General features: G+C 37.4%; 4 protein-coding genes and 1 long non-coding RNA gene across 5 annotated transcripts; 2 read left to right on the top strand and 3 right to left on the bottom strand.

Moving 5' to 3' along the window:
- Positions 1 to 2,788: 2,788 nt before the first annotated feature.
- LOC130721999 (uncharacterized) lies at positions 2,789 to 3,661 on the bottom strand. Its single transcript, XM_057572592.1, has one exon. The coding sequence runs from the start codon at positions 3,659 to 3,661 to the stop codon at positions 2,789 to 2,791; it is 873 nt and encodes a 290-aa protein (XP_057428575.1).
- A 6,020-nt stretch (positions 3,662 to 9,681) lies between these two features.
- Positions 9,682 to 10,704, top strand: LOC130722010 (uncharacterized). The gene has a single exon (XM_057572597.1). It carries the CDS (start codon positions 9,682 to 9,684, stop codon positions 10,702 to 10,704), a length of 1,023 nt encoding a protein of 340 aa, XP_057428580.1.
- Positions 10,705 to 15,484: 4,780 nt separating this feature from the next.
- LOC130722016 (uncharacterized) lies at positions 15,485 to 20,847 on the bottom strand. The gene is made up of 5 exons (XM_057572605.1): positions 20,460 to 20,847; positions 18,544 to 20,371; positions 16,746 to 18,441; positions 16,582 to 16,638; positions 15,485 to 15,493 (listed from the first exon to the last, which is right to left on the bottom strand). Exons 1-5 carry the CDS (start codon positions 20,845 to 20,847, stop codon positions 15,485 to 15,487), a joined length of 3,978 nt encoding a protein of 1,325 aa, XP_057428588.1.
- A 5,259-nt stretch (positions 20,848 to 26,106) lies between these two features.
- Positions 26,107 to 31,322, bottom strand: LOC130729795 (LRR receptor-like serine/threonine-protein kinase RPK2). Its single transcript, XM_057581631.1, has 2 exons — positions 27,834 to 31,322; positions 26,107 to 26,649 (listed from the first exon to the last, which is right to left on the bottom strand). Exon 1 carries the CDS (start codon positions 31,089 to 31,091, stop codon positions 27,903 to 27,905), a length of 3,189 nt encoding a protein of 1,062 aa, XP_057437614.1. The 5' UTR covers positions 31,092 to 31,322; the 3' UTR covers positions 26,107 to 26,649; positions 27,834 to 27,902.
- An 11,781-nt stretch (positions 31,323 to 43,103) lies between these two features.
- On the top strand, positions 43,104 to 44,610 carry LOC130729796 (uncharacterized). Its single transcript, XR_009016129.1, has 2 exons — positions 43,104 to 44,108; positions 44,212 to 44,610. It is a non-coding gene; the product is annotated as an uncharacterized LOC130729796 (long non-coding RNA).
- Positions 44,611 to 53,419: the final 8,809 nt, after the last annotated feature.

A 53,419-nucleotide genomic window follows, 5' to 3' on the forward strand; every position in this document is an offset into this window, starting at 1 on the left:
TTCCTGCTTCTCAAATTCATGTTAAACTCAACGTGATATTTTATAGCTTCTCCATTGATAGTCCTATGTTCAACTAGAGAGATCTAGATGCAAGGTCCTAGCAGTGGGTTAGAGGCGAGGGTTCGACTAGAAGAGTGTGGTGAAAACTAATGAGTAATGAAGAGCGGGTAAGGTGAAGCTTCGAACATGAGCTTTTTGAACAGCACACACATGACACAACCACCACTATGAAGGAAGGATTATCGAAGAAGGAAGAAAGAAAAGGTTTTGGGAGTACGATGAGGCAACGTTGAATCAACAAAAGGTGTGGGAATTGGGGAAAGCTTGAGGGGTAAAAATACAAGAATCTGATGAAACAGTGATAAGGAAAAGTATATATATGGTGAGGAGGGATAAGGTTGAAAGGGGCATAAAAATTCAGATAGATGGAACGAGAGTAGAAAGGGATGAGGGAGGAGTATCATGAAGTAGTATCATACAATGTGAGAGGAATAAGAAGAAGGCATAAAAGAAGGGAGATCAAGGAGTTGGTTAGAAAAGAAAAAATAGATTTGATAATAGGGAACTAAAAAGTGGAAAGTAAGATGTTGGGGTTGGAACTATGGGGGGATAGTAATTTTGATATGGAAACTAAACCTTCAGAGGGAAGGAGGGTTTATTATGTATTTGGAATTAGGAGATATTTAAAAAATAAAGGGTGAAACAAGGTGATTTTTTTTTGGGAATTGCTTGGAAAATGGGGCTGGGCTGGAAGGATATTCATGTCTGGTGGTCAATCTTTATTCAAGGTGTGGCATTCAACAGAAAAGAAAGCTATGGAGATAAAAGCCTACATTGAAACTCCCTCCATACCGATTAGAGTGTCAAAAAGAGTGCAACAAGCATTTCTTTTTGACAAATGTGAGTGGCAGGATCAAGGAATTTGGATCTGGAGTTTCAAATGGTGAAGAAACCTATTCATTTGGGAAAAAGGAACAAGTGGAGCAAGTACTAACACTATTATCTACTGTGTCTTCACAGGAAGGTAAAACTGACTCGTGTGTGGAAAGCAGGAAAAAATGGAGGTTTTTCACTTAGAAGTGCCTAATAGCATTATCAATAAAAGCTCCACAGCTCCACATAGCAAATTGTGGTTTAAATATGTAATAAGAATATAAGATAGTTAACTTTAGACGATAAAAAGAAAATAGACCAACAAATTGTCTTAAAGTAAATTAACATTAAAAGCTCCACATAGCAAGTTGTGGTTTAAATATGACATAACATAGTTAAGTTTAACCGATAAAAAGAAAATACACCAACAAATGGTCTTTTGCTAAGTAAATTATGAAGTTATAACATGAACATTACACTTCAATGGATTCCTGCGTCCAAGTATTACAAAAAAAAGTTGAGGCCATGCAGATCCTTTGAAAAGGTAAGACAATCACCCTCTCGCAGTTTGTGTTTTCTACAAAAAAAGATGAGGCAATAATACTGCATCAGTACAATACTATTGAGTGAATTGACTAATACATATCACAGGCCTACATATGAGATATCAAGTATTTCACTTATACATGTTAAGCAAGAATTTATTACTATTATTTTTTAAATGATAATTTAATTTTTTCTTGAAACTATAAATTTAGTTTTCCGGATAGCCACCCCACTATTTTAAAATTAATTAACGTACAAAAAGTTTGAGAATAGAGGATATAGGGGATACAGTCTATAAGATCATGTTGAAAATTATAAGTTTTGATAAGTATATGACAATTTAAAAACAAAGCTTCGAGATTAAAAAATTTTTCCTGAAGACGGAAATATGTATTATACATAATAATTAATTACGTATATTGCAATATTTGAGAAAATGAATGCCGCAGAAATTTCACATCACAAATATATAAGGGCACTTTTAGGTTGGGTTTAAGTGAATCCGTGTCTAGACTAATTTAATTTACATGGTCAAATGTGTTTGTAAAAAAATACATGTTGAATGTGAATCACAACCTAAATACTCTTGGGCAGGTTGACACTACTTTACTAAAACATAGATTTCACTAAAGTTATAAGAAAAAAAATTGTCCTTTTGTTCACATTAAAGTTAAAATTTAAGAATTTTTTGCACCACAGACAAGTAGATTTCTCAATAGAACTTCAACCTAAAATAAAATCCACAAATTTATATGAATTCTCAAGCAAAGTTTATGAATAAATCAAAAAGTATAGTGTTGTCGGGAAATAAAAAAATCAGGATTATATGGCTAAGCTTCTCTAACATTCGCCTTCCTCTAGTGGCGTCACCAATCACACCACCTCAATGATATCAATCACACCACCACCTATAAGCTTTCACTATGTTTCTTTAGTTCACTAAGGTCACTAGATTGATTAGTATAAATGGCTAACACAAGTTGATCAGAAGAAAAAGGAGGGGGGGATTAGGTTTAGCAAATGGGTGAGGTCATTACAAAGGTGGAATGTGCAGTGAAGGTTTATCACTTTGTGGTGAGATGGTTTAATCTTACCCTCAATAGTGAATAAATTGCTTCTTCGACTATAGGACTTAACCGTCAGACCAAGTAATGCAATCAGATAAAAGAGAATCATGATATATAAGTTCTAACTTCTATATACTATAATGCCATGGTTATAATACCGTAAGAAAACGTATAAGTGAAAGCACTTTAAATCCATCTTAATCTATGAAAACTTGTAAAATGGGAAAATTGAAAAAATCCAGACATATAAAGTCATACCATACCAAAGCAAGAAACACTTACATTGTTATAGAAGGCCTTAATCAGTCCAAATGACTGCCCCTTGGAGCTTGATCTTCAGCATCCACACCAGGTACTCTTGAAGCATCATTGGATGAGGGAGGGCGCTCTTGGTTTCTACCACCTCTGCCATCATTGTTGTTCAGCAAACTCACTGCATCATGACGACGGCGTGCCCTAGAAATTAGTTCATTCGTTATGCCTTCAGATGACATGAACATTCTCAATACGGAAATGGGCATCTCAGCTAGTTCACGACGAGCATGATTGTTTGATTCAAGTAGCTGAGATAAATATTGAATTAGATTAGTTCTGCCTCCTCCCATACGCAAAAGAATGTCTTTCACAAGGAGTGGAAATTCATTCAAATGAAGGGCTTCCCTCAAATTCTCAACACGCCTTGCTTCAGGCCTAGAAGGAATTCCAAGATCGGAATCCTTATCTTCCCTCACATGAGCATTTGTTCCACGTCCATATATTGGAGTAACATTCTTGAGAATCACATCTCTCTTGCAAACCGGGCACTTCTTAGAATTTGAATGCACATCTAGCCATTGATATATGCATGGCCAACAAAACAAATGGCCACAAGGAGTCACAATAGGTTCCTTGGCCAAATCTAAACAGATAATACACTTAAAAAAATTCTCTTCATTGTCACTGCCTTTTTTAACACCATCCATCTTCAGTGACGTCTTAGTCACCGAAGATCCTTCCCCATCCTCCAATGTGACTCCATCACCTGAATTGGCCAAAATATGATTCAATTCATGGGGAGCATGGACTTCTTCGTTGATTCTTTGAAGTGATTCAACGTTTACAGACCTAGATATTGGCCCAAGACCTTGACCATGACTCAAATTAGGGTTCATAGCACCCGAATTCTCTTCCGCCATCACAATTTGGATGTCGAAGCACGAAAGAAGTTATCGTTACTACAAATTTCCAATATATATATATATATATACAAGTCTTTTTTTAAAGAATATACAAGTCAAATTGACTCAAACCTTGCATTAATGAGAATACTAATTATCTATGAATTATTTATTTAATTTATTCTTCTTATTGACTTTTTATCATACTAATTATATTATATTAAATATTAATTTCAAAATCTCTCATACAAACAAATAAAAAATTATACATTAAAATTAAAATTAGTTAAATATTGATTACCAATAAGAAGAATTTCTTGCACTAATGATAATAGAAATTAATTATTATTAAATATTTATATTTTTAATTGTATTAAATATTAATTGTAGAACCTCTAATACATATAATTACCATATCAAATAATAAAATTAGTCAAAATATTAATTATCAATAAAAATGTTCATTAATTATATATAATTGACTCAAACCTGCTTTAATGAGAATATTGATTATTTATTTAACTTATTCTTCTTATTGGCTCTTTATATCATTAATATTAAATATTAATTGTAAAATATCTCATGTATACAACTAAGATTTTAAATATCAAAATTAAAAATATTTAATTATTAATTATCATTTAAAATAATTACTTGCATCAATAACATTAGTAATTAATTATTAATGAATCTTTCTATTTTTAAATGTATTAAATATTAATTGTAAAACCTCTCATAAACATAATTAAATATTTGATATTAAAATTAGTCAAAATATTAATTATCAATAAAAAATTCAAATATATATAAAATGGAAACAAGTAATATTTTTAGGTATAACAAATGTATTAAGTATTTAAATATAAAGTAGTTAATGACGCAAAAATATTTTCTAAATATATTAAAATAATTTAAAAATTAAATGATATTATATGTTCTATACTCCTTGCTCATATGTGTGGGGGTATTATTTCAAAGAAATATTTTAAATGCATAAAATAGTCATAAATCAATTTGATATATCTATATTAGTAAAACTAACTTGCTGAAACATAATAAAAAGAACTAATGGTCCCAACTTAAATAATATTTAATGATATGTTTACATTTTTAAATTCCAAAAATATTATAAGTTTTAATATTAAAATTATCTTAACAGAGAAAAAATTAAAATAATATATATTAATCATTTATATAATGTTTTTTAAATAAATCCTTGCAAATATGCTACATTCTAAGTATATAATAAATCCCTGCAAATATTATGAGTAAAATTAACTTGAATCGTGCTTTAATGAAAAATTAATTAATTATTAATGACTCACTACATTCCTAATTAAAATTAAATATTAATTTAAAAACCTCTCATAGATATAATTCAAATATTACATATTAATTATCAACCACAAAAAAATTCTTACTCTAATTCAATCCTAATTAGTTTTTTTTTCATCTTAGGAAAATTTCAGAAAGAACAAAACAACTAAGGGAGACCTAAGGAATACCTCAACAACATGTGGCTTATCTCATGGGGAGGGTACTCAAGCACTCAAACCCCAGGATTAATAACTACAATTTTTTTGTTTTTGATAAGAAAAAATAATTATATTTAAGGAATTAGAGTACAACCTCTTCCAAAGTAAGTACACTTAGTTTGTTTACAAATTAAGTACACAATGGGTGGGTTGGGTAAACAGACTAATTAAGAGTTTATCATGTAGCTTATTCATAAGCTAACTTGTAAAACTTTTTGAAATAAACTCAACATAGCTCACATATAAGTATAAGTGTTTATTCATAAGTTAATATGAGCAACTAATGGAAATAAGCTCCAAACATATAGGCTATAAACTATTTTCATAAATTTACTCAAACATTTTTTTAAGCTTATGCTATAAGTTGAGCTCAAGTAAACTTTCCCTAATGAGGAAAATGCTTAAACATACAAGTTAAGAAGTCACAAACAAGTGAGTTTAAGTCAAATTTTGTTTTACCTGCATAAGCTTGGTCCTTTTCGAAGGTGTTTCAGAATGTGGGGAGGAAAATACTGTAAATCTTCCTTAGGCACGTGCCTCTCTACCTTCTCCAAATCAATAATAACATTCTCATTCATCCCTCTATCGTTGGAATTCTTCCCCAATGCCTCTCGACAAGCCACAATATCTTCGAAATCAAGGCGGGCTTTGATAACTTCATAAACGAGCTTGTCAAAATATGGGCCATCTTTGATCTTCTTAATAAATTCTTCAACAAGATTATCAAAATCAAAAGCCATTCTTGTTCCACTTCCAAGATGAGGTGGAGCTATCAATGCTTCTGGTGATGGCATTTTCAAATTAATTTCTTCAGGGATATTTTTCCCTTTGTTCCAAGGAAGCATGATACGTCTGCTGAGATGGTAGAGCAGTGGTTGCCAGATAAGGTACATTATTCATTTATGAAGAAGCACTAGGATTACCATAATCTATTAGAGTACGAGGGATTGTTAGAAAAATAAAAGTCAGAGATTATAGAAAGACATATAACTCAATCATTATATAACTACTCCATGAAAATACTAAATAAGCATAAAGCTAATACCCCTTAAAGAAGAATAAAGCTTCTTAATGCATAGTAACTCATTAAATTTCGTCTTTGTAACCATGGAACCTTTTATATTATAATTATGAGTAACTTCTGACAAGTTTAAGCTCAACAAATACAAATTTACCTAGGCCAAGTGAACCAATGGATTTAGCCATCGTATTGAAAGATATTGGTGACTCGTTTATTATGTCAAGAGCTTCTGCCTTGAAGAGAATCCCCCTTAGAGGAGGGTCGGAAGAATCACCATTATGAACACTTATCCAGTATCCTTCCTTAAACCCTATCTTAAGCGTACCATATACTGTTTGCCCCACTTTGGGAGTATTTGAATCATCCTCTTCTTGCTGCATATTGTAATGTTCTTCTAGGCTCTGGGTTGTTGAGTGTTTCTACCAAGTGGCTCAAATCTAGAGGGAACCAATGGATGAGCAAGTTTAGTAGAAGAGAGATTGTTGTTTCCACTATCAATGTTACTTTTTTTTGTTTGATTTTGTCATTTGTGTTCCTTTCGATCTCCTTTGTTCCCTGCAATAACATGAAAAAATGTTTCTTTCTTTATCTATAATTACTTCAAATATTGAAGTTATTAATATATATATATATATATATGACTACAAAATTATAGACATATCAAATATATATCAAACTATTATAGTATAAACAACAACAATTCTCAGTTTTGAAATTAAATGCAGATAAATTACTACCATTTTTAGAAATTTGCAGGAAAAAAATGGACTACCTTGTTGCATGTAGTATTTGAATTTTTGATATGCATCTAGATCTACATGTATATCTACCGATCCAACAACTAAATATTCAAACTAGTTATCCGCACCCTAGAACGCATTAAAAATTTCTATTTTTCTATGAATTGGAGAAATTGTGAGAGGACATACGGTTTATTGTTGTGGAATTAGGAAGAAACGCGGAGTGAAGAAAATGCTTGTGACTGAGGGTTATAGGTAGAAGAAGATGGGAAGGAAGACAAAAGAGAAGGACGCGAACAAGAGCAAGGCCAAGGATAAGGACAGAGAAAAAGAAGAAGAAAGAATTTATTATAGCCTTTCTGTTTGTTTACAATTGTCTAGAGATTAAAAAAATACACACTTTAAAAAATATAATTTATATTTTAACTTTCAAAAAAATATTATTTGTTTTCTTATTTTTAAATTGTATATGAAAAATATAACTAATGATTTTTCAAAAATGTACCGAGATTAATCTAAAAAAATATAAACAGTGGACGAAATCATGTGGTTGGTTATCGCAGTGGAAAATGAATTCTCTATGTGAGATGTCTTCAAAATCCATGCATCAAAGTTCATAAATAAAAGAAAACAAACTAGAGATTTGAAATACCTCTTGACGACCTGAGCAAACAAAACAGTTGTAGCCTCATCTCTACAACAATCCACGCGAATTCTCACACTAGAAATCCCTTGCGGCTCCTTGTGCTAGCAGAGGCAAGAGTGTGTGCATTAGGTCTAGGGTTTGAGTATTTTATGCCTATTTATAAGCCTCTACAAGGAGGCTAACCCAAATCCTTATTGGAGCTTATTTGGACTCATCCAATGGGCCGATCCAATAACAATTCATCTAATCAACTAGTTCAGTAAGAAAACATATTCTAGTGGTCTAATTATATGTGTGTGACCCTAATAGACTTGAATTATGACTTAATAAAAATGTAAGTTACTTACTATTTATTATTTTTATATTACTCATTTTATAACTTATTAATATTAAAAATTCAAATACCTATATAAGTAAATTTGACTTTGAAAAGTTTCAAAAAAATTTGACTTGAACAATAGTATTAATTAGTTATTAATTTTCATTTAATTTCTTAACTATATTAATTATTAATATTATGAAAAATTGATTCATTATTAATCAATTACTAATTATTGGAGTAACTGATTACTAATCCAGAGTGTTATTAATTCATAGGTTTGGTCAATTTTTCATTATTAATCATAATATTTACTAATATTAAAGGTTTAAATCAATATATATATATAAATAAATTTAACCTATGCGTTAATAAAAAATAAAAAATAAGTAATAATAAATTTAATTTTTAAATATGAGAAATTTAAAAATTACAAATATTAACTAATAGATTAATTTTTTAAAATATTTATTAAATAATATTTGTAATTTTTTAATTTTTCAAATCTAAAATATAAAATTTATTATTATTTAATTTTTATTATTAATCACTGAGTTGAGAAAAAAATTAAAATTAACAATGAAATAATATATAAAAGGAAATTTGACTCACTATAATAAAAAATAATAATTATTTATTAATAAATTTTATACTATTCATTTATTTTACTAATTAGTTCTTCCCTAATCATTTCATTTCAAAATATAATTCTTAAAGTATTTCATTTTTAAACATTAAATTTTCAACCTAAAATACCTTCAGCGCAATTTTTAAGAATTAGTACTAAATGGGTGGGGTGAAGGGTCCGGGGTTCGAACCCTGAGGACGACTAATTTACTAATAATTAACATTTGCCTATAAAAAAAAATAAGTACCCCTCCCATGAGCTTCACAAAGTTTATTCTATTCATTAAGATCACTAGATTGTCTAGTTTTCTAAAAGGAAAAATATGAGTATTGAGATTTTTAGGTTTAACATGCAGGTGCAGTCATGTTCTAACCAACAATTTGACACTTTAAAATTTAATCGTTCTCTAACCAATACTTTTTTGTGCAAGGTTAAATATATAAGACATAGCATAGACTTAGTTCAGGTTTTCAAGTTCGTCACCGGTATACACAATCAGGGACCAAAATGGCAGTTTACTCACATCCCAAGACTTAATTTTCACTGATTAACCAAACCAAATTTTCATTTTCATAGGTTTCGTAATTTAATTTAATTCAAAGCCCACACCTTTAACAAACCTTTGTTCGATGATATTATTTAATTACTTTGATTTCTTTTGCTTTAGTTTCCTTAATGCTGGAAATATCTATTTAATGGTTAGACGTAAGGATTTGACTTGTCGCACCTATCGTTTTATCAACTTCTTATGATGGTACCAAGTATAAGCATTAGCAAACTTAAGGTCTAACATCACTATCCACTCATCATTTGAAGGGCATGATATGATGTTCAAGTGTGGCATAGAAGTCATTTGTGTACTCAACTTTTTGTATTCATTGTATCATGTTATTAATTTAATAGGAGGCATTTCTTTATTGTGTTATCTATTTACTGATTTAACACATGAAGTATTTTAAATAACTTATTCACATAAGATATATTAATTGATATAAAATTATATTGTTAAGTATCTCTAGCAAGTACTATTATGAATTGAGACAACAGTAATGCACAAATACTAGTACGTGACCAATTGAAGAGGGTGGTTTAGGGGTGAGAGAGTTGGGTAGTTTTAACAAGGCTTTGCTTGGAAAATGGAGGTGGAGGATGGACACAGAGAGCAATACTTTCTGGTGTAGGTTACTGCGTGCAAAATATGAAAATGGTATTTCTATGAGGAAATCTTCCAACTGGTGGAAGGATCTCCATCTCTTATGCTTTGGTAGTAGGGAGGGAAAATGGTATGAAGAGGGTGCTCATCGTAAGGTAGGGGACGGGGGTGATATTAATTTCTGGTATGAAAAATGGATTGGGGATGCCTCTTTGTGCTGTTTGTTTAGGCCACTTTACCAAGTTTCTGCCCAGCAGAATCACAAAGTGAAGGACATGGGCGTATGGAGTGCAGCAGGGTGGTCTTGGAACTTTTGTTGGGTTTCCCCTTTGAACATGGAACAGGAACGACTTCTTGTGGATCTACAACAGCTGATATGTAATTTTGTTCCCAAACTAGGTTGTCCTGATTCTTGGAAGTGGGTACCAGACCAATTTGGAATATACTCAGTAAAATCTGCTTATATGCTTTTATCTGGGAGTGTTCCTGTTCAAGGGGATAATATGTTCAGGTTGTTGTGGTCTCTCAAAGCTCCATCGAATGCGATTGCATTAGCTTGGAAGGTGTTGATTAACAGGATCCAAACAAAGGTGAACTTGAATCGTAGGGGTATTGTCTTAAATAGCGCATGTCCTCTATGCTTAACATCTGATGAGAGTACTGATCATCTTTTCTTCTCCTGTCCAATTGTGTGGAAGGTTTGGTCGAAGATTTCAGCGTGGTTTGGCGTCTTTTCAGTCCTCCCAGCAGACAGTTCTGGTCACTTTCTGCAACATTTGGGAATATTGGGATCTTTAAAGATTAGAAAAGGGGGTTGGGTTGTGTGGCTTGCTGTTATAGTGTGCATTTGGCAAGGGAGAAATTCTGTGGTTTTTAGAAATATGCAATTTGATGCTAATGCAGTTTTTGATTTGGTTCAATTCAAAGCTTGGAGTTGGCTCAAGGCTAAGGTGCGCAGCTTCCATTATTCTCTTTTTGAATGGATCTCAAATCCTCAAGAGTGCCTACAGGGAGTGTGAAGGGGTTTTCAAGTTAAGATTGTTCTATGTATTTTGGCAGTTTTCTGGTTTAATCGGTGGCTATTGGGTTTAATACAGGGAGCCAGGCAATCAAGTCACATCTTTTTTGGGTATTAGTAACTTATTTACTTGTTTATAGTAGCTTTTGGGGTGCTAGTTATTTTTGCTTTTGTGCTGCTAGCTTTATGCTGGGTCCTTAGTTTTTCACTTGTTGTTTCTATTCTGGTTTAGAGGATAGTCTTTACCTCTTTTATTAGTTGCCTTCTCCCCCTCTTTGTATTTTGGGTTGGGCACCCCTTGTGCTCCCTTAATATATTTCTTTGGCTTATAAAAAAAAAAAACGTGAATTCACTGATAACTACATCTAACACGTCATGAATGTGAGATATCAAAATTTCCACATACATGTATGTAAGCAAGAACAACGTACTAAAGTTACCTCTCATGAAAACAATACATTGACTGTTAAGTGAGTGTCGTAACTCGTAAGGGATTCTTAGATTGATAATGGTGCATCTTATCATTAAATACAACATCATTATAGTTCGTAATAGGAGTTTTATATTGATATCATCAAGTGTAATGTTGTAATATGGTGATTGTATAAGTGGTTATTATAGAGCCACAAATCGTATGGAGTGGTGGAGGTAAATATCTAAGATTCGTTGATGTACATAAGACTAGTTATATTTTGGATTGTTGATTAGGTGACAACTAAATGTATGTTTACACCAAATATTAATTGTTGTAAGTTAGTTAAATTTATAATCACGAATCTAAGATTAAATTATGAAAGAGTGATATGTTTCATATCAATCAAGTTATGTGGAGAAAAAAATTATACTAGTAAAAATGGTACATGTGAAATCATTATCATTCCTATTAATTGAGTAGCAGTGATATGTTATTGTTGTCTCTAAATACGTGTAATATTTGTAAAAACAATTCTGATTCAGATCTAATAACAAATCAATAGTCCATACACTTAGAGTGGGTCATCAAACATAGAACCAAATTTACGATATGTATTTATTTACGAACATAATGATATTAGGATTTCCAACTGTAGTAAGAATATCTAATAAGATGAATTAGCTACCAAAATGATATGAGCCTACACATAAGTTTGAACTTGGCCAAGCTATGAGAAAAACATCACTATTTCCAGAAAGTTGATACTTTATGATTACATGAAAAAGGTTCTTGGTTTACGATTCTTGCAGCGTAGAAACATCAAAAGGTTGATGCATTATGACTTTTGAATCTTTCTTCGGAGACTATTAGTTCAAATTTTGAAAAGACGCAAAAGCACTGCAATACTTAATTATTGAATAATCACGTCAACAACTATAAAATAGTGACAATTAATAGTGTGCCATTTTGACATGTCCATGCTAGCCATGTGTGTAGTCATGATGGATATAGTAAGGTTACATGAGCTAATTAAATTTCCTCACAAAATATCAGTCATAAGGTATTGTATGGTATTTCATCAGGATTCCAATATAGTTCTCAACTTAAGAAGTTATAAGATTTAACACCAACAAGCATTACATGAAAGAAAATAAGAGTTCCCAAATATTTAAGTTCTAGGTATGCAATTTTATTATATACTCAGGCGAGGGAGAAAGTCTTGTTGTCAACAAACTTCCTACATTGATTGAGTAGGATAATCTATGTGGGGATTTATGTGCTCCAGACTTAAAAATGTCTTGTGAAACAAAGTGATTATAAAAGTGTTTAGTAAGAATGTTGAAAATTTTATATGAGGATCAACATGGCTGCTATATATGATTTTGTCACTTCTAGATAGTAGGAGTTGTATCTCGGTGGCCTTGATCTAGTGAAATTTGTAACAATTTCACTAGACCATTTAAACAATGTAAATGTAAAAAATTTCACCTACAGATCACCTCCATGAGTTAATATGAAACCAAGTACCTAACACTACTAGCAAAGGTACACGAGAAGGAACCATACTTTTTTGTTCTAACAAAAGCATATTGAACCATAATAGCGTTGAGAACAAGTCCTCTCAACAATGGAATAGACCAAAACCCCAATAAAGATCGAAAAAAATCAATAAAGCATTGAGCAACAATCCTCTCAACAATAGACTAGACCGAAAACCAAAATCGCAAAAAAACCAACAACCTAAACGCGACAAAAACCAAGCATGGCTTCATAAAGCATGAAGATGTGCTTAAGTAAAACATAAACATCCAAATCATTATTTTTAAACATTAAATAAATATTGGCTAATAGACTACTATAAAATATGCTACAAGGACTTTATTGATAGCGAAACCTTTATTATAAAAAGAAGCATGACTTGTCGTTGATCTTGGTCCATGAAACTAGTCTGTATAGGATGATCACAACACGAACATATAATGAATTAGTAAAAAAGTACTAGATAGACATTTTGAACATAATTATTACCAATGAAGGGGAATTTAAAGAACTATAAGAAAATTAAGAAGCACCTACGTTGATCTAGAAGATTTTGATCGGTTCAAGCGTATGGGCCTTCGAGCTTCATAATCTCCGCTATCTACATCACACACTCTCGAAGAATCATTTCCCCTGCTATAGGAGCGTCCAGGAATTTTTTGTTAGGGATGAAATGAAATACTACAAAAATATTACTGGATATTGCATCAACTAATATAAAAATTTATTTGAATACAACTCTTCGTTATTTATAATATTAAATTTATTTATTATGGCATGAACTATGATTTTTCAGCAATTTCTCACTTAATATATACAATTAATACATTTATGAGAAGATCATCTTCAATCTAGTTGTGAACTCGAGTCTTAACAACTTTCGTTGCAGAAAAAGATCGCTATATAGATACTATTGAAATAGGAAGTTCCAAAAGAAGACATATCAATCTAGCCGAAAGACAAAAAGATCGCTATAAAGTAGACATTTTTCTTAAATTAAGATCTCGAGAAACATCTGAATGATAATGTCTTTACTAAAATGACAAATTTCTTTCATAGTTGTAAGGACTGACAAAGGGTATCATTGATTCTCAATATTTCTTTCATCATATTTAACATAAAAGCAAATTCAAAACTCAACAATTTTTGAGAAGTTGCTCTAGTATCTTTTCTTTGAGAAGAATTAAATGCATTCTCATTTATATTTTCACGAACCTTGGCAATTTCACCAAATAAGTTTATCAAACTTGTTATTGATTAAAATGAGAACTCCATCTAGTTTCACCAGGATGTTGTAAAGTATCAATTTTTTATAATTGAAGGATAAGACTAAAATTCTACAACATCAACAACAACAAAACTTTGCAGGGGCGGAATAGGACCACAAACAAAACTACATAATTTTTTTTCTAAAACAGAAGATATTATATTAATAGATAACAAAAACGCTTGCATAAGAACAACCCTCTCATAGCATAGGGGAAAACTAAAAAGTAAACCACCTCTTGAAAGGCCCTGAGAACTAGACAATGTGCCTCATTAAAACCTTACTAGGGAAAACCCAATGGGAAAAAACCCTAGCGAAGGAAAAAGAGTACACAATAACTTACATACTTTTCAAACAAATCCTTAATACAACCAACCAAAAAAAACATATAGAAAAACCAAATAGCCAAAGCACGAGACATGAAATTCCTCAGAATTAATCTACCAAAACCACAAGATATTCTCCAACCTCCAAGCATACTCCTGGACTAACTATATGTGTGCTGATCTTCCAATAAGAAATGGCAAAACCATAAGTTAACCATAAAAATACCTATAGTCGGTGAAAAAATTAAAATTCTTGCGAGGATCGTGGCCCCTGCCTGCCCCTTCCAAAATATGCCCTTGGCCTCCTAGAGGTGGACGCAGACAAGGATGCCATGGAATTCCTTCCTAGAGAAGAGTTCACTTCATTCTCTGTTATGTAAGCACCAATGCTTGAGAAGGAACCTCCGCCATCAGCTGAGGAAGGACGTTCTAGGTTTCCAAATCCTCTACCAATATGGCGAAGCATTGTAGCCAGCAAATCACGTCGGGCCTCCACATGATCCTGTTCAAATGGCCACAAGAAGTCACAACAGGGTCCTTGGCCAATTCCAAACATATATTACATTGAAACGAACCTCTAGATGTCTCAGCCACCAAATTTCCTTCCTCTGCTTGTGATGCGCTTCCATTCCCGAAATTAATTAGAGACTGATTCAACTGCCCCAAGATATTGTGGCGTTCAGGTGGGGCAGGAGGATGAGTATGAACCACTTCATGACGAAGGTTAAGAGGATGATACCATCCCCACCTTTGTTGTTCTCTCAGCCTTACACCTTCGTTGGTTCTTAGAAGTGCTTCAATGGCTCTAGAACCAGTTGCTGGCTCAAGGCCTTGATCCACATCCAAATCAAGGTTAGTAGCATCTGAGTTCTCTTCACCCATTAGAACTTGAATACCCAAGCAAGAAAGAAGCTTGCTTTAATACAAATTTCTGAGACCTAACATAAATCACATTTATTTATAGTTGACATATATAATAAAAAATAATTAATATATATTATTAAATACTAATATATAATAAAATATAAAATTGACTGACTTTTTGTACATTGGAACTTAGTTTTGGAAAACATTAATTATCGAATTTTATTAATCATTGATTATTTTAATAATACTATGTTTAGTCATTATTTATACTATTAATTATATTAATTAATAAGTAAAAAAATAATTATTAAAATTGTTTTTTATACATATACACAGACAACAAATTTTTTGGTACATTAAGCAAACATCACTTGACCTATACATTAATAAAATATTAATTAGCCATTAATAATTTTTTATATTATTCATCATATTAATTACTAATGGTAAACTTTATCATATTTAAAAATAAAATATATCATTATTTAATTGAGAAAAAAAAATTATAATGATGTTAACAAAATTAAATTAAATTTGAATAATAATAGTGAAAATATTAATTAGTTTCTTATGCATCAGAAAATGATATTAACTAGTCATTAATAACCTTATATATTATTCATTATATTACTTTCTAATAGCAAAAATTTTCAACTTTTATATTTAAAATTAAATATTAATATTATTTACGTTTTAATTGTTAATCCCTATTTGAGGAATTTTTTTAAATTGTAATGATGATAATCAATATCAATATATTTATATATAAGTAAACTTCTCTTGGCGTATACATTAAGAAAAATATTAATTATTTATTAATAACTTTTGATATTTAAAAATTAAAATTTTCATTATTAAATTGAATTATTAATAAAAATATTAGAAAAACATTAATATATAATAATCATAATAAAAAGTCAAAGTTAATTTCACACAATTGAAAAAAATTAATTAGTTATTAATTTTTTTTGACAACATAAAACTTTATTGAATAAAAAACCAGCATGAGAACACCCCTCTCATGACAATGGGGAAATTGTAATATACCAAAGCAAAAAACCCCCTTAGAAGAACACCTTAGAGATTATGCCTCATTAAAACCTTACTAGGAAAAACCCAATTGGGATAAAAACCTAGTGAGGAAAAAGAGTACATAAATCGCTAAGGAGCCTTTGTGTCACACCTACCAAATACATGGACTGACCAATATCCTCCACATTTTCAATATGAAACACTAACCCCCTGATACCTTCCCTGTATCATAGCAGCAACGCATATTGTCTATACTGTTTGCATTCAATAACCCCCTAAAGCCTTCCATAATTCACTCCATCACTGTCTATATTTGTACCTCATGTACCCATCGTGAACTAATGGCCATGTAACAAAATGTCATGTTAATCACTTTCTAATCCAGCATCAAAGTTTGCAACTCAAAGTTGCTCACACCATACAATACCATACCAGATCCAGTAGATACCACAAATTGCAGGTCCAAAAAGCAGATGGAGACAAAGTTATCTGTTTAACCAGAATAAAACACCAATTCATACTCAAACAACATATCAGTGCCTTAGAGTGAATCCATACGTGACCTGCAATCTAATTTTCTCTCATTGCTCAAGCACCTGCCATAGAGTTACACGCCCATCTCTACCACTCTTTGCCAAGAAGTCTGCTACCTCATTTGCTTCTCTCAGAACATGGACAACACCCAAGCAATTGACCTCAGAAATTAGCCAATCTATTTTGCTCAGGATCTGATACAGCTTCCACGGTCTTCTATCACTATTCCCCACCCATCCTACCGCCAAAGTGGAGTCACTCTCAATGACAACCGTCTTGAAATTAAATTGTTGGCAGAAAAGAAGAGCTTGATAGATAGCAAGTACTTCTGCCTCATAAGCCCACATTTCTCCCACTTTCAAGGCAAAATACCCCACAGCCACCCCATCATGATTTCTCAGGACCCCCCCAATGCCACTCTGCCCCGGACTATCCAAAGTCGAACCATCCACATTAAACTTAAGAATGGATTCCGCTGGAGCCACCCACTGTAGCTGTTTTCGAATTTTTACTGGTTTGGGTAACACAATATGCTGCATTCCTACTGCAAATTGAGCTGCGGTATACGGACACTTTCTCCACCAAGCTTTTACCCACCAAGACATTCTTGCGATATGCATGTCCCAAACTGTATCAATGCAGAAATCCTTGTTATTAAAAACTACTCCATTCCTCTCCAGCCACACTGTCCAGACAAATGCGTAAGGGATCATATCCCACAGAACGCGATCAGATATTCTTCGGAGATCCCCCCATTCCATTAATAAATCTGCCAATTTGTGAGGCATTGCCCAGTACACCCCCTCCCTCCTCAAGATTGAAACCCAACTAGGCCATATCAAATTACAATGCAGAAATAGATGTTCTGTTGTTTCCATTTCAGCGAAGCATAAAACGCAGCACCCATCATCAGGCAAGACAATCCCTCTTCTCATCAAATTTGCCTTTGTAGCCACCCTATTTTTCTGTAGTTGCCACATAAAAGTACACACCTTTGTGGGCACCAACTTCCTCACCATCCTTGGCACTACCCAACCAGCTTCACAAAACCATTTATCCTCCAACATACAACAGAGACCTTTCACAGTATAAATTCCCATTGAATCACCTTTCCAAAATAGATTATCCGACGTACCGACAGGCACCACTGAATGAATGAGTTGCTGTAACATGTTATAGTGCTCCAATTCCCACTGAAAGAAACCCCTTCTGAACTCCAACATCCACTCCCATCTGCCACCCACACGATTCCCCACCTCCGCCACTGCAGACTTCTTCTGTGTTGACATAGCATAAATCCTTGGAAACATAGTCCGTAGAGCAATCTCACCAACCCAAACATCATCCCAAAACCGTACACCCATACCATCCCCAACTTTACAAGCTAATCCGTTAATGAATTCATTGACTCCCACAGTTTGCTCCCTCCACAACCCCAATAAATCCCTTGTTATACAGGACCCTGAATTCACACTCACTCCCTCCAAATTCAGCATGATATATTGCTCCATCAGTCCATATTTTGCACAGACCAATCTCCTCCATAACGCATCCCTTTCCCTACCAAAACGCCAAAACCACTTAAGCAGTAAAGCCTTATTTTTCCACTCCAGAAAACCCAACCCCATTCCCCCATACCGAACTCCCTTACACAAATCCTCCCATGCCACCCATGAAATCTTTCGATTTCCCACAGAGCCCCCCCATAGGAATCGACGCATCTTTGCCTCCATCTCCCCTATCACACCTTTTGGAGCCCTGTAGACAGACATATAATACAAAGGAATAGAACTGACTACAGCTTTAAGCATCACTATTCTTCCACTCAATGATAGAAATTTCGAGCTCTAACTCCCCAACCTTGCAGACATTTGATCCACCACTGGCTTCCAAAAAGCTCCTTTTTTAGGACTTCCCCCCAGAGGCAACCCCAAGTAAACAAAGGGTAATTGTTCTCTATTGAAACCAATCATACTTGCTGCCTGCTCCTCCAAAACTTGGCCCACATTTACACCAATTAGAGAGGACTTTCGAAAGTTCACCTTTAACCCGGAAACAAATAGAAACGCTTCCAAAGTTAAAGCTAAACGTTTAACCTGTCGCAAATCACCCTCACAAAACAGAAGTGCATCATCGGCGAACTGAAGGTGGTTCAATCTCAAGCCTTTCCCTATGTCCACTCCACTCGGAATGCTCCCGTCCAATGCCTGATTAAGCAAACAAGACATACCATTTACACAAAGGTTAAACAACAACGGGGACAGCGGGTCCCCTTGCCTCAAGCCTTTCTGTATTTGGAAAAAATCTGTCGGCGATCCGTTCACCAAAACTGCCAGTGTCGCTGTCGAAACACAACTGTGCATCCAAATCCTCCATTTTTCCCCAAACCCCATCTCCTTCATCATATCCAGCAAAAAACCCCATTCCACATTATCGTAAGCCTTTGCAAAATCCAGTTTCATCAGCAACCCACCTCCCTCATTTCTTCTCATAGTGTCCACCACTTCATTAGCAATAAAGCAACAATCTACAATTTGTCTACCCTTTGTGAACGCAAATTGATTCTGTGTCAAAACAGAAGGCATTATCTCACTCAATCTGTTTGCTAGAACTTTGGCCAAGAGTTTGTATATTCCACCAATCAAGCTGATAGGTCTATAATCCGCCACAGTCTCCTGATTATTTCCTTTTGGAATCAAAGCAATAAACGCTGCATTTAATCCCTTGACAATTTTCCCATTCACATGGAAGTCCCCAAAGAATCTCATAACATCCTCCTTGATAAGTGACCAAAACTGTTTGAAAAAAGCCATTGTAAACCCATCCGGACCCGGTGCCTTATTTGCATCAAAATTCTGGATTGCCTCAAAAACTTCTTCAGTTGTAAATTCTGCCTCCAAAAATCGATTCTGACCTGCAGTAACTTTCTTCAGGCTATAGCACTGAATACTCGGACGCTCTGAAGCAACATGTGAGAAAAAACTTTTAAAATGATTCATGATTGCTTCCTTAACCTGTTGTGGTTCCTCCAGTAATCGATCCTCAACCCTCAATTGACTGATACTCTTCTTTGCTGTCCTCACTTTACACACCCTATGAAAGAAGCGTGTATTCCTGTCACCCTCCCTTGCCCATCTCAGTCTGGACTTCTGAATCCATGTCGCCTCCTCCGCTCTATACTCCTTCCATAAATCCCCCATTATTGCAATTCGTTCCAATCTCAGCTCTTTAGTAGAGCCCTCCGTTTCCATTCGTGCCATCAACCAGTGGACCTTCTCTTCCAACTCCCTTATTCGCTGAACTCCCCAGATTCCACGTCCCTTCCGCCACTCATTAATTTTTCTTTTCAGATCTTTAAGCTTTTTCATCAGTACAAAACCTCCCCACCCTTCCACCACCAACGAATTCCACCACCCCTCCACCAGTTCGTTAAAGCCATCTTCTAGCAACCAATGATTGAAAAAATTGAACGGTTTTGGGCCATAATCATCCAAGCCGAAAGACAAACCAACCGCTCTGTGATCCGATATCCCCCATTCCAGAGCAAACTGATTAAAATTGTTGAAGCAGAGAAACATGTCTTCTGACAATAACCATCGATCAAGACGACTTCCCAACCCATCATTTCTAGTTGAGGACCAAGTGAAATGTCCTCTATGCAGAGGCAGATCCACCAAACATGAATCAGCTACAAATTGACGAAAAGCCATATCCCCCAAAGATAACGCACCACCCCCCCTTTCGCTCCTCTTCTTTCAACACTACGTTGAAATCACCTCCCATGATAGTCCCCCCTTTATGTTCTGTTAGTATTGTCAACAACTGAACAAACAAGGTGAACCGCTCTGCATCTGAATGCGGTCCATACACATTTACAACTAGTACCAGCTCCTCTACATTCTGTAATTTTGCCAACATCACAATAAAACGTTGGTCTGTGATCACCTGAATTACCTCCAGAACATTTTCACGCCAGAGATTAAGCAGACCACCAGCCGACCCCGTTGCAGGGACCAAACAATACTGCATCCCCAATGCTTTTGCCCACGAATCAATCATTTTCTCTCTATGTGATCCTAATTTTGTTTCTTGAATCAGAACTACTCCTGGTCTTGCATTTGCAATATGCTTTGAAATAACTCTCCGTTTAGTTGATCGGCCCATTCCTCGAACATTCCACGTAATCCAAGGATTGCCCATCACCACGCAAACTAGAACCAGCCCAAATTGCTATTGTAATTCTGGGTGATTTGAACGCACCTGTTCCTGCAGCCTTCTGATCATCGCTTCTTCATCACCTTTGAATACCACGCCTAGCTCTCTGCCCACTCTCCAAGCATTCCTCGCCCAAGACTCAGAACTCTCAACCCCAATTTCGTCTCCTGAGCAACAAGCAGCCTCCACCGTTTGCAGCTTTGGCTTATTACGACTCCCCTTGGGTCTCCCTCGCTTTGTCTGTGTCTTTCCCCCTCGGTGGCCACCACGATTTAATCTCGCAACACCACCTCTTTTTCTCCCTCGTTTCTGATATACAGATCGCACAATCTCCTCTTCTATGTCTGCAAACTCATTTTTTTCCAACTCTGGTATTTCATTATTACAATTCTCATTACCCCCAAGCACATCCTCATGTGACCCACTTTTCTGTTCCGGAGTGGTAAACACAGTCCATTCCACCTTTTCCAGCGTTGGAGGCCCACAAGGTGAAGGCCCAATCAAATTATTATCACCAATTGAACAAAAATTATACTTACTTGTGTCCCACCCTTTTGTTCTTGCCACCGCCTTAATATATCTGAGAGAAATACGTGCCCCTTGGAATGAATTTTTTATCATCCAGCCAATCCTTGACTCATGGCCCACATGACATGTTGAATCTTTCACCGTTACTTCTTTACAAATTGGAAGGATAGAACATTCTTGCGCCCCACTTGTTATTTGTTTCTTTTGGACATGTCTTATCCAGACATTATTGGGCCTTGACCCACTCCCATAATAACCTTGCATTTCCAACCTGAAAATTCCACTATGCTGCATACTTGATTCTTCCCCAACACCCCACGTTGACTTGTCCAACCGATGCGTAATCATCTCGCTATTTTCATAAAGTTTGTTTGTAGCCTCCGTTGCCATATTCAAGAGCTTTGACGTTGATTCAAATTTCGTGACCTGCTCCTTTTCTTCTGCAACGCTGTCCCCTTTCACTGCCACGCATTGAATCCACGCCAATATCTCCTGCGGCGAGTATCCAGCCTGAAAAAGATCCCGTAACGTATCAGTTACAATAGCGTCATTAACTGCTCCCGATTGCTGGGCTTCTCCGACCACCATCTCCTCATCGCATTGCATCGCCATCACTGAAGACGTCGCCGCCTTGTGTTGTTCCCCGTCCTTGGCCATCTCCCCATCCTCATACAGTGCCTCTTCTGGATCTGCGTCTGATTGAGTCTTAACTGGCGCTTTCGAATCTTGCTTGAGCCCCGTCCAGTCGTGATATACTGAGAATTCCTTCTCAATCAGCACTCGGCACATACTTCCGTCCACCTTGACGTCCATGGTTTGCTGCTCTATTAACGGATTTGTGGTATCCACCAAAACACGAGCAAAATCCAACCGTTCCTTTCGCGATGTTATCCCATCAACACAGACAAAACTTCCCAAAACATTTCCAATGGCCGCAAAAAAGCTAGTGTTCCATGCTCCTAACGGGACCTTCAACACCCTCACCCAAACCAGGAAGGATCTGCCCACTGATATACTTGTGCACGGATTGTACCACTCGAAGAACAAGTCTAAGACGCCTGAAGCTACTTTCAAAGTAAAGATCATGTCCTCTCTAGACTCAAACTCAAGCAGAACATCCCGCGCACCCATATGTTTCATCTTGAAGTTCGTTAATCCCTGCATAATGAGGCCATCATGAACAACTTCCATGGTTTGAACATTGTACATAGTCGCACAGGCGCATTTCTCGAGCCATAGCTTCTCCTCCTCCGTCATAAAATACATCAAGTTGGTGTTTATTTCATCATCTCCAGGGGTTCTCACCATCTCTTCTCCCTTTCTTTTTGGTCTCCATACCTTCCCTCGTACTACATAGTTCTTTCTTGCATGTTGTTGAAGCTTAGGTGCCTCATCATTCCTCCCGATTGCTTGGTATTGTATCGAAGAAAACCAAACCTCAAGCGCCTTCCAACCTTCTTACGATTCTGAACATAAACATGTCTCAGTCCACCCGCTTTTGCAAAAATAGCCACAACCTTAGACCTTGTGACACCGTCACTCAAGCCATCCACAAAAACAGAAAAAGATCCTAATGTTCTTGCCTCCCTCCGCCGCTCCCATGTCTGAGACCGCCGTCCAGGGCTTTTCTCCCGGTGGATAACAGGAGCCCTAGCAAAGTTCTCTCCTAGCACTCTCCTATTAGTTATTAATAACCTTATATATGATTTATTATATTAATTACTAACTATAAATTTTAAATTTATTAATATTAAAAATTAAATAGTAATATTATTTAATTTTTTATTATTAGTTACCACATGACAATTTTTTTAAATAATAATAATAATAATTATAAGTAAAATTGACTTGACATTTACATTGATAACAATATTAGTTAGTAGTTAATAATATTTTGTATTTAAAAATGATTTTAAAAATTTTCAATTTATCATATATTAAAATTATGATTAATATTATTTAATTTTAATTAATAATCAAAAGTTAAGGGATTATTGAAAAAATAATAAGTAATAATAATTACTATTTTCTGTATATAACAAATATTTTAATTAATGATGTTAGAATATGAAAAAGGGAGTATTAATTTAAGTTTATATAAGGGATTATTGAAAAAATAATAAGTAATAATAATTACTATTTTCTGTATATAACAAATATTTTAATTAATGATGTTAGAATATGAAAAAGGGAGTATTAATTTAAGTTTATATATATATATATATATATTAATATTCTAAGGTGTGCGATGTGCGATTCATTCATTCAGGGAAAGCGTGCGAGGAAGAACGCGTCTGTGCTTCACTCACTGTTTTTGCCCATTTCAGAAAGAAAAATATTCCCAAAAAACGGGCTAGCAGCCCAAGTCAATTTTTTTTTACTAAGATGCATGGGCAAGTGCCTAGCCTTGTCGGGCCTTAGAATCACCCTAGCCTGAATCGCTAGATCTGACAAAACCAATAACAAAAATTGTAAGAGTGTAACGATTAAAACTAGTGTATGTTGAAGTTGAACCCTCCTCTATTTATAAAGAGATTATAAAATTAATCATTAATATTATAATTAATATTTATAATTCTACTTTATAATTCTACACTTTATTGGCGCTTTGTTTGACCATCAAAACCTTCCTTTGCATTTCTCTAAAGTTGTTGTTGTTGTTGCTGTAACGAATTTTTGCTGTTGTTGTTGCTACTGGAGCTGTTTGTTGTTGCTCCTCTGCTGAAATTCGACCAGGCTTATGTTGGAGTTGATTTATCGATTTAAATGTCCATGTTTTGAGCTAGTGAAAATATTATGCGTCAAGGAATGTAGTGCTTATTTGTTCAAGTGCAGAATGACTATCCCAAGATTGTGGTACTTTTTTTCCTTGCTAGGTTTTTATCTCATTGGGTTTTTCCTAGCAAGGTTTTAATGAGGCTCTCTCTTGGGATTTCGTCTTTAGTCATTCTGTGGGTTGGTGGTGGATTTTTAGCACAACTCAGGATGTATTTTGTTCCTTTAGTCGCGGTCAGATCATATTGTACTTTGTTACTGCCTTGAGCTTTCTTAGGCTCAGACTTTTATTAATAATATACATTTCATTTTAAAAAAAAAAGAAACATAATAGAAAAAAAATTAAGATGCATGCATAAAATCAAGAAGACCCAAAGACCCATTGTCGTGAACAAGAGAGACACATTCTAAAGACACTTCCTCAATCCAAACTGACTTTTGGAGCGCTTTGGAGCTTCTCGCAAAGTAATCAACCACCTAATTTCTAGTCCTACGAACAAAGTAAAATCAAAATAAACAAAAGAAGAGATCAAAACTATGCAATCTTGAAGGATGGAAAACAAATAAGAACTCTCATCATGAGCTTTTCTCCAAGCTCCAAAAAGGCATAAGCAATCGGTTTCCAAACAAACCCGTCTAAAACAAAGAAATAGCCCACCTAAATGTCGCAGCCTCTGCAAGCAAGGGAGATAGAGAACCAACAGGGAAGGTCATGCTACCGCCATAATGTCTCCTGCGCGGTTGCATGCTACACAACGAAACCTAGCACCATGCGCTGGCCTGCACCACACCGCCAGAAGCTGACAAGGAACCTGAACCAACACTGTAGTTGCCGGAGAACGTAGCGCCTCGAATGTGGATATGATCAGCTCGCAAGAAAGTTGTTCCAATATGACATGACAAAGCGAGAAAACACAGTCCAACCCCTCAAAATCCTGAAAGCAAAACAACTCCTGCATGAAATCATGAAAGGGGACATGTTCACCAAGCTAGCATACCCAAGGGTGAAGCAAACCATCACTAGCGAACCATGGGGCAGAACAATAGAATATTTTGGTGTGAGACAAGTGTCATCCTTTGAAGGCAATCCTGTTCGAGCCGGGAACATTCACATCATGGTGGGGCTAACTCTCTCAGTGAGGGTTTTTTCCATCCACAAGACTCGAACCCGAGACCTTGCTTAAGGGGAATCAAGCATGTACCACTTGAACCAACCACCTGTTGGTAGAACAATAGAATATGCTCGAACAGTAGAAAAAAAATTGTTGAATAAAATAAAATAACGTTGACTATTCTAATCAAAATTTGTTTCATATATGTGACTAACTAATTTTAGTAATATGATATTTTTCAAATTAGTGGTCACATTCTCAAATTGCAATCTTGCTTCTAGTATCTCCTATCCGTGTTCAGAGAAGCCTGCAGGGATAAGTGAACAATATACAATATACAATTGCCTTCTATGGCCGGAGCTTATGGCATATTCAATTGGTTATAGGACTAGGGCAAGTATTAACCCTAACGACTAGAAACAGTGTGATCATCATCAATTGCATATTAGTTAAATTCTAAGATGCTAATATATTTCTACACATAAGCTAATTATCCAAACCATATTGAAACAAGAAAGAAAGAAAAGAAAGTAACAATTGAGTAGGCAATAGCAAATATTCATTTCAAGCATATTTTTTTTTCTCTTTGATAAGTATATTTTCATAAGAGATGATTTTCTAAGAATTCGAACTTATGTCATTATTCTTATTTTTATACTGCTTGCGTATCACTTGACCAACATCATTTCAAGCATTTGTGAACACTAGAATGATAGTGTGTATGCTCATAAACTCAAAAAGTTTCCACAGGAAAAATGCTTCTAGATTATGAAAGGAAAAGTCATTCTAAAGATTTCAACGCGAAACCAACCATCCTTGTGAATTGCCCTACCTACTATGAATCATGTTTTTCTCTCTACTTTCTATTTACAAGTTGGAACTAAAAACATAATGTCAAGTAACATCCTACATGACCGATTGTATTTACACTTTCCAGTAGATTTGGAAAAAGTGGCATCTCTCATTCACAAACACTGAACCAAGTCTTGATAGTTCTGAAGAATGATGACATTTGCTTCGTCACCATGTCATAAATGAACTTTGGATTTTTGAGAGTTCCCAAGCGGTCACGTAAAAAATAATCCAAAATGTCAAAAAAAATCATAATGGCACAGACCACCCTGCAATGCACATGGCCTCATAGGAAGCCAATGAGATATGATGATATTCACAAACATCCATCTTAGTGATCTTCAGATGGTGTGGAAATTGTTGGCACATATGTGAAAGGAGGAACACAGGATTTGTAGTAACAGCTCATGTGTGTACCACTATGATGAGAATGGGATTCCTAAAGGAAGAACCAACTTCATGATAAGGTTTGCAGCTGCTGGACCTGTATAAGTATCAATAATTGAAAATTTATATGATTAGCACATTAAAATATTCACAGTATGGGGATAATATGTTACTTCTCTTATAAACGCAATAAGTAAATAAAAAATGTATACAACTTTTGTGAGTATCATACACCAGCCCATAATCAAATACTGGTATAAGATCTGTTGTGTCTCTCATAAAGGTACTAAAAGTTGCTCAAAAGTGTATTCAACTTTTGAGAGTATCATGGACCAGCCCATGATCAAATACTGGTATCTGATTTAGGCATTTAGCAATATAATAATGAGGACAAAGCGTGTGTTTGATTCCCTGCTTGGGAGCCTCATAAATCATAATAGAGCAAAATCAATTTTGTACAATAATTTAGATGTTTGGGAGTCATTTTAGAGAATTCATTTGAATCCCAAAATCAATTCAGCTAGAAGCAAGAAAGAGTAGTTTCTGCATTGAACATAATCAATTGAGATTTCACAGTTACAATATTACCCCCAGAAAACTACTTTTTTTCATGAATATTTCCAAATATAAAATCATTTCACTTCAACTCACTATTACAATAATCAATTTTGTCAAAATCAATTGTGGTAAGGCCAATCCAAACGTGCACAAAGTTTCAAACTCTTTTGTCGCTTTATCCTCCACTTTTGAGCTGAGAGGTTTTTAGTGTGTGGATTCAAAAGAGAATGAGCATATAAGTGAAACAGGATGAAACAACTATAAGCATGTGATTAATATCATAAAAATGAAATAAAAGCACAAGTATCTAGAGGGATGTTTGATGCCACTGTTCATTATAATAGATTTTTTATCAATTCAAAATACAGGAGTACAGCTAAAGAAGTTGAATCAGTTATTCTTTCCCAAGTAGTTTCATGTATGTATGAATCATCCATAATGGTTATTTTAGCTGTAAGCCATGGGAACACAAGTATGAGAATAAGAGGGGCAGCTCGGTGCACGGAAGCTCCTGCTATGTGCGGGTCCAGGGAAGGGTCCGACCATTTGGTCTATTGTACGCAGCCTTACATTGTTTTATGCACAAGAGGCTATTTTCAGGACTTGAACCCGTGATCTCAGTTGCATGGCAACAACATTTTACTGTTGCACCAAGGCTACCCTTCAACACTAGTATCAGAATTACAAGAGAATTTTGCAGAAGTTTTGTATAAGATCACTCACCTCGGTCAATATTTTCAAGCAACCAAAAGGAGCATTCAAATGCTATTCAGTATGATTTGCTGAAAGTGTTCAATTTTTCAATTGTTTCAATTTCTCAAGAACCTGTTTCATTGATGGCCGAATAGAAAGAGTCTCTGCTGTGCATGTTAATGCAAGCTTTAAAAGCCCCAGCAACTTTTCCTTCGGCCCTGATTCCCACAAAGAAGATGAAAATAGCTCAGAACAACGGCCCTCTGTCATCAGCAGCTCAGCCCACGGCACAATATTGAATCCATTTCCAAATTCAGAAAACGATGGATCAAGTGACTTTCTTCCTGACATCATTTCTAATAACACAACACCGAAGCTGTAAACATCTGCTTTGTCAGAAACCCTGCAAGTGGTGGCATATTCGGGCGCAACATAACCGAATGTGCCTGCCACATCTGTAGTGGCATGAGTCTCAGATACCTCAAGCAGCCGCGCCAAGCCAAAATCGGATAAGTAGGCATTAAGGTCTTCATCAAGTAAAATGTTGCTAGGCTTGATATCGCGGTGAACTATGCGAGGAACACAAGAGTAATGAAGGTAAGCAAGGGCCTCTGCTATGTCTTTTGCTATTTTGTAAATAACTGGCCACAATACATTTTTCCCAGAGTTGTCATGTATGAAAGCTTCAAGGTTTCCACCAGAAAGGTAGTTGTAAATTAAGAACATTTCAACCTTTCCTACGTAATACCCAATAAGAGTCACAAGATTCTTGTGTCGAATTCTCCCCAGAGTCCTTATTTCCGTTTCAAACTGTTGAATGCCTTGAAATCTACCTATGGACAACCTCTTTATGGCAACAAGAAAACCTGGGGATAGTTCTACCTTGTAAGTTGACCCAAAGCCACCTGTGCCGATAAGATACCGGATGCTGAAATTTCGAGTAGCCGTGACCACACTGTCATAACTCAATGCTATAGGAACATTTTGAAAGGTCACTACCTCTCGCTTTCTAATACTGCTACACCGACCAAGTTTACTCTTTCTAAAAGTGATCACGATTACTATTACCAGAAGTGTGCAGAGAGCCACAGAAGCAGAAGTGACCACAGCAATAACCAATGTCGATAATTTCCTCCGTCTATGGAAATTATGGACTTCAAGAGGGACTGGAAGAGAAGCAGGTGAGTTGGAGTATGGATCAGGGCAAGAGTGCAGGTGCTCATTCCCTTTATAGGAATCACAATCACTTGGGAGTTGGAGATGAGGAATATGACCTGAAAGGTTGTTGAAAGAGACATCTAGTTGAACAAGTTTGGAGAGAGCAGAAAAAGATACAGGTATTTCCCCATAAAGGTTGTTATAATCTAGCAACAGAACTTCAAGACTAGTGGCATTAGACAAACTTTCTGGAATTGTTCCTGTGAGAGCATTGTGAGACAGATTTAAAACAGTGAGGGAAGTCAATTCACCAAGTCGGGAAGGAACTTCGCCTGTTAGATTGTTTCCTCCTAGAAGCACCCATTTCAAGTTTTTTAGGTTTCCCAGCTGATCCGGCAATACTCCAGATAGTTTGTTCCCACTTAAATCAAGACACTGAAGCATCGCTAAGTCACCTATACCCGGTCCAATAGTCCCATCAATCTGGTTGTATGCTGCTTCAAAATCTGTTAGCTGCAGACAGCCCGGGAAAAATGCTAGGGAATTCGCACCGGATAGTTGGTTCACACTCAAGTTAACAGACAATGCCTTGAGGTCCTTACAGTTCAAAACTAGCTGGTGGTGTAGAGTTCCATTGAACTTGTTATTATTGAGAGACAACATGTAGGAGACTTTACGATTTGCAGCAAAAATATTATCTCCAAGAGAGAACAAAGGTAAGGATCCCAAGAAACTGTTCCAACTGAAATCATGGCTAACAACAAAAGTCTCTTCAAAACCTGATCCAATGAGAGCATTCTTTTGATAACTCAAAACAGGAATACTAAAGTATGCATCACTAAAACCTTCCAACTCAAGGATTGCAGGGTCTAGTGCAGCAAGGGTGCTACTCACATGACAGCTTTCTCTCCTAAACCCAAGAAGCATGCCAGACATATTATTCCTGCTGACATTGAAGTACATCATACAAGGAACCTGAAGCTGAAGGGAAGGCAAATATCCCACTAAATTGTTAGAACTCAAGTCCAAGAAAGTCAAATTTCTACACATCCCCAAACTCTCAGGCACGACACCAGTAACATAATTCTCTGCCAAATTGAGTACTCGGAGTGAGCACGAATCTGTCCAGCCACGAGGCAACCGTCCACCAAGATTCGCCCTGGGCGCCCACAAAACCTGCAAACTTGAAAGCAACAACACTTCAGGGGGAATATGCCCAACAAAGTCATTGAACTCTCCTCTAAAGCTATCATCCAAGCTTCCCTCATCGGGACCGCGGTCATCAAACAAATCAGTAAGCACAAGCACAGACAATTTCAAACAATTACCCAGCTCCCTGGGAATCCTTCCAGTGAGGCTGTTTCTAGAAACATCTAGAATTCTAAGTTCAACAAGATTTCCAATCTCAGGAGGGATCCTACCCTCCAATATATTCCCATCAACCAAAAGGGTCCTCAAGTTCCTGCATTTCCCAATCTGGGGTGGAATCTCTCGAATCAAAAAGTTATCAGACAGGCTCAAATAATTCAACGAATCACAACCACTAAAACCCTTTACTGGAATAGGACCAGAAAATTGATTATTCGACAAATCAACGATTTTCAAATTCCTAGAACCAATCAATCCACTGGGTATATAACCAGAGAAAGCATTACCAGAGAGGTTAACAAGGCTAAGAGATTCAAGCAAACTCATCTGGTAGGGGATTTTCCCGGAGAAGTTGTTCCCCTGGAGCTCAAGAACCTCAAGTTCCCGGAGATTCCCTATGCTCGTCGGAACCTCGCCGGAAAACATGTTTCCGGGAATGGACAGGACACGAAGCCCCGACAAATCGCCAACAGAAGGCGTCAACTCGCCGCCGCGAAGACCAGTAACGTGCAGAGCGCTCACCCTCCCGTCACCGCCGCACGTGACGCCGCGCCAATTGCAGAGACTGGAAAATGAGCGGTTGGTCCAACCGGAGAGATGGTTCAAAGGGTCGGAAGAGACAGCGCGTTTGAAGCTGAGAAGGGACAATGCATCGTTGGGAACCGACGCGTTGAGGGCATTTGCGTGATGGGTAGCGAAGAAGAAGAAGAAGTGAAAGAGACAACACAGAAGAAGAAGAAGAAGAAAATGGAAACGACCCATGTTGGGGAGAGAGAGAAAATTGACTTGGGTTTTCTCAAAGATGCAAACGTTGTTGATTAAACATGGTTTCTAAATCTGGGTTCCGGTCAGATCTCGCCGGCGGTGGAGAATGGAGCTCCGGCAGCGTTGAACGGCGGCGAGTGTGAATGAGAAACAGAAAAGGGTGTGAGTAGTGTGAGTGTCAAAGCAACGTTGAAAAGATAACTCTCTTTTGGAGCGAAAACGGTAACATTTGTCTCTCTCTATATTTCTTTGGTATTAAATTGTTATTGTAATTTCGACTCGTGTGACGTTGGTAAAAAAAAAAAATTTGATGCGACTTCGAAAATTGAACTTTTAACTTGAGATTCAAATAACTACTATTTACACCCTCCGATCACTATTATAAAAAAAAATTAAATTTATTTAATAAATGATATATTTAGTCTATAATAATGATTAAATGCATTATTTATTCAATAAATATAAAATGTTGTTTTTGCTTATAATAATGACCGGATGGTGTATTACCGTAATAGACTAGCAGGTCTCAATTGGGTTATTGCTTTTTCATTTTGCATTTACTTTTTAAATTTAATTTTTCATATTAAAAGAAAAAGATGTATTGGTACTTTTTTCTTGAACTCAACGCCCCATCCTTCTTCATCTGCGTTTCTTGTAATAATAATATAAGTGTCTTCTTCTTTAGCCTCTGCAACATCACATGTCAATGTTTCGTTGTTTTTTGTTGTTATTAGTACATATTTAATTTAGTGATACAATAAATTACCAATGGCAAATCCGTGTCTGCCGCTCAAACTTGAATGTTTAACTTAAATGGAAAAATGTTTGGTAGAACATCTAGAGGTGTAGATACTATGATATGATAGGATGAGAAATGAGAAATAGAAAAAAAATCGGCGTTTAGATGGGGTATGGATTCTCTCCATTAAGAAAAAAAAAACTTAGAGGTTTATTTCATCTAGTTATTAATTTATGTGTATATAATAATTAAAGAAATGAGTGAAAATTGAAAACTTAATTAATAATTAGATGAAGTCAGGGGTGTATCCAGGGAGGGGTTGGCAAGGACCACGATACCCTTAATAATTTAAAAAAAAAATTCACTGGCTATAGGTATTGTTTGTGTGTCCTAGTCCGACGACCAAAGTTTTGTGTTTCTGTTGTAGAATTTAAGTATGGTTCCTAGAGATAAGGTTTCTTTCTCCTGAAAAAACCTCTGCTAGGGTTTCACTTGTGCTAGCTATGCCGCAACCCCTTGGGGGAGGGGTCTCCTTCTCTGTTAGGGAAATTTTCCTCCTACTTGTTAGGTGTTCTCCCACATCAGTGGGTTCCTACCACATTAGGTGGTTTATTACCCAAATAAGTGGGATTTTATGTTACTTTCTCCATGCTTTTGGTCATCACCACCACCATCTCTCCACTGCGACCACCGCCCTCCTTCTTCCAGGCACCACTAGATCTAACCACAATCAAACTCGTTGTCAACAACCAGACCATTGGAATCCTACCTTTTTTCTCATCCCCTTTCATTAGATCTGCGACCCTAGGGCTTCGTCAGACCAGATTTGCAACCATGGCCGTTTTACCACCATTTGCGGTTGTCAGCCGCCATCCACCATCCGAGATCACCGCCCGCTGTTGCGGGCCACCTCCTCCCCCTTAGTCTTGTTTCGCTGCGCACTCCATTTTTCTCTTATAGCTTTCCCTCTACTCTTCTGTGTTCTTGTGGTGAGCACCCTTTGGTGATGAAAGCCTGGAAACAGATGCATATGATATGTGATACTGGCAGAGCCGGCTACGCTAAAAGCGACATAAAAATTATAAGATTAATTTTTCTCTTTGAGAGCAGCAGATTAAGTATGGATAGAGATTAGAAGTGTGTTTGTTGTAGTTTGCTTAGTCTTTGGTCTGTTTAGTTGGGGTGACAATGATTCAAGTGTATTAGAGTTTGCAAATGTAACACCCCAATTTCTCCACTGAGGAGTCACATTAGTAACCTAGTAAAGTCTATGGACTATTTCGTAGTCATAAGAAAACACGATAATTTTTTTCTTTTCAAAACAACTAAACACAGTTTAATACATAACATAGTCTTAATTAAACAACCCGTTCCCGACATATAATAATAGTGTCTTACAATAGCATAAGCAAGTTTCCAAAATAAGTACGCACACTTAAACAGTGGCGAAAACAGGGTTTTAGTAACAGAGTTTTCAGATTAACGAAGAAGACTCAAAGCATAAACTACTAAGAGGAAAACTATACAACTTCTTTCATCCTTGCTCCGCCGGTTACTATCCCTCCTCCATCTCAGCCTGGCTAAGCATCGCCAGAAGGCTCTTCATCGCCTAATAGCATTAAGCGCCCAAACAACAAATAGCAAACAGAAAGGGTTAACTCCATGCAACTACCACATATAAAGGAGAAAAACATGCTAATCAAATTTAAGCGGATATCATGGCACATAAACTAACAACTTAATTCAAGATGGATGCCAACATATATCCAACAACATGAAATCAACAATACGAACTTAAATCAATTATCAATGAAAACACCAATATCAATCGACCAAGTAACGTCTCGCAAGACGGGACAATCTCGTTTGGTACACCGTATTAGGCATGATAGTATAAGCTTATACAATACATTATGGGTTTATACATTGTTTGGTGCTCACATCGTATTGTATAAGCTTATACATCAATCTCCTCTTATACATCAAAATGATGAATTATTTAATCCACCCTATAGATGATGGATAAGGCATGATAAAAGTGCAATGTATAAACTACTTCAATATATTTAATCAACCGCCACCACAATCACCCTCCACCACCACCGCCTCCACCGCTACCACCACCATCACTGCCGCCACCACCACCGCCGCCGGCACCACCACCACAGTCACTGCCACCACAATCACCCTCTACCACCACCGCCTCCTCCTCTACCACCACCACCACTGTCACTTCTGCCTCCACCACCACCACCATTGTCACTGCCGCAACCACCACCACCATTGTCGCTGCCACCACAACCACCCTCCACCACCACCACCACCACCGTCGCAGCCACCGCCCTCCACCACCACTGCCCCCATCACTACCGCCGCCATCACCACCACGCTCTAGTCATCGTTATCGCCACTACCACCACCCCTACCACCATAATGCCACCACTACCACCACCACCACTGTCGCCGCCGCCACCACCATGCTCCATGATGACCCTATGTTAGTAGTGGTTTTAGGGTCATTTCTTTGAGTGTTTTGAGTCTTTTTCTTTGTCTTATGTAGTGTTTCATGCATTCTCATGCATTTTTGTGTTTATTTGAGTTTGAGTTAAGTTTTGGTAATTTTATGGTTTGTTGAGGGTTGTTTTTGCATTTGTGTAGAGTTTAGGACTTGCATGAGTTTTGCCATGATTTTGTGAGGACTAAGGTGGTTAAAAGCCCTTTGATTTTCTTGATTTTACTCCTTGTCTTGGTCCTTTAGTGCTGCAGCAGGTAACTTATGGAAAAGGAAGGCCAAGATGCAAAGGAATTGAAGAAAGCATTCAAAGGGGGTTACAAAAAGCTGAAAAGCCACCAAGAGCGTGCAGCTGGCGCTCAAGCGCCCTCACCTGGCGCTCAAGCGCCAGCACTCCAGAAGCTGGAGCCTTGCATCTGCCACACGGGCGCTCAAGCGCCCCAGGGCAGCGCTTGAGCGCCCCAGCTCGACTTTTTTGCCTATAAATAAGGCTTTAGGCCATTTTGTTCAGAACTTCTGATTTTTGTTTAGATTTCTACCAAGTATTGAAGCTTAGGAAGTGCTTTTGGGGCTTGTGAGAGGCTTCCACCTTGTATTTTCCAGGTTTTCTTTACATTTTTGTATGGATTAACTAGCCATGAGTGGCTAGACTCTTCTTTTGCTTTGGGTTTAATGTGATTCCATGAATTTCTAGACTTAATTCCTATCTCTATGCTCTTGTTCTTGAATCTACCTTATATTTCAATTCTTTTATGCATGATAAGCTTGGGTGCACCTTTGCTTAAGGCTAAATTGCAATCATATTGGAAGATTGTTGTAATTTGGGGACTTGGGTTGAAATTGACCTCTCTTTGCTTGCTTCTAGGAATAGAGTGGGGGATTGGTTTTGTTGGCCTAAAAATTGCATGCTTATAAACCTCATATGAATGACTAGGTACACAAGGAATTGGGCTTAGCTTTTAGTATGAGAGAATTGCTCATGTGAGGAATCAATGAGTAAGTATCTAGGCTATAACAATAAGGGAGTGATGCAAGGTTTAAATTGCATATGGTAGGTTGTCTAGGAAGGATTGGATGAACATTAACCCAGAGCATTTTCATCAATTGATATTTTAATCTCTTTACCATTGCTAATTTTGCGAACTCTTGTTACAAACAAACAAATCAAAAAACTGAATTTTATTTTCTTTCAAAACTCACAAGCTTTGAGCTTAAACCACAATTCTCACTCACGGTCCATGTGGATTCGATATTAAAATCCGGAGATATCTGTGCACTTGCAGATTGACCAACACTCCACCACTACCACCATCGTTGATACCTTCATACTACCATTGTCGCCGCCCCCACCCTCCACCACCACCAGCACCATCATCCACCACCACCACTGTCACTGCCACTACCGCCGCCGCCGCCACCACCATCCACCACCACTGCCACCATCATCACGTTCCAATACCACCCCTACCACATCTCCAGTGTTGCCACCAATTTATACAGTGTATGACCAAACGTTGTATAGTATTAAAATTTTATCAGGCTCTATCTTATCAGGCCTAATACAATCAGGTCTTATACTATCAAACCTTATATTATACAACATACCAAACGGGGCCTAAAGATTGATTAATATTATCATAATAAGATATAAAGTAAGTCAAATATTTTTTATGCAAGAAAAAATATTCTTGAGATTCATCTCTAATTTAGAATATGAAATAGAGATAAGATAAATTAAATGAGGTTGAGTTCTGCCTATCACCCTCAAACGGATGGACAGACAGAGAGGACGATACAGTCATTGGAAGACTTGCTGCGAGCCTGTGTTCTGGATAGTCAAGAAAGCTGGGATGAGCTGTTGCCGTTGATCGAGTTTACTTATAACAACAGTTTCCATGCTAGTATTGAAATGGCACCTTATGAGGTTTTGTATGGGAGGAGATGTATAACTCCTCTATGTTGGTTTCAAGATGGCGAACATCTTCTCGTTGGACCTGAATTAGTGCAACAAACTACTGAGAAGGTGAAACAAATACAAGAGAATATGAGGACGTCACAGAGTCGACAGAAGAGTTATGCTGACACACGACGGAGAGAGTTAGAGTTCGAAGCGGGAGATCACGTGTTTCTTCGCGTGACGCCAACTACCGGAGTAGGAAGAGCGATAAAGTCAAGGAAGCTGACACCGAAGTTCATTGGACCATACCAGATCATCGAGCGAGTGGGTAGCGTAGCTTATCGTATTGCGTTGCCACCTTTTCTATACAAGATTCATGACGTGCTACACGTGTCACAATTGAGGAAGTACATCCCTGATCTCTCTCATATTATCAAGGAAGACGATATTCAACTTAGAGACAACTTGTCTTTTGAAGTGACACCAATAAGGATTGAAGAACGTAGGATCAAGCAGCTAAGGAACAAGCAGGTCCCTTTGGTGAAATTAATTTGGAATCAAGTGACAGGCGATGCCACTTGGGAGCTAGAAGAAAAGATTAGGGAGCAATATCCAGAACTCTTTGTTGAGGCTTAAGTTTTGAGGGCGAAACTTTCTTTTTGAGGGATAGTAATGTAAGACCCGGATAATTTATATGATTAATTAACTAGTGATTTATTAGTTAAATAGCGATAAGCGCTATTAAGCCTAAGTTGATGTATTTATTGTGCCTTCGGTGTTCATGAAAAAATTATTGTATAATTAACATTGATATTATTATTTTCTTACTTGAATTGAAATAAAAGAAAATTTAAAAATTAAAATATAAAAAGAAGAAAAAAATATATGAAAGAAAGAAATGAAAGTCACGTAGATAAGTGACAAAATATAATATATGAAGAAACAATATTGTAGTTTAACACCCGTTTTTTGATCACTTAAACTTGCTCAAAGTGATCTTAGATTATATCATAGAGTCCCTAATAATTTTTAGGATAATGATTTATCTTCATAATATTTTTTCTATAACTCTATGAGTTGAATTATACACTATCTAAAGTAAGTTATACTTCTAATTTGCATTCCATATTCACTTGATTTCACGTTCTACAGCACGTTACATGTTTCAATTTTGTCCAAACTCTGATCCACCTCATGCTTCCTTTCTTTCTTAACACCTCATGCTTATTGCATGCTATAACCACCTGCAAGCACTCCATGTAAGACTCAGGATTTTAAAATTAAATAAATAATTAATTTTCAACTCACGCATAGGATTTAGTGCCAACGTGAGAGGAACTTGACTTGTGGTTGATGTTTGGACTAGTATTATGAAGGAGAAAGTTCAGGAAATGACTATGAATAGTACTATAGTCGCTATAGGTTATAGCACGAGCTTTATTCACTTCCGCCTTAGGGCGAAAGCGTTAGTAAAAGGCTAATCCGCTCTTAAAACACTGTAGAAGCGGAATTCAAAAATATTCAGAGGATTATAAGAATTTCTCTTATTCCTTTCCTTGACGAGTGTTTCGACACGAAACCCTGGAATGTACGAACGATCGATTTCAATTCTCAGAAGTTTGCCGAAACTGAATCCCTGATAGCTCAAGAACCTTAAAGTAAACTGTCGATGAAGACTTTTTCTATTCGGAGCTTCAAATGAAGATTCCACACGCGTACACCCATTTCTTTTGATATTTTCGACCTTTCTACAGAAGGAAGTTTCTTCATCCAACATCAACTGCAAAAAGTAGTTTTTCGGGTTAAATCGATTCATACCGACATTGGATCGTTTACTTTAATTCCAAGAAACCTGTTTAGAGTTCTGGAATTCTGTCGTCAGAACCTATCTTAGAATTCACAGAGGATGGCACAGGAGAAATCGGAATCGCGAAATTTTCATGTTTCCGCATTTTCCATCACCTATTAATAGCTTGAAAAATGAAAAAAAAAATCAAAAACCTCACCAACACACACACACACGGTCGTGGGTTCAAGGAGGAAGGAGGAGGAAAAGATTTTCGCCGATTCTTGTCTGATCGTCGCACAGTTCGTTGCTACGCGTAGGCCTCAAGGTACTGATGCTTTTCCTTACCTCTGATCGTAAATTCTGTCGCTTTTCTCTATGTCTTTCTGTGCTCAAAGTTTTGAGCTTTTTGTAAAACTGTCCAAATAACTTGATTTCTCTGTCTAAACTTATTCCCTACTAACCCAAGAGTACTTCTAGCGGATTACATTTCGCCGAATCTCGTCGAATCGCCGCCGAACTTCAATTCTGCTCAAAATACCCATTTCTGACAAAGGTTCCGCTTTTTGAGTCAAAAAATCTCGACTGAGCTTAGCGTTAGTAGGATTAGTCTTCATAATCGTCGTTGGTGTCGACCCCATCTAATTTGTTTTTCGAAATTCTGATTTTGAGTTTCCGAGCTAAAAATATTGACCAAAATACCCCTGTGACAGTTTTCGACCCGATAATTTTTCTGAGAGTTTCCCTAGCCTAGATATCGCCTAAGAATACCTAGGAATCGATTTAGATCGAAGAAAAAGTTCGGAAACCCTATTTTTGAGAGTGGCCGAAACCTATTTGTTAGGGTACCGTGTCCAAAAATAATTTTTTGGTCTCTATGACCTGAGCCATTGCGTAGCTCTTTTAATTGTCGAAATTTTGGCGTTGGTTTCGTGTCATTCCGAGTTCTGTAGCTCGAGTTATGCTCGTTTTAGCGAACGAAGTCTTTGTTGTCAATTTGTGCTTAAATAGGAACTCTGAAGCTTTAAAAGCTTTCTTTCCGATTTCGATTAGTGTTATTAGATAGTGTTATTTCTAGTGAGGCTTGTGTTGATGATTATGTTTCCTTGTTCTAGGTTCACAACTTCCATGCCCAACTTCTACTCCCGAAGGTAAGGGTAACTCAGTTTTAGAGCGTCTTTGAGTCTTGCATGTTTAAATCGCCCTGCATGCGTTTGAGGTGAAGGTGTTTAATTTGATTGGCTATTAATTGAAATATTGACATGTTTTGCAATGTTGTATGCTTGCTTATGTTGAATGTTTTCTAAGGCTTGTGCCAAATGTTTTCTTGAGGCTTCAGATGAGTAAACTTATTGAGACGTGTGTCTCCGTTTTCTGAGAGGCTTCGGTCGTTTACTAGTTTCCGTCATTATTGCTTTCTAGTGGATAGGACATGATTATGTTTTATAGCACTGAATTATTGTTTCATCGCTCAATAGAGCTTGATGTGTTGTGCGAATGTTGTGATTATGAATAACATGTGATTATGCTGATTTGATTATTGAATTTGAGATTGTTGTTTGAGTGACTACTGAGTTGGATGAGATGTTTTGACTTGCTTGAAGTGGCAGTGGAGTGGATATTTTCACATGACTATCCCGTCTTTCGAGGCGTTATAAACTGGCAATGAGGTGGGTGTGGTTCCGCAGGATTGTCCCATCTTTCGAGATGTTCTAAAGTGGCGATGAGGTGGGTGTGGTCCCACGCGATTGTCCCGTCCGTAGTGGCACTAAGTGACGATGAGGTGGGTGTGGTCCCGCGTGATTGTCCCGTCTTGCGAGACGTTATCAAGTGGTAGTGGAGTGGATATTTTCACATGACTATCCTGTCCTTCGAGGCGTTACTTGGTGACAGTGAAGTGGATATTTTCACAGGACTGTCCCGTCTTGCGAGATGTTATTGTTTGATTGATATTGTTGAGGATTGTCGATATCTGATTTGACGTTATATTGATGATGTTTTTGATATATGGTTTGATGTGATATTGTTGGGGTTGTTGACATCTGATTAGATGATATAGATTGAGGTTGTTGTTATTTGATTTGATGTTATATTGTTGAGATTATTGTCATATGATTTGATTATATACTGTGGAGGTTGTGGATATCTGAGCTGTTATATGCTGTCAAGTTGATGTCTAAATAAATGTTACATTGTTAAGTTGTTGATATCTGAATTAACATATATGTTGTTAAGTTATTGATATCTGAGTAGAAATATTGTTGAGGTTGTTGATAATTGATTTAAATCTATATTGTTGAATATATGTCGTCATCTATCTTGAATTAAGTTGCTAGTTTATGTGCCATGTTACGCACTTAAACTTTGATAGCATGCTTTTCCCTTTTATACGTGGTAATTGCATGAAGTTAACCCTTTCTGTTTGTTATTTGTTGTGTGGGCGCTTAACGCTATTAGGCGATGGAGAATCTTCGATGGAGCTTGATCTTCGTACGAGTCGGAGAGGAGAACTTGAAGAACTGTGGAAGACTTGAAGAATAGAGTCGGGTGTAGAGTTAGAGCCTTGGGTTAGAAAGCTTACCCTTATTGGTTTAAGCTTGCATAAAGATCTTAGGAATTTATATTTGGGGTTTCGAGTACTCGCCTTGTTCAAGGCTTGATGTAAATCCCTTTGTAGTTGGGAGTATGCATGATATGTTTTGGAAATACATTTGAAAAGAAAAAAATATATACTCGTGTTTATACATTCTTTTGGAAAAATATTGCATATTTACTTTAATAGGTTACTAAAGTGACACCCAAAATTCGAGGCGTTACACTCCACGTCCCTATTGCTGCATGCTCAACACCTTGCTGCAGGTTGCTTCTTCCACCACAAGCTTTTCAAATCATGACTAAGCAAGCCTAATGTCTTAGCATCCCACCTCCTCCTTTCTTCAAGGATGACGTGCCACTTTCTGGTTACCTTCCTTCACTTTTAAGAAATGAAATTCAAGCCTATATAAGGCAGCTACGTGAAAGCTTGAGGAACACACACATAATACTATATTCTCACACCATATCCACATTATATAACATTAGCTATTTAAGTGAGTTAGTTTTTGGTAAAAAAATTCTTGAGTCTTGCGGAGCGGAAACTAGGATCTAGAAGCATAGCATTTACGAAAGCGATTAATTTTCTAAGATCTGAGGGGTGCCGAGGTTCGCAACTTCTATGCACTACTACTCACGAAGGTAAGGGTAACTCAGTATAGAGTGTCTTTGAGTCTTGCATGCTTTTATCGCACTGCATGCGTTTGAGATGAAGGTGTTTAATTTGATTGACAATTAATTGAAATATTGGTATGCTTGCTATGTTGTATACTTGCTTATTTGGAATGTTTTCTGAGACTTGTGTCAAATGTTTTCTGAGGCTAAGGCCGTTGTTAAACAATAGAGGCATGCGTCTCTGTTTTCTGGGGCTTCGGCCATTGATTATTGTTGAAATTATGAATAACATGTGGTTATTCTGAGTTAATTATTGGTTTGGAAATTGTCGTTGACTGACTTGGCATATAGGGAAAGTGGCAATGAGGTGGGTGTGGTCCCGCATGATTGTCCCGTCTTTCGAGGCGTTATAAAGTGACAATGAGGTGGGTGTGGTCCCACGGGATTGACCCATCTTTCGAGATGTTCTAAAGTGGCGATGAGGTGGGTGTGGTCCCACGCGATTGTCCCTTCTGTAGTAGCGCTAAGTGGCGATGAGGTGGGTGTGGTCCCGCGTGATTGTCCCGTCTTGTGAGACGTTATTGATCGATCCATTTTGGTAGCAGCATATAGTTGCATTATAGGGAACTAATACCTGACCCTATGTTGTTGAATTTTAGTTATTGGTTTATTTATATTTGATTTGATGTTATATTGTTGAGGTTATTATTATCTGAGCTAATCTATGTTAAGTTGTTGATATATGAGTTTAGTTATATTGCTGGTTTTGTTGATATCTGGATTAACTTAAGTTGCTAGTTTATTTACCATGCTAGGTAATTAAATTTGAATAGCATGATTTTCTCCTTTATATGTGGTAGTTGCATGGAGTTAACCCTTTCTGTTTGCTACTTATTATTTGGGCGCTTAACGCTATTAGGCGATGAAGAGCCTTCTAGCGATGCTTAGCCATGCTGAGATGGAGGAAGGATAGTAACCGAAGGAGCAAGGATGGAAGAAGCTGTATAGTTTTCCTCTTAGTAGTTTATGCTTGAGTCTTCTTTATTATCTGAAAACTCTGTTACTAAAACCCTGTTTTCGCCACTGTTTAAGTGTGCGTATTTATTTCGGAAACCTGCTTATGCTATTGTAAGACACTATTATTATATGTCGGGAACGGGTTGTTTAATTAAGACTATTGTTATGTATTAAACTGTGTTTAGTTGTTTTGAAAAGAAAAAAAAATTATCGTGTTTTCTTAGGATTACGAAATAGTCCTTAGACTTTGTTAGGTTACTAATGTGACTCCTCACTTGAGAAATTGGGGCGTTACATATGGTGTTTCTTTTAGCACTTCATGTTTCCAACCAATCAATTGATAATCAAATGAGTTACACTAGTTTGTAAATAGATCGAGAGGTTGATATGAGTTGGTGTATGCTTAGATCAATGAAAGTAGAGCGCCTATGTTTTAGATCACAAAACAATGTTAAACTTTTACTTTCTTCGCTTCAAGTATTGTAACATCCCAATCTGACGCCTGATCTCACGGTTACAACATGATTCTTTTTAGTGCGTTTTTTCCTCACTCGCCCACTTCTTGGGAAAACTTCCTAGTAGGTCACCCATGTGAATATTGCTTCAAGGCAAGCACACTTAACCTTGGAGTTTTTATGAGTTGGGCTCCCGAAAAGAACACGCATCTTGTTGTCATGAGTAGTACCAATCAAATCTTTTATGCATTCCTCAATTGTTTAATCTCATACCTATACAGTCTCGGAATACCTTTTGTTCGGGTGCAAGATCGATTCATTCTTGTGTCCCTCCGCCTAGAAGCCTGCCAGGAGTCGTTCCTTGTCCGTGTCTCACTGCACTAGCGATCACTCTTCGTCCACGTCGGCCCTTGGTGTCACAAGTTTCATACAGACGAGGCATTTCGGCGGCCACACTTAACTCCTCTAGGCTTGAATTTATGAGCATTTCCTAGTAATCTTATCTTGAGAGGGAGATAGGATATTTACACCAAGGACAAACAAGTGCAGTGCGATGAAGGTGCATGAGGACGCATGCACTGTAGTGTGGAGAGCGTACCAAGATCATAAAGAGCATCTGTAAGACCCTGAAACAAATAATTTGTTTATTTATTTAATTTTATTGTATTAATTAATTAAGTGTTTATATTTTATTATTTTTATTGTTTTTGTGTTTATTATTTTGGTAAAATCTGATTTTCTTTCTCTCTCCAAGTGGACCCCACCCCAATCAGGTTTACTCTCTCACTCTCCCTCCCTCACGCACGCTCTCACTCTTTCTCTCTTCCTCACGCTCGACATCTTCTTCTTCTCCCTCTCTACCATCTTCTTCTTTTACTGGTTACCACAGCAACCCATGGTTCCTTCTCATGGCCAGCCACCACCACCACATCCTTCTCACTCCCTCTGCTCACGCGAACCGCCACCGGTCACGCCACCATCACTGCGTTTTCTTCTTCTTCCCATGAGAGCCACCATGAACGAACCGCCACCACCTTGGCCTCTCCTTCGCGCGCACCACCACCGTCCTCCTGCTGGCCCAGCCGCGAGCACCATCATCACCAACATGATGAGAAATAACAGAGAAATAGAGGAGAAACCAAACCCTAGCCGCCACCTTCAACCTCCGATCTCCGGCGAACCGCTCACCTTTTGGAGAAACCAACACCATGGCTAAACTCCCCTCATCATCCGCTTCAAAACCCCTCAATCAATTTGACGATCGGTCACCGTCACTCCGGCGACCGCCGCCACCACCGCCACCGACGTTTCTCCGGCGAGCTTTGTTCTGAGAAAGAAGACCAATTTCTTGAAGCCTTTGATCTCCTCTACTTGAATCCAAAGCCAAATCATTACTAAGAGGTGATTTTCCTTGTCAATTTTGAATTCCCCTTTCAAAACCCTAACTTTTGTCTTGTTCATATCCTAAATTCCAAGCCCTGAGTTGTGTATTCTTTCTGTTCAGCTTTGTTGATCATAAGTAGAGGGGGTAGCCACGGCCAGAAAAGAGGAAGAAGCAAAGTTCAGAGACTTGAGGTAGAAGGAGGAATACATAAGTATCATGTGCTTAAATTGATCCTGGCTTTGCCTTGGATAGTTTTGGGGATAGCCCTAGGAATATATATATATATATATATATATATATATATATATATATATATATATATATATGCTTCCATGTACCAAGTTGTATTTGTATCATTTCAAAACTTATGCTACTGCTGTATTTGTTCAGTTTTGCGAACTCGTGGATAAAAAAGTGTTAAGGTTTTTAGAATGACAAACTCGTCACAATTTATGAACTATTGAACTCGTTCTTAAGCTGTGTTAGAAAATGAATTTGAAGAAGTTGTCTTCGTAAGAATTGTAGATCTTTTTGTTAGAAAACGTTTGCCGCTGGTTTCATGTCGTTCAGACTTGTGTAGCTCAAGTTATGTGCATTTTAGTGAGCACGTATTAAGCTGTCCCGTTTCTCACGAACTGCTGTTAGTATTTGATTTTTCCCGGATTTTGTACTTCGAATTTTGACTTGAAATTTTACAGGGATTTCGAAAACATGTTAAAGAACCAATGATAAAAATAGGCTTAATTGCAGTTTTCGTCCCTCATGTTAGGCCCATGTGCAATTTTGATCCTCTTTATTTAAAACGAGCAATTTTGGTACACCAAAGATCAGAATGTGACAATTAAATCCTTCCGTTAGTCTCCGTTCAATTGCAAACAGAATATTCCTATTTGAATTCCTTTTTACTAACTACATCACCAAAAATGACATATCAGTAAATAAAAAAATAAAATAAAATATATATATATATATAAATGAAAGAATATCCCTAAAATCACTTCTATGACCGCGTTCAAAAAAAAATCTTCAGTCTATCATCTTCATTATCCATCTTCCATCAAAAAATTCAAAAAAAAAAACAAAACAAACCCACAAAACCAGAATTTTTTTAACGCTCTTCATCCCTTTCCTCTAACAACCCACAAAACCCAGAAATTTAACTCTCATCATCTTCATCTCCCCCTTCATCCTCAACCATCCCCTACATCCCAAAAAAAATTTCAACGCTTTTAACAACACCTCCAGCACATTGTGAGTTAGCACCATTAGGCCCTGATCTAAATTTTCGCAGGGTGCACTTCAAAATTGATCAAAATCAGTGAGCACAATCAGATGAAAAGTCCCAGTAAAAAAACTTGTTCTTCACTGTTTCCCTTTTCCACTCAGATTCATGTTCTTCCCAACCAGATTCACAACCCTTTTCTTCACCATTTCCTTCTCCTCCTCATCTCCAATCACCCCCCAATCACCCCATATCCCAGAAATTACAATCTTCAGGAGGATAGTGTGAGGAGCGACTGACCGCAATTTTCCTCCGCCACCACCGCACGTGCCACCATGACTCTTTCCTCTGGCCCCAATCCCTCCACACACACGCTCCACCCTCTGCTCAGTCGTCCTCTCCTCCCTCTTCCTCTCAACCTCAAAACCCTCATCCCTCAAAACAACAATGGTTCACAATATAGATCTAGTGAGTTTCTAGGTGTAGATCTAGTATCGACAATGGCGTCGACCTCCTCTCAACCTCAAAACCCTCCTCCCTCGCCTGCGCTGACGGCGATGACGATGGCGTCGACCTGGTATCAACAACGGCAAATCATCGAAATCTGAAATGAGAGTGATGGGTTTTTTAAGGAGAAGAAGAAGACGCAGAGACAGTGCGAGGAACATAAACATGTGAGATGGAAGGAGAATAGACAAAGGTCAGGAACATAAACAATATGGGAGATTCATAGAGAACTTAGAGAGAGGGACAAGTTGTTGCTCAGGTGACAGAGTAAAGAAGATGAACAAAGGGGAGAAGATGAAGATTCAGACATTTTTTTTTTCTCTGAAGATTCATATTAAGTGAGATTAGATAAAATTTTTATTTTAGGGTTATATGTATTTAGGTTAAGCAATTTTTGTTATTTTTTTGTTCTATTTGATGAAGTGGCAGCCCAGCGGCAAATTTTGTCAGATCCACGTCACTAATGAGCTCCACATAGGCTAACTCTGTTAGCAATTTGACGGAAGGACTCAATTATCACATTCTGATCTTTGATGTACTAAAATTGCTCATTTTAAACATAGGGGACTAAAATTGCACAAGCGCTATACATTAGGGAGAAAAAGTGCAATTAAGCCATAAAAATATTAGATTTTTCGGAGTGCATTTGACGTATTTAAAAATTAGCCAAAGTCACTGTACAGTTTATAATCGTTTAACAAAATTAGTTATTTCAAGTGCAAAGAGTTGCTTTGGAAAATAGATGAGAAAACCTTTTATTTTAAAATGGTATTACAATGCTTTGGAGTAGGAAAACCTCTTTTGGACTTTACTTACTGTACGTTGTGTATTCGTTTATGAAAATAGAGAACATTTGAGTTTTACACACGGGTATTCGTTAAAAACCGAATGCGAAAGGTTTTGAAAGTCGAACAAGTTTTTGGAATGTTAGGGAATAAGAGTTTTGTTATTATCTCCTTAAGTTGATTTTCTAAGTCAAAAGCTTTTGAAGCATCGTAAATTGTGTTATTGTTTGTTGTCATTATGACAACTTGTCTTGACTTCCTAGTAAGATCCTAATGGCTTATAATCATTACGGAGATTAAGTTTAACTTGTGTTTTCTTCTGAGAGGCTTAGGTCGTTTACTGGTTTCTGTCATTATTGCTTTCTAGTTGATATGACAGGGTTATGTTTTCCAGCACTGAATTATTGATTCATCGCTCAATAGAGCTTGATGTGTTTGTGCGGATATGGAACTGAATTGACGAATGCTTGTTGATATTAAGAGTAACATAGGGTTACTCTGTCTTGATTATTGGATTTGAAATTGTTGATATTTGTGCATATGCGTTGTTGGACTGTACTGTGTGGCCTTCGTGGCGTACTGTGTGGCCTTCGTGGCGTTATTAAGTGGCGATCAGGAGGTGTGTCCTATGATTGTCCCGTCTTGTGTGACGCTTAAGTGGCAATGAGGAGGTGTGTCATATCATTGTCCCGTCTTGTGAGACGCTAAGAGGCGATCAGGAGGTGTGTCCTATGATTGTCCCTTCATGTATGACGTTATAAGTGGCGATGAGGAGGTGTGTCCTATCATTGTCCCGTCCTTCGAGGCGTTATCAAGTGGTAGTGGAGTGGATATTTTCACATGACTATCCCGTCCTTCGAGGCGTTACTAAGTGACAGTGGAGTGGATATTTTCACAAGACTGTCCCGTCTTGCGAGACGTTATTGTTTGATTGATATTGTTGAGGATTTTCGATACCTGATTTGATGTTATATTGTTGAGGATTATTGATATCTGATTTGATGTTATATTTTTGAGGATTATTGATATATGATTTGTTGTTATATTGTTGAGGATTATTGATATCTGATTTGACGTTATATTGTCAAGGTTGTTGACATCTGATTTGATGTTATAGATTGAGGTTGTTGTTATTTGATTTGATGTTATATTGTTGAGATTATTGTCATATGAGTTGATTCTATACTGTGGAGGTTGTGGACATCTGAGCTGTTATATGCTGTTAAGTTGATGTCTGAATAAATGTTACATTGTTAAGTTGTTGATATCTGAATTAACATATATGTTGTTAAGTTGTTGATATCTGAGTAGAAATATTGTTGAGGTTGTTGATAGTTGATTTAAATCTATATTGTTGAATATATGTCGTCATCTATCTTGAATTAAGTTGTTAGTTTATGTGCCATGATATGCACTTAAATTTGAATAGCATGTTTTTCCCTTTTATACGTGGTAATGGCATGGAGTTAACCCTTTCTGATTGTTATTTGTTGTTTGGGCGCTTAACGCTATTAGGCGATGGAGAATCTTCGATGGAGCTTGACCTTCATACGAGTCGGAGAGAAGAGCTTGAAGAATTGTGGATGACTCGAAGAATAGAGTTGGGTGTAGGGCTAGAGCCTTGGGTTAGAGAGCTTACCGTTATTGATTTAAGCTTGCATAATGAGTTTAGAAATTTATATTTGGGGTTTCGGGTACTCGCCTTGTTCAAGGCTTGATGTAAATCCCTTTGTAGTTGGGAGTATGCATGACATGTTTTGGAAATACATTTGAAAAGAAAAATATACTCGTGTTTATACATTCTTTTGGAAAATATTGCATATTTATTTTTCAGATTGTTACCGTAACTGTAACACCCCAATTTCTCAACTGAGGAGTCACATTAGTAACCTAACAAAGTCTAAGGACCAATCTGCAATCCCTAAAAACCAAGGGAATTTTTTTTCTGTAAAACAACTAAACACTTCGGCTAAAAGGTTGGAAACATACCATAACTTTATTTAGATAACTTGTTTCCCGATATACAGTAATAATAGTTTACAATACCATAAGTAAGGTTCAAAATAAACATGCGCACTTTAACAGTGGCGGAAGCAAGACTTTAATAACAGAGTTCTCATAAAGTAAAAGAGACTCCAACATAATCCACAAGAAGAGAAGCAAAGCTGCTTCTCATACCTCTACTCCACCGCTTACAACTCGATCTCCAACTCGAGTAGCTATGCCTCGGCGGAAGGATCTCCATCGCCTAATAGCGTTAAGCGCCCAAACAACAAGTAGCAAATAGAAAGGGTTAACTCCATGCAATTACCATGTATAAAAGAGAAAAATCATGTTGTTCGAATTTAATTACCTGGCATGGTAAATAACTAGCAACATAACTCAACTCATATATCAACAACTTAAACATAAATCGGACTCAGATAATAATAACCTCAACAATGTAACATCAAATCAGATATCAATAAACCAATACGAAAATCCAACAACATAGGGTCAGGTGTTAGTTCCCTATAATGCAACTATATGCTGCTAACAAAATGGATCGATCAATATCGTCTCTCAAGACGGGACAATGATAGGACACACCTCCTCATCGCCACTTATAACGTCATACATGACGGGACAATCATAGGACAGACCTCCTAATCGCCACTTAACGTCACACAAGACGGGACAATCATAGGACACACCTCCTGATCGCCACTTAGCACCTCGCAAGATGGGACAATGATAGGACACACCTCCTCATCGCCACTTGACTCAAGCCCTATATGCCAAGTCAGACAATAACAAAGCCCACCCAAGGACCAATCCAAAGTAACCACATGTTCCATCCACTAGGAAGCAGTAACGACAGAAACCAGTAAACGGCCGAAGCCTCTCAGAAAACATTTTCCAAATTCAGCATAATAATCATAATCATCTGTCAATCAATATAAACATCTTCATCTCAAACACAGGCAGTGCGATAAAAGCATGCAAGACTCAAAGACGCTCTAAAACCGAGTTACCCTTACCTTCGTGAGTAGAAGTTGGGCATGGAAATTGCGAACCTAGAACAAAGAAAACACAATCATCAACACAAGCTTCACTAGGAACAACACGATCTACTAATACTAATCGAAATCGTAAAGAAAGCCTCTAAAGCTTCAGAGTTCCTATTTAGGCACAAATTGACAACAGAGACTTCGTTCGCTAAAATGAGCATAACTCGAGCTACAGAACTCAGAATGACACGAAACCGGCGCCAAAATTTCGACAATTGAAAGAGCTACGCAATGGCTCAGGTAATAGAGACCCAAAAATTATTTTTGGACACGGTACCCAAGCAATTAGGTTTCGGCCACTATGGAAAATAGGGTTTTCGAACTTTTTCTTCGATCTAAATCAATTCACAAGGTAGTTTTAGGGTAAAACTAAGGCAAAGAAATTGTCGGAACAATTTTCGGACAATCGGGTCGAAATACGACTATCCAGGGGCATTTTGGTCCAAAATAAAGGCTCAAAACTTCAAAGTCATCAGTTCGGAAAACAAATTTGACAGCATTGATCCTCATGACATCCGTGACAACAAATCCTAAAGGCACGAAGTCAGATTACAACTTTTCGACAATAAAGTTTCGAAATGTGCGACTAATGGGGTTTTGAATCAATTTTTCAGATCTTGGACAACTGAATCGCAATCGGCGATTACTGACAGAGGTTTTAGACTCATGGGAACATAAGGAACATAACCCAACCAAGAAATCAAGGAAATCGGACAATTTTAGAAAAAGCTCAAAACTGTGAGCACAGAAACGACTTCAGAAACGCAACAGAAACAGTAAACAGAGGTAGGATTCATGCTAGTTACCTCAATACCTAGAAGTAGGGACGAACTGCGCGAAGATTGGTCAAGTTTTCGCGAAAATTTCTCCTCTCCTCCTCTCTCCTTGCTCGCGGCCTTGAATGGGTGAGAATGAAGAGATTTTGCTTTTTCGAGCTATTTATAGGCAGGTGAAATCGCGGGAAAATGAAAATTTCGCGATTCCGATTTTTGCAGCACGTCCACCGAGGAATTCTAAGAGAGATTCTAGCGTCAGAATTCCAGAACTCAAAACAATTATCTATGATTTGGGAAAAACGATATCTAAAATCCCAAAGGCGGTGTAAGTTAATCTGTCCCGTTAAACTACTTTTTGCTGTGATGCTCAGACGACAAAACTTCCTTCTGAAGAAAGATTGGAAATGTCGAAACAAATCTGGCAACGCGGACGGAAACTTCGTTAGAAATCCCGAATAGAAAAAGTCTTCATCCATCGCTCGAATCTAGGGTTTCGAAGCAAGGAAATTAGCGTCGTCGGACTTCCGAAAAGTGAATACTATCGTGCGTACAGTCCAGAGTTCCGAAATGAAACGCTGGTCGAAGGAAAAATAAAGAAAATCTTTAAATTTTCCAAGGATTCGAAATCTCACTTAAAACGTTGCTCTAAAGCGAAATTAGCCTATTCTGGACACGCTTGCCATAAGGCGGGTGTGCAGACGACTCGCTCTAATTCCTAAAATGACTACGCAACATTCCTCAAGCAATTCCTGAACTTTCTTCTTCATTAATCTTTCTCAAATATCAAACTCCTGTCACGCTTACACTGATTCTACGCGTGAGTCGGAAATTAGCTTGTTCTGAAAATCCAGGTCTTACAATACTACCCCCCAAAAAGAAAGTTTCGTCCTCGAAACTTAAGGCTCAGTGAAGAGTTCCGGATACTGTTCCTTCATCCTCTCTTCTAGTTCCCAAGTAGCATCGCCCGTGACTTGGTTCCAAATCACTTTTACCAGAGGAACCTGCTTGTTCCTCAACTGCTTGATCCTACGTTCCTCAATCCTCATTGGTGCCACTTCAAAAGACAAGTTGTCTCTAAGCTGAATATCATCTTCCTTGATGATGTGAGAGGGATCAGGAATATACTTCCTCAATTGTGACACGTGTAGCACATCATGAATCTTGGAAAGAAAAGGTGGCAACGCAATCCGATAAGCTACTTTACCGACTCGCTCGATAATCTGATACGGTCCAATGAACTTCGGTGTCAGCTTCCTCGACTTTATCGCTCTTCCCACTCCGGTAGTTGGTGTCACGCGAAGAAACACATGGTCTCCCGCCTCAAACTCTAACTCTCTCCGTCGTGTGTCAGCATAACTCTTCTGTCGACTTTGTGACGTCCTCATCTTCTCTTGTATTTGCTTCACTTTCTCAGTAGTTTGTTGTACTAATTCAGGTCCAACGAGAAGATGTTCGCCATCTTGAAACCAACATAAAGGAGTTCTACATCTCCTCCCATACAAAGCCTCATAAGGTGCCATTCTAATACTAGCATGAAAACTGTTGTTATAAGTAAACTCGATCAACGGCAACAGCTCATCCCAGCTTTCTTGACTATCCAGAACACAGGCTCGCAGCAAGTCTTCCAATGACTGTATTGTCCTCTCTGTCTGTCCATCCGTCTGAGGGTGATAGGCAGAGCTCAACCTCAACTTCGTCCCAAGCGCCTCGTGCAACGCCTTCCAGAAATGCGAAGTAAACTTCGGATCTCTGTCAGAAACAATACTCGATGTTACTCCATGAAGTCGTACAATCTCAGCGACATACACTTTTGCAAGTGCCTCCACATTGAACGTGGTCTTCACCGGTATGAAATGTGCTGACTTCGTCAGACGGTCCACAATGACCCAAATGGAATCAAATCTCTTCCTCGTAGCTGGCAAAGCTACCACGAAATCCATAGAGATACTGTCCCACTTCCACTCCGGCACATCAAGTGACTGTAACATACCCGCAGGATTTTGATGTTCTATCTTCGCCTTCTGACATGTCAAACATGCCGCCACAAACTCTGCTACATTCTTCTTCATTCCTGGCCACCAAAAATTCAACTTTAGATCTTGATACATCTTTGTCGATCCCGGATGAATACTCAATCTTCTCTTGTGACCTTCGTCAAGAATCATCCTTCTCAACTCCATGTCCAATGGTACGCAGACACGTCCTTTGCAACGCAGAATGTTGTCGGTTCCTACCTCAAAATCCGGCGCTTTTCCCAAAATGATCAAGTTCCGTTTCTCGATCAGCTCCTCATCTAACAGTTGTTTCACCTTGATCTCGTTCAGAAAATCACTAGTGATCGTCACCATCCCAAAGCTCAATTTTCCAGATGTCACTTGCATACCCAAACTGAGGTCGCGAAAAGTCTCGATAAGTTCCAATTTCTTAATCATCAACGATGAAACATGAATTGTCTGGCGACTCAGTGCGTCTGCTACAACATTTGCTTTTCCTGGGTGGTACAACAAAGTGAAATCATAGTCCTTGATGAATTCCACCCAACGCCTTTGTCTCATATTCAGATCCTTCTGATCGAACAGGTACTTCAGGCTCTTATGATCACTAAAAACAGTGAAAGTGCTCCCATAAAGATAGTGCCTCCAAATCTTGAGCGCAAATACCACAGCCGCTAACTCCAAATCGTGCGTAGGATAGTTCCGTTCATGTATCTTCAATTGCCTTGAAGAATAAGCCACAACCTTTCGGTGTTGCATCAACACACAACCCAAACCTTGGTACGAAGCATCGCAGTAAACCCCGTAGGGTTCCTTCTCTTGTGGTAATGTCAGAACTGGCGCGGTCGTCAAACGCTTCTTCATATCTTGGAAACTCTGTTCACAATCCTCTGTCCAAGCAAAAGGTTGGTTCTTCCGGGTGAGTTTCGTCAATGGTCCTGCAATCTTAGCAAAACCTTCGATGAATCGTCGGTAATATCCAGCTAAACCGATG

Source organism: Lotus japonicus, chromosome 1 (genome assembly GCF_012489685.1).
Source record: "Lotus japonicus ecotype B-129 chromosome 1, LjGifu_v1.2".
Classification (NCBI taxonomy): Eukaryota; Viridiplantae; Streptophyta; class Magnoliopsida; order Fabales; family Fabaceae; genus Lotus; species Lotus japonicus.

Excerpts from the sequence above, each read along its gene's own strand:
- LOC130721999 (XM_057572592.1), bottom strand. The coding sequence starts at position 3,661 with ATGGCGGAAGAGAATTCGGGTGCTATGAACCCTAATTTGAGTCATGGT.
- LOC130729795 (XM_057581631.1), bottom strand. The coding sequence starts at position 31,091 with ATGGGTCGTTTCCATTTTCTTCTTCTTCTTCTTCTGTGTTGTCTCTTT.
- LOC130722016 (XM_057572605.1), bottom strand. The coding sequence starts at position 20,847 with ATGGGCCGATCAACTAAACGGAGAGTTATTTCAAAGCATATTGCAAAT. Across the intron at positions 20,372-20,459 it reads AGGGGGGACTATCATGGGAG|CTGATTCATGTTTGGTGGAT; the intron begins GTGATTTCAACG and ends GTCAATTTGTAG. Across the intron at positions 18,442-18,543 it reads GTGGATCAAATGTCTGCAAG|GGCTCCAAAAGGTGTGATAG; the intron begins GTTGGGGAGTTA and ends GTCTGTCTACAG.
- LOC130722010 (XM_057572597.1), top strand. The coding sequence starts at position 9,682 with ATGGACACAGAGAGCAATACTTTCTGGTGTAGGTTACTGCGTGCAAAA.